Genomic DNA, 72,089 nt, shown 5'->3' with positions numbered 1-72,089 from the left:
TGGCCCAGGGCCCGATCCTGGAGTCCCGGGATCGAGTCCCGCATCGGGTTCCTGGCATGGAGCCTGCTTCTGCCTCTGCCTGTGCCTCTGCCTCTCTCTCTCTCTCTCTCTCATTGTGTGTGTGTGTGTCTATCACGAATAAATAAATAAATCTTAAACAACAACAACAACAACAACAACAACAAAACAAGAGGGCAGCCCGGGTGGCTCAGTGGTTTAGCGCTGCCTTCAGCCCAGGGTGTGATCCTGGGGACCCAGGATCAAGTCCCACATTCGCTCCCAATATGGAGCCTGCTTCTCTCTCTGCCTGTGTCTCTGCCTCTCTCTCTCTCTCTCTCTCTCTGTGTGTGTCTCACATGAATGAATAAATAAAATCTTAAAAAAAAACAAGATGCTAAAATACAGAGAAAACAATCATATAGTTAGCTATGAAGATAAAAATATAATTTATTATGACTAAATAATAAATGTTAACCTAACAGATGGAAATTTTAACTATAGACCAGCTTTATTTCAAAATACTTTATTTCTGTTTCTCCTTCTATATCCTAAATAGTGTCATTTATATGAGTAGGACCATTTTTTTATGTCAGAGAGCTGAAGTGTTGATTGCCTACCTTGTTAGAAGACGTAGCAACTACAGAAATGTAAAGAACATGACAGCTCCACTCTTAAAATATACTTTAGAATAAGAGTATCACAAAGGAATTAAAAGTGAGAATTTCTTCTAACAAGCCAGCTAGGGATTCTCTTCAGAGGAAAACTTTTTTTGTTGTACATTCTTGCCACCCTGACTCCAACTGACTTCTTGCTCTCCAGTTTTCTAGTGGGATTGTCTCTTGAACCTAATAGGCCAACAAGTTACCTTCAGTTTTTCATGGAAATCTACATCTTGTCTGGCTGAAGTTTGATTATTCTTTCTAAGTTAAAATATCTTAATGTAACTGTGTCTTTTTATTTGAAATGTTACTATTTACTCAAATAATGAACACTACAACTTTCAAATGTTGAACTCTAAAAAATATATTAAAGACAAACAAATTATTTTTGTTATAAACATTAAAAAATTAATCCAATGCTTATTTGGATTTAGATGGTATTAGATAATTAGTTATTTCCAAAAGTTACCTATTTATCTTTAAAAAATGCATTCTTACCTGTTCTTAGCATTATTTTTAGCTACCCATGCCCTTTTCTCTTACAGGAGTGGTTTTAATTTTTTTAGAGGGTTAGATTGGAAATACAGTAAGAAATATATACCCTCTACCTAAAAATATATGCAGGAAATTCTGCTCACAACTCTGAGCATTCATGGGCCCTTGGAAGTCCATTTCTATAATCCCAAAGGAATCCAAGGAATGATTTAAAAATTTCAACAAAAATGAATGGTCTTGTTCTCAGTTTTGCAACTAAGTATTGACTGGCTTAACGTCCTATATATATTTTTTAACCATTCTATTAATTTTCTATTTTCTTTCCTTGGAGTTCTTCCTGTTGGTCATTTTAACGTCGATCTTTAGAGTAGCCAATGCTGAATATGCTCCTATAGGATTAGAGAGTACAGTAATAGGATGATTAGATTTGATTAGAAAATGACTGTGGGATTTTTATCAACAGTGAAGAAATTAAAGTAAGTGGACTCACAAGTGAATTGAGCATGATGACACTTCAGTGTAGATAATGATCTAATGCTGGTCTGTTTGATGAGTACCATTGAAAATGAGATGTTATATTTTGCTGGTAAACTTCTCTGCAAAGAAAAAATGTGCTAAATGCTTCAGTTCAGAGTGATCTATTTAAATGAAGTTTCATTTAATTGGTTTTAATTTACAGCCTGTAAGCCTTAAATTGTTTCATTTAAAGTATACTTCAAGCTCTCTACTATATTTACTGTTGAATCTAGTATGTATGATAGAATACCTTGGGTACAATCTCCACAAGCATTTGAGCCATAACCATGGTGTAAAATGTTTAATTGGTTTATTTTACTAGGTTAAAGAAAAAAAAGAAACAAAAGCAGTTTATTTTGCTGCAGTGTATGTTTCTGTAATATGAATCAGTTAATACATAATTGGCAAATATATATGTCAATAGAATGTGGAAATCAATTAGTTTATATAGTTTTCCTCCATATAAACCCTCCATCAGGGTTTGACTGCCAAGTAAAAGCAGCTGAATCCCAAGTTCACACTAACAGCTGAATGCAGTAAACTATGAAGGAAAGCGGTCCTGTACACATGCCCATTCACTCCTTTTACTCCTAGCTCAATTTGGCCACATGCTGTCTTGAAAATGCTTACTTATCAGTTCTTCCTAATCTTTGTGCATTTGTCCCTATTTTCAAAATTTAACCTTTCCTTTCACTTTTTCTATCATTCTTTTTTAACTAAATATTTTCTTGTGAAGTTCTAGATATATTGCAATGTATATTTTTAACTTGTATTTTTAATTGCTAAATTTTCATTAGGTTTGTAAATGTTTTTGTGGTGTTCTGGTTGTGAAGTTTCATGGGTTTTACCTTTTTCCCCCCAATATGATTTTTCTTTTCCTAAACACTTTCAGTTATTTTTTAATTGAGTCGGCTTTATTTTTTATTTTTGATAGAGAAAGATGGTAGGGGTGCAGAGGGAGAGGGAGAGAGAGAATCTTAAGCAGGCTTCATGATCTGCTTGGAGCCTGACATGGGGCTTGATCTTACTACCCTGAGAGCAGGACCTGAGTCAAAATCAAGAGTTGATGCTTAACTGACTGAGCCACCCTGGCATCCTAAGTGGGCTTTGCTTCTTTAAAGCAGTTTTAATATTACAGAAAAATCTATCAGAAAGTACAGAAAGGTCCCATATACCTCCTCTCCACTTGCCCCACAGTTTTATCTATTTACATATTGTCCCACAGTTACATCTATCTACAATATTGCATTAGTGTGGTGCATTTGTTACAACTGGTAAACCAATACTGATACATTATTATTAACAAAGTCCATAGTTTACCTTAGAGTCCATCTTTGTATTGTTCAATTCTGTGGGTTTTGACAAATGCTTAATGTCATCCATCTGCCATTATAGTATTATAACAGAAGAGTGTTACTTCCCTAAATATCTTCTCTAAATATCTGTCCCCCAGCTCATTTTCACTTACCTGCATCATGAACCTCTGGAAACCATTGATCTTTTTACTTTTTCTATAGTCTTATCTTTTCCAGAATTATATGTATGGAGTCATACAGACTCTGTTATTTTTTCAGACTAGCTTTTTTCACTTAGCAATATGCATTTAAGGTTCCTCTTTGACTTTTCATGGCTAGATGCTCATTTCTTTTTATTGCTTAGCAACATTTCACTAGATGGATATACCACAGTTTAGTCATTCAATTACTAAAGGGCATTTTGGTTGCTTCCAATATTTGAAAATTATGAATAAACATGCTGTAATCATTCATGTACAGGTTTTTGTGTGAACATAAATTTTCAACTCATTTTGGTAAATACCTAAGAGTGAGATTGCTGGGTTGAATGGTAAGACTATGTTTAGCTTTGTAAGAAACTGCTATATTACCCTTTAAAGTGACTGTACCATTTTGCATTCCCACCAGCAATGAATGAGAGCTCCTGTTGCTTCACATTTTTCTTTTTTTTTTTTAAATTTTTTTTAAATTTTTTTTTGTTTATTTATGATAGTCACAGAGAGACAGAGAGAGAGAGGCAGAGACATAGGCAGAGGGAGAAGCAGGCTCCATGCACCGGGAGCCTGATGTGGGATTCGATCCCGGGTCTCCAGGATCGCGCCCTGGGCCAAAGGCAGGCGCCAAACCGCTGCGCCACCCAGGGATCCCGGCTTCACATTTTTCATCAGCATTTGGTACTGTCAATGTTTTGGATTTTGGCAATTTTAGTGGCTATGTTATGGTATCTCATTGTTTTAATTTTCAATTCTCTAATGATACGAGATATGAAACAATTGCTTGTTTTTCATCTTTATATCTTCTTTGGTGAGATGTCTGTTCAGATCTTTTTTCACTTTTTTTAAAAAAAAGATTTTATTTATTTATTGATGAGAGACACAGAGAGAGAGAGGTAGAGACATAGGCAGAGGGAGAAGCAGGCTCCATGTAGGGAGCCCGACATGGGACTCGATTCCGGGACTCCAGGATCAGGCCCTGGGCCAAAGGCGGTGCTAAACCACTGATCCACCAGGGCTGCCCTTTTTCAACTTTTTAATTGGGTTATTGGCTTTCTTATCATTGAGTTTTGCAGTCCTTTATGAGATACATGTTTTGCAAAGATTTCTTCCTAGTCTGTCTTTTCAGTTTTTGAAGTGGCGAGTTATTTCTAGGGGATAATTTTGTAAAACAAGAGTTGTTTTCCCCTCAGAAATGTGTGCATTGTTAAAGAAGAAATACTTGCATACTTGATATCAGATTTCTAAAATGAAGCTAGCCAAATAAAACTCACACTTCTCATATTCTAAGCAAAACTGAACTGAATGAGTGTTTAGTAAGATATAAATTCATTTTAGGCAATTATCGAAGATAATTAGAAAGGCTTACATATGGGCCTTATCTTTCAATATTACCTAAAAGTCAGTAAAAAAAGTTGAAGTTAGTGACTAGTGCATAAAAGAATACCTGCAAGTATGAAAATTTTAAGGAGAATGTATAAACCTAATATTTTGAGGACTGATTAATTTTAGTAATTTTTTACATAATCTCTTTCTATATATAGTAGCTCTTATTTGACTGTTCTTAGATGATGCTCAAAGCAATAAATAGTTGGGAAGAATAAGGTCTGATTTTTCAGAAATATTTTTGACACTAGTTTCCAGAAATATTAGGAGTCTAGATGCAGAAATCTAGGTTGAAGTAAATGGACACTTATGTAAACCTACATTTCCTCAATGACTTTGGGGCTATCAAACAATGACCTTGACATTACTACCACGCAGTTTCCCTAATAATCTGATGGATAGCTCAAGGCACTTACAACTGGGATTTGTTGATGAAATCAAAAGAGTAACATCATGATAAATATTTCTACATATTCAATCTTACTTAGAGGCACAGACATTTCTAAATTTAACAGATACAATGAATGAATCGATGAATGAATTGATGAAAAAATGGACATAATAATTCTGTTGTGTTTTGGGGTACCTCAGAATGTATGCCAAATGGCTTAGACATTGTGCCAAATATTGCCTATTGATACCCAGCACCATCCTCATCGTTCTATGTTCTCCCTGTATGAGATATTTCTCAGATTCTGTGGTCAGTAGTATTCCAACCTAAATTCTACCAAGGAGAGGCACTGGTGTAAAATTTAAGAGGAGGAAAAGAAAAAGAAATCACTAATCTCAGCAGCAGTAACCTTATAGTTATCAACAAGTGGCAGATGAGGTGTAATACCAGCAGTTTTGGGATGTCAGGAAGCTCTGAGACTTCCCTTGCTGCCACAGGGACAAAGATCATTGGAGAGATACTCCATGATTCCTGCTCTTCCTAATTTTTCAAACCCTAGCAATAGCTCCTAGACCTTGGTTTCCCCATCCCTAGTTATTGTGTAAACCTCTACATCTCTGTGCATTAAATCCTACATGAAATACCAACTGTGTTTGGCTGGATTTTGGCTAACGTTTTTAGCATGTTTAGTTTGTGAATGGAAATGTAATGACATGAAACCACTTCAGCTTACCATTCTGTAATACATTATGAAAAAATGTACCACATTTGTATACTACTGAAAAACCACTATTTCCAATGAATTAGGCTCATAAACAGCCATCAGGAATGGTGTGTCCCTTGTTAAAAGGGGTTGCAAAACAATAGGATTTTTGAATTCTGTTCAGTTTCATGAAACTGAGATAATAGAAATCCAATGGCAATGCCTAAGGCAAAGGGAATTCTTTTTCTCCCCAAATAAGAAGTTTGGATGTAGGCAGCCTGAGAGTTTTACCATGGCTCTGTAAGGTCATAAGTGTTTCAGTCCCCTATTTTTCTGATCTATCATCCTTAGCTGTGGCTTTTGTCCTCATTCCTATTCTCTCATGGTTTCCAAAGGGAAGCTGGGCACATTGCTACTCTAAACAAAAGTGTGGTTCTGTCAGTAAGGTAAAAAGGGAGAATGAATACCAGATAGGAAATTTGTAGTGTTCTAAACCATAAAGCAAAGGAGCAAACAAAAAAACAATGTAAATGATGTCTTCAGAAAAAAAAAATTTTGAAAGTAGTGTTGTGTGACCATAGTGTAGAAGGAACTATTGAAGCAACTCCATCATTTCAATAAAAATACTATTCATCAGGATTAAGTTCAGCTGTATATGAGAAAGACTCCAGATGGTAGCAATTTAATTAGGATAGAAATTTATTTCCTCCTCTTGAAAACAGTTTTGGGTAGGAATGTGAGGGTTGTTAGTGTCGCTATCTAAAGATGGGCTGATTAATCTATTAGTCTATTTTCCTGTTCCATCATCCTCAGCACTTAGTTTCCAATCACAAGGTCACTTCATGGTCAAACATGGTTTCTATTGCTACAGACATCATTCCTTCATTTCAAGCCAGCCAGCAGCAGAAGGCAACGACAAAAGAGCTATTCTTCCAGTTAAGTCAGTTCTTTCTAAGGCCTATTTGGTCCTCACAACATTTTTGCTTAGATTTTACTGGCCATAAATAGTCACTTCGCCATGCAGAGTTGCCAGTGAGGCTAGGGAATAGGGGCTTTTATCAATTTTCATAGTCACCTTAAATAAATTTCTATTATCAAACAAGGAGATGAATATGGATTATGTTAGTTGTTCTATCACCACCATTTTAGGATTACCTTCAAATGTGCAGGATGGCATGTAGATTGAATCTTATTATTCATCACTGTAAGAAATCTATTTTCCCTTCCAAATGCTGTAATTGAAAATTGAGAATAATCGTTCTAAAAAAGGCAATTATTTAAATGAAAAACAATATTTGTTAAAATCATTTTCATTAGTACTCTTTAGATTTGGACTAAACCTAGAATAATTAAAAATGTTATCATATAGTACCCACTGCTTTGGACAGAGGAAGCCCAGTTCATGGGATTATTAAAAAGGAGGGAGCAACTATGCCTATACGGAAGGAAGGAGGTAAATTGGCTCTTCTGATCCACTTTTTAATGGAGTTACTGGAATGAGATTGAAGAAAAGGCAGGATGATTTAGGAAATTAGTAAGTAGACAAAAATTGAGACAAGTAAATGTCTAGGAGTTATAGGAGCCTTTAGTCTTCAAAGAAAAAAGTGTCCAAATATTGCTTACAAAAATCAAAATTAAATCTGTTATTGGGTGATAATCCTGGCATTGTAAAGTTGAAAAATGAAACAGTTATCTAAGGAATTCAAGCAAAACCCTTGGTATTATCTGAGTTATTTGAATAATAGAGGGGAAAGTGGGATTTCTGCCTGGATTATTTAGATAATTGCCTTAATTCTAAGATTCATTTAGTTCATAGGGACCTTTCCTTAGGATATATTTTTAGAATGCTAAATGGGAAAATTAGACTCCTAAATTAAGCAAAACAATAGAACGAGGGAGGGCAGGAGGAGAGAGAGAAAAACAATGAAAGAGAGAGAGAGAAAAGAAATAGTAAGTAGTTCATTATCAGAATAAATCCAAACTTTTCTCCCCCATACTTTTTCTAAAGATAATAACTGACATTCACATTTCATCATAGAATGAACTTCCATGATGAAAAAAGGAACTATATATGGATCTCAGATATAACCCATAGCATTTTTTAAAGTTTAAATCCTTTTTGGGTTTCAATTCTTTAAAGTGTGGAAACTTAACAGCTCCAAATTCATCCATTTAATTTTATAAAGCCAAGTAAATTGACTTAAAAATCATACTATACTTTCTGCTGACTTCATATTGTTGGTATTTGCCTCCAATTCTTTTTTTTTTTTTTAATGTTTATGTATTTTTATTCATGACAGACACAGAAAGAGAGGCAGAGACACAGGCAGAGGGAGAAGCAGGCTCCATGCAGGGAGCCCAACATGGGACTTGATCCGGAGTCTCCAGGATCAGGCCCCGGGCTGAAGGCAGCGCCAAACCACTGGGCCACGGGGGCTGCCCTTTGCCTCCAATTCTTAAAAACAAATTAAAAGGGGATGTCTGAGTGGCTCAGCGGGGGCGCCTATCTTTGGCTCAGGTCTAGATCCCGGGATTCTTGCAAGGAACCTGCTTCTCCCTCTGCCTATGTCTCTGCCTCTCTCTCTGTGTCTCTCATGAATAAGTAAACAAAATCTTTAAAAGAAAAATAAAAGGGTGATCATATCTGAGTTGCCACTTCATTCTCTTCTTTGGTAACAGAACCGTGGGCAGTGAGGCCAACTGAGAAATTCTTTGCCCACCTTCCCTAAAGGTGAATGCATCATATTACTAAGTTTTGACTGATGAGCTGGAGTGTTGTTTGAGACTTCGGGATAGGATCCCTCTTTTCTGGACTGCTTCTGGCCTCCAGTGAAGACAAGATGCCTAGATCTCCAGTAGCCATCTTGGGCCAGAGGGCAATCCTAAGAATGGAAGTCACATGCAAAGATTGTGAAAGATTTAGAAGGAACCCGAGCCCATGATGACCATACCTGCTCTGCAATGCCTACTTTCGCACCACTTTTAAGAAAGTAGTAACTTCTATTTTGTTTAAGACTATTATTTCTAGTCTCTGTTACTAGCATAACATGTATTACTAAATAATACATATTAAAGTGTTGATTGAAAATATTTTGGAATTTTAGGGTTAAATTTCCAGATATGTGTAATGGCCTCTTTCAATCGACCCTCCCAACCCCGTTTTCACACACACACACACACACACACTCCAATTCATAAGAAAGAAAATTAAGTGGTTATGAGAAGTTGTACCAGTTATACATTTTGTGCAATTGCAAATAATAACATTTGCAGTGGAAATTGTAAGAGGATAAAAACTAAAGTATCACTCAAGAATTTTTCAGTATGTGTACATAGACTTAAAAAAAAGCAGAGGAAGGAAGGAAGGAAAAAGAACACTACAGAAATAGAATGTAGCAATAGGTTTATTTTATTTTATTTTATTTTATTTTATTTTATTTTATTTTATTTTATTTTATTATTTCAGGCGGGGAAGAGAGAGCACAGAGAGTGAGAAGGAGAACCACACACCCCGCTGAGCAGAGAGCCTGACAGAGAACTCAATCCCAGGACTCTGGGATCATGACCTGAGCCCAGTGAGCCACCCAGGTGCCCCTGTATCAATAGAATGTTAACATTTTTTAATTTTTTGCAGATTTAACTAAAGTAAGTATAATATTGATAATAAGAGAGGAAGGAAACATCTATAGAGCAGTCTGATGGAATAGTATTTATCATTTTCTCTTTAGAGGCTGTCCCAATTTTCCCCATCTTTTTTTTTTTTTTTTTAAAGAGTTTATTTATTTACTCATGAGAGACACAGAGAGAGCCAGAGGCAGAGACACAGGCAGAGGGAGAAGCAGGCTCCATGCAGGGAGCTTGACGTGGGACCCGATCCCGGGTCCCCAGAATCACGCCCCAGGCTGAAGGCAGGCACTAAACCGCTGAGCCACCCAGGGATCCCCAATTCTCCCCATCTTTTAAAGATCTAGCTCTTCTATGAAATGTTCATCAATCCCTCTGCAGGAATTACCTCTGCCTGTTGTTGCATTTATTAGAACTAGGACTAAGTAAGATACAGTGAGAGAAGTATTTGTCTTAGGCACAGCATTTTAAGGGAGAGGCAAAAAACTCAGCAATCAAGAAAAATATTTTAATGGAATATTTTAATTAGCACACCACAGTAAGCAGGTCAGTCTCTTGTTTTCATAAATAAATTTTTTTTTGTAAATAAGTTTTTAATTATGCTTCACACTTATCTCTATTATAGCACTCAAATAGTGCTTTTTATAAATTTTCTCTCCCAACAGTGCCATACTCATTTTTCATATTTCTCATGTGCCTACTACTCTCTTTTAAGCATAAAGTCTCTGAAAAATATTAAATTCGATTTATTGAAAGAGTTTGCAAGAATATACTGTATTAGGGACAGCACGATTATGTTTTCATCATTAAATTCAACTATAGCAAAAGAATAATAGAGGGTAATGAATGTTTTGAAAGTACTTATAATTCAGTTCTATGGGAAAATGACCTGACTTCTCTTTGACTAAACCCTGCTCAGCCTTGAGAGGGAATTGTAATTCTACTTTATATTCATATAGCACTTTGCCCTACATAAGGTGCTTTCTTTTAATTCTCACCTTAATCCCGTAAAGTAGGTATTATCACTGTTATTTATTACAGAAAGATTGAGAAGTGACTTGCCCAAGGAGTTACAGGCAGAAAGTGGCAGAGCTGGGATTGTAACCCAGGTTTTCTGTATCAAAATCCAATGCCTTATTCCAAATGCTAAGTCTTGGAATTGACCAAGTAGTTCATGCAGCAACTACAACAGCATATATGTGTTTATGAAATAATGTCCGTAGCACCCAAGACAGCAGTATTTTACCCAGTGTGCTCCTCATGACTAAAACTGTTCTGATTTTTATGTTTGCATGTTTGATGAAGTAGCTCAACTTTTCTGATATTGGATCAGGTGTTCTAAGATCTTTTTTTAGTCGACGGCATAAATCTACATAATTTAAATGTCAAAGAACAGGGGGAAATGAGGAAATTGTATATTACTTGAATATTAGTCTTTCCTTCCTTCCTTCCTTCCTTCCTTCCTTCCTTCCTTCCTTCCTTCCTTCCTCCCTCCCTCCCTCCCTCCCTCCCTTCCTTCCTTCCTTCCTTCTTTCCACAGAGAGAGAGGCAGAGACATAGGCAGAGGGAGAAATAGGCTCCCCGTAGGGAGCCAGATGTGGGGCTCCATCCCAGGACGCCAGCATCATGACCTGAGCCAAAGGCAGATGCTCACCCACTGAGCCACCCAGGTGTCCCTGAATGTTAGCTTCAAACTACCACTTGACTACTAATGTGTGTGTGATACTCTGCAAAGCACCTAAACCATACAGGTTTGCTTCTTTACCAGAAGAAACATTTGAGAAGGTCTTTAAACTTCTCAGCTGACAAAGGCTATTTAAATGTGAAATATTATCAGTCTTCAGGAGTTAGTAGTTGATTATGTTTAACGGGTTACTTTTTCATATTTGGGAAAATCTATGAGTATATCTTAAAACTCCATATGGTAATTAAATGTTTGAAAGCCCATAACTGCTTCGAATGTAATTTTCATCAACATAAAAATAACACAACTCCAAGCCAAAATGTCCATTATCAGCTAGTCTAGCAGAAGATTTCTTATTAAAATTATAGATTCTCCTCATTGGTTGCTGCCCAGAGAATTCGAAAACTTCCAGCCTTCTTTTTGGAAGCTGATGGCTGAGTTCTAAAGCGTCTGTCTTAAGAACAACCAGAATGCAAAGAAATTCAAAGCTGTTCATTTTGGTGAATTGCAACCTGTCGTCAATGACTGTATATTGGATGTCCACAGAGTGCCTAGGCATTGAAGTAGCAAGTGATTTATTTGCATTATTCAAAGGATTTCTAAGGGGGGGGGGAGGGGTGTGTGTCTGAAGATTTGCAGAGGTCTTTAAAGATGCAAAGTGGTATGTGCATTTGCAGAGGTCTTTAAAGATGCAAAGTGGTATGTGCTTCTTTAAACTGCTCCGTCCCAGGAATGGATCGAATAGTGTGGGTTTCGGAGCTCAAGGGATTTCTAGCCCTGGGGCCGACTTCTGTACGCGGAGACCCCAGTGGGCGTCCAGCGGCGGGCGGGCTGGTGGGCAGAGCTGGGCCCCATCGGGGGCTTCCGGGCACGTCAGGCCGCCCCCGGGCTCGCGCAGGGCGGGCTGCAGCCCCGACGTCCCCGGCCCGCCGCCCCCCCCCCCGCCCCCTCCCCTCCCCCTCCACGCCCACCCCCCGCGCCCGGCTCACACCCTCGCCTAGTCTCCCGGCTCCGGCCGGTTCTCGCGAGATCCGGGCCGCTGAGCGCTCGGGGCCTTTTCAAATCGGGATCCGTTACCGCTTTCCCGGCCGCCGCCATTGCAGCGCTCGGAGCCCCTCCGCGCAGGCGGCCGAGGCGGAGGCGGGGGCGGAGGCGGAGGCAGCGACGGCGGGATGGCGGACGCCGACAAGCCCGAGGTGCTCGGGGCCGCCGGCGACGACAGCCCGCATCAGCAGCCCGCGGAGCAGCCGGGCGAGCCGCGGCGAGACCCGCACCCGCACCCGCACCCGCCGGAGCCGGAGAAGCAGCCTCCGCAGCACGGCGGCAGCGGCAGCAGCAGCTCCAATGGCGTTAAAATGTACTGTCTTTTCCTCCGGGCACCGGGGCGAGGTGGGGGGGCGGGGAGTCGGCCTGGGACGGGGGGCGGGGCGGGGCGGGGCGGGGGGTCAGGGCCGGCCTGGGGCCTGGTCGCCGCGGGCGTGGGCGTGGGCGCGGGCGTGGGCGGCGGGCGGCGGGCGCGCAGGTGCGAGTCGGGCCTCCCCCTCCCGCCGCGCGCGGGGCGCCGCGTCCTTCCCGGGGGAGAGCCTTGGAGCCGGGCTCCGCGGCCGCCGCCGTCCGCGGGAAGATGGTCCCCCTTTTAAAGCCCAGCCCCGTAGCTGGTGTTCATCGCTAGGGAGTAACTAGGGATGACATCATCGGGCATTTCCTCCCAACCACGGGGAACGCGTTTCAAAGGAACGGCTCCCCCTCCCCCTCCCCCTCCCCCTCCCCCCGCCCCCCATCTCCCGGCCTCATCCCGAGCTTCGTGAGTTCGGTGTTTGCTGCTGCTGCTGCTGTTTCCAAAGTATATGATCTCATTTTCCGAACGGATTATGTATGCCAAGGGGGGAGTTTAATAATGCGCGGTTAGCCTGAATCCATTGTGTCATTCTTGCATTGGTTAAGAGGTGATTCCGAAAGGAAAATGTGCGTTGGTGCCTTGACCCCCACCGCTCCCGCCCCCGCAGGTGTGTGTAAGTCAGCTATACAGGTCATCATTATTTTTTTTAAAGAACTCGTTGTGTGATGGTTTTGTTCTTGATTTTGGTAAAATGGTAAACTTAAGATTTTTTTTGTTGTTGTTGTTTAAAAATCGAAGAAAGCCCGCTGCTTTTAAGATTGCCCCTGTCACCAATGCTTATAAAGGATTTGGTTGCGTCGAATCCATAATTTCTAGTTTATAAGAAAACACGCTCCCCCATTGTTCTTGTCGTACAGGTGCTGTGAATCAGGCATTCTTTTGCAGGTGCCCAGCTCTTTAAACTTGGAAAGTCTGTTACTACTTTAGCCAAAAAAAAAAAAAACAAAAAACAAAAACAAAAAAAACCAACAACAACAAAAAAAACATCCTTTTCCTTCTCTTCAGTTGTGCCTCAGAGAGCGGTGAACATACACGGTCACCCTAAAATAGGAAAGAAAAGTGTTTTTTTTTTTGTGTGTGTGTGTGTGTGTGTAAAATGTTTGAAGCAGGAGGGTAAGACCTGAACTAGTTGGTGTAGGGGTTGAGGGCAGATGAGGTAGCTCTCGCAGCTCACTTTGAACCCTCTTGTTTTCAGTTGGGTTTGAATAGGATAGATTGCATCTTCCAGGCAGAATAGAGGTGCAGGTAGAAGAGATTCGACCTCCGTGGGATTTGTTCCTAGGTGCAAAGTGGTGCACCTCAGGAACTGAGCAGCTGGAAAGCGAGCACTTTGTACCATGCCTGCCAAAATGTGGGCTCTCTGGGATTCGGCATCATAAATTTGAATAGAAAGCATTGGAATGATAAAATACGTGCTTTTTGTTTACATCAGACATGGACTTGCCACCCTATTCTCCCGAACAAGAAGTACAGCCTTGAATTACAGAGAGAAGCCCTACTATACTTGGGTGTGATTACTATAATAGTGTCAGTACAGATAAAGCTGGCATCTAAACCTCCCAGATCTGAAAGTCTCTAATCCCTTTGAAAGTCTCATTGTGGTTTAGCTGGACAGGAGAGGAGAGATTTTTTTCCTACGATTCTTTCCTACGAAAAGAATCTCTCACTTCTAATTGAAGAAGGGGGGTGGGGGGGAATATAAAGTGAAGTTAAGAAATGTTACTAGTAAGTACAAATGAAGATGCTTTTCATGTTACTTATAATTCATCTCTCACTCTTTTTTCCCAAAAGTTGAGTAAAGATGCAAATTTATTCCCAAGGGTTTCTTGTACTGTCAGTTCCATGAGAACCATATAGTGGTCCAGCATGGGTCGCTCATGCTGAATCACTGGGGACATTTACCTGCATCAACCTAACAACCTTTATTTGACCCTATGAACCAACTGGAGTAGTTAACAATCCAACACATAACTTTTGATTTGATTACCTTACATTTTTAAGGATAAGAATTCACAGTATGTGAATGTAAAATATGTATTGCTTAACATTGAGCAGGGTGCCACCTACCAAGATTAAAATGACTTTTCTGAGGTTAATCCATAGTCATTGAGGATGGAGACCACTATGTCTTATTCATCTTTGTATCCCCAAGGCCTTATACTTAAAAAGGTCCAGTAAATTTATGTAAGAAGTGCAGACGTGAACTTCTATCATCATGACACACACAGAGGATTTCGTGGGCATGTTCACATCTTTTGAGAAGTTAAAGATGTCTTCCTAGGTTTAGTCTTTTTGTTTATGCCAAAGTGGTATGCCAGTTCTCCTTAAGTGAAAGAGGGGGAAAAATAGCAGTATTGTTACAACTCTTCATTATTTCTGTGTAATTAAGTAACACTGTATTTGAAGATTGAGAGTTACATTAGGGTATAAAATATTGCGTAAGATCCTAAGCATTTAGCGTGAAGCAAAGTGAGGTGGAGTAATATTTTTTATATTAGGAATAAAGAATGGAACTGCGCATAATTTTAGATCTTATACTAAAGCACTCTTTTAAAATCGTATTAGGGACCCCTGGGTGGCGCAGCGGTTTGGCGCCTGCCTTTGGCCCAGGGCGAGATCTTGGAGACCCAGGATCGAATCCCACGTCGGGCTCCCGGTGCATGGAGCCTGCTTCTCCCTCTGCCTGTGTCTCTGCCTCTCTCTGACTATCATAAATAAATTAAAAAAAAAAAAAACAAAAAACTGTGTTTCATTATTTGGTGTTGAATATTGACTTTTCAGAAATTTATTATTTGGGTAGGCATAATTCCATCCTAAGAGTAGATAACATTTTTGTGACTTAAAATAGTCACAGTCTTTATTTCAAGGGCATTAGGGAGGAGGGTTTGTTTGAATGAATGGTTCGGGCATTATTACAAGGAATTCTGGATATAGTGCCAATATTTAATACTATGTAGCATCATTTCTCTAAGTTTTCGCATGTACCTGAATTATTCCATAGTGTATTTATGATGTAAAAAGAGTTTAGGAATTGAATAATTAAAGCTTATTTTCTTAATAATCAGATCATAATATCTCTAGCCACTAAACTGATCTACTTTCCATAGATAATTTATGCATTCTAGATGAACAGTGTAGCAGTTATCTTTATTTAATATGTCGCTAATTGGGGAAAACTTGAAGAAATTGCTCTCTGGCCATCATTGAAATAAATATTTTAGAGAGGGTATCCTACCCTATATAATATCATTGCTTTCTAATGGAATTATCAGATTGTTGTAAGCAAACAAACATTCATATAAGAATAGAAGAACATAGTATTTCAGAAATTTGCACAGTTTTCATAATTGGTTTCAACCAGGAAGAAAATAGGGAAGAGAAGACATATTGAGCTAGAGACTATATAGATGTCTATTTACCTGAACAGAGACTTAGTGATTTTAAAAACATTAATTCTGTCTACTATGTAAATGAGTTCCTTGGGGGACGAAAAAGAAGAGTTCTTGTATCTACTTAAAAACCAGAGAAAAGGCCTTTGTACCTTTTGGCTGCTTCCTTCCATTTTCAGAAGTAGCACACTGTTCAGACAGGTAGGTACTTGCTGGAGTTGGACAGTTGTGAAGACCACTTCTAGATTTTGCCATTTCTGATGAGGGAAGTTGTTTGACAGTGAAGGTGCACCTGTCAAGGTCTGAAAAGGTGGCAAAGGAAATTTGACCCTAATGTCTCTTCCTTGATTTTAGCAGTTTTTCTGGCAGACAGCAACACCATCTGTGCCCTGATGAGAATGGGTTCTTAATTGACTGTTCATTCAGTCAAAAATTTGTATTTATTGAGTGACATGTGCAGTCACAGTGCTAGATGCTACTCATACCAATGCAGATAGTTTTTGTTCTTACAGAGTTTTATGTAGTATATTTACGGCTGTGTTGTTATCTGCTCAGAAAAGTAGTGCCTAGGAAGTTCAGTGTATCCTGGAACAGATGACCACAATAAAAAGTGTGTGTGGACCCCTACAGTGTATAGATTCCCACAATTGCTTGGCCTAGAAGATAATTTTTTTTATTTATTTTATTTTTTAAATTTATTTATTCAGAGAGAGAGAGAGACTGAGAGGCAGAGACACAGGCAGAGGGAGAAGCGGGCTCCATGCAGGGAGCCCGACGCGGGACTCGATCCTGGGTCTCCAGGATCAGACCCCAGGCTGCAGGCCGCGCTAAACTGCTGCGCCACCGGGGGTGCCCTAGAAGATAAATTAGAGCCTGGATTGTGAAGCTTGTTTCTTTGTTGGCATAATCTAGGAAGCTTTAAGAGATTTGGAATTCTGAATGTCATTCCCAGAGATTTTTATTAATACATGTTTGTGGAAAATTATATTATTTATTTTTTATATTTTTAGAGATGAGGAGAGAGAGCAGGGGCTGAGGAGTCATGGAGGTACAGAGGAAGAGGGAGAGAATTCTAAGCAGGCTCCATGCCCAGTGTGGAGCCGGACCCTGGGCTTTGAGATCATGACCTGAGCTGAAATTGAATGGGATGCTTAACAGGCTGAGCCACCCGGGCATTCCATGGAATTTAAATTGAAGTTTTAATTAAATAGTTTTAGATTCACTAGAATAATTAATAATTTAAAGGAAGCCTATTGTTATTCTGTTAAAAAAAAGATTCCTTTTGAAAAGTAAATTGCATTTTAAAAATCTATATCCAGATTTTTATCTATAGGATTTACTTTAAGTGTATACTTACACATGGTTGGTGGGTAACGTCATATAGTTATATTGTGATTGCAGTCTTATGATTTAAATAGTTTTCCAGTTAGAGTCTCATTAAAAAGTAGATTTATAAAATTCTGATTTGTGCTGCCTTCAAGTACTACTACCCATCTCCTCTCCATACTACCTTCTATGTAATAACTTCCAGTAAAAATTATATGATTCTGTGAAGTACCCTATCCCAGTTTATAGATTAATATACAGAAAATATTGAGTATGAAAATATTAGAATACTTCACAAGTAATTATCGTGATCAAAATTGAGAATAGAAAAAATTTACAAGAGTCATATGGGAGTGTATGCATATATAGACACATCAATATAGCTATGTATTTTAGTTATGTTTTTAAGCAAGGAGGAGAAAAGTTTTGTGAAATTGTTAAGCTTGAGGAGATAAACTTTTTTCAGGGTATCCTTTGCAAAGTAAAGTATAGGGTTCTGATTGAAGTTCAGAAAGTTAATGCTTCCTTTTTTAAAGATTTTATTTATTTATTCATGAGAGACAGAGAGAGAGAGAGAGAGGCAGAGACAAGGCAGAGGGAAAAGCAGGCTCCATGCAGGAACCCTACATGGGACTCAATCCCAGGTCTCCAGGATCAGGCCCTGGGCTGAAGGCAGCGCTAAACCGCTGAGCCACCCGGGCTGCCCGAGTTAATGCTTCTTTAAAGAAGGCAGATATATATACTATAGGAATAAAATCACTCGTTTTCCCCTCTTGTTAGGTTCTTTTAATATTTATTAAATAGTATGATGGGAGAAGCTGGGAGACTGGATGCTGCACCTATTTAATATGGAAAGAGAAGGATTGTTAAATGAGAAGTTTGGTAAGATGCCCAAATCCTTGCTTTGAAATGGCACTGGGTAATTTCAAAGCAAGCAAGCTGACTCTCCAGCAGCTTTGCTAAGGTCTAACTTAACGGAGAGTTTTGTGAAGTGAAGTGATAAGTATAAAATATTTATGTAATGTAGGCTTCTATTATTAGAAACATGACTGAGGTTTTCTTCTTGTTTTGTTTTTAATTCATAGGGAGAATGATGAATCAGTCAAAGAAGATAAATCTGAATTAAAAGAAAAATCTTCAGGAAATAAGAAGGCCAATAGATTTCATCCTTATTCAAAAGACAAAAATTCGGGCACTGGGGAAAAGAAGGGTCCAAATCGAAACAGAGTTTTCATTAGCAACATCCCATATGACATGAAATGGCAAGCCATTAAAGATCTAATGAGAGAAAAAGGTAACCATCCCTGATAAACCCACTGTTGGGTAATCTTCATGTAGAAGGGGGAGGGAACTAAGCAAACGTGGTTTTTATTCCCCTGAGCCACATAGACTCAAAAAATTGATTTTGTTTATTTCTTGACGCTCGAATTAATCTTTTCCTCTTCTTTCACTTGACACAATTTCATTGCAAAGTCATATGGATAAATGAAGTTATTTTTTTTCCCATTTTAGTGGTATAGTGTGAGCCAGCATATGCATGCCACCAAGAACTTTGTTAAAGAGATTGCTTTGTCTAGTTGAAGTTTTTATAGATTTTTAAAGGACTATTGCACTAGTTAAGTAATACATTTAGCGTGTTAAAGTATGAATAATAAGGTCTGATTATTTTTTTCCAAAAGCTGTTTTGTTATTTTCTTGGTGGAGTCTGGAATCTGGCTGTGGAGTTCATTTTGTTTGCATTGTCATGAATGCCATGATGCTGTCTCTGCAGTTCTATATTAAAATTGCGTTACTGCTGTTGCAGTTTTGTTTTTAGAATAACCTGAAAACCTTCATTTTATATACATGGTTGGTTTTGGGGAAAAATAATTTTAATATTTGATCTTGTAAAAGTTAGTTTTGTTATCTCTTGAAAAATTGAGTTTCAACTGTCCTGCAAACTATGTACTTGGCTTTGAGGCTGATCTCTTCTAATAAATAAAAAACAATTTGCATTGGTGTATCTGTTGTAAGGTGACAACTATTTGATTGGTTTTATTTATTGACTTTATTTAGAAAGTGTGTGGCTTGCTGTGAAGCATGACTTGTAAATTTAGTTTACTGATGGCAAACATGATTGAAGACATTCAGGTAGAAAGTCACCTTAAAACAGCTGTTGTGTGTAGGCGACCAAAGTTATTTGAAAAGTGTTAATGTTGATGTTTTTAATATGACAGGCTAAGGGACCATTTGTTATGTATATGTGTATTTGTTCACCAACTATATCATGCTGGCCAAAATATGATCTGTAGCATGAATTAGGTTAATATGGTTGTTAGCTTTTTTTTTTTTAGAGAAAGTGGATGATGTACATTTTAGAAAATTAGTTAAATTTACATAGCCATTGATAGGAGGTATGTTGGTCTGGTTTTGATTGTTGGTGAATAATAGGTGCTTTTCTGTAGAGTTGTGCACAGGTGTGCAGTAAAGCAAGATACTGGTGTTTAAATGTATTGTTTCTTGGTATCTTCCTTTTGTATGTCTTATGTAGTTGGTGAGGTTACATACGTGGAGCTCTTTAAGGATGCGGAAGGAAAATCAAGGGTAAGTGCTGTGGGCAATAATCTGCTTGAGGTTTAAAAGTTCCTCAGCAGTTTACTTTTTTGTATAATATTTGTACCAGTTTTTGGAAACTTAAGTTTCATTTTGCTTTACTTTATTATGCAAGATTTGAGGCTTTACACTAGCAAGTCTGACACTTATCCAAACCAAACTAGCTGCCTGGAAGGGATGGGTTTCATAAAGGGCATTCACTTTTCTAATGCTCTAAGGTAATGCTTCTTCTTAACCAACAGATTTAATATAGGATTTTTTTTTGTTGTGTTTTGATGTCTTCAAGGATATTTTAAAAGTTACTGAATTGATAATATTCCCTAAGAGTTCTATGAGAAGCCCATAGCTTAAAGGTGTTAATTCAGAATGTATGTTTGAAACTTTACATTGAAGAACTTAATTTGGTAGCCTGCAAGACTACATAAGAGGCAGTGCTCTGACCAATTGGTATGAATGACATTGATGATTAAATTGACATGGAAGAAATTGGTTGATAGTAGATTTTGATTTTTAGCAACAAGAAAGCAACATTCTGAAGAATACAGTGGAAAACTTTAAACAGTGTTTAATTATATTGGAAGAACCAGTTGGGTGCATGAGAAAAGCTTTGTCACTACATTCAAATGGCACTTCAAACAGTAATAATGACATGATTATTTTTAAAATGATTCTATAAGTTTGTTTCTTTAGCATAGGTTGTTTTTTTACATATTTAAACTGGATGCTATTAAATTGTGTGCAGCCAGTTTTGTCTAATAGAGAACTGAGTTAAAAAGATTATTTCCTATATTGATTTAATAAAACTGAAAGATATACATTAAAAACAATTTGTGCATCATACATCCTTTGGAAATATTCCTAACGACATGAGAATAGGTGTATTGAAACCTTCAGTTATTTCCTTGAGTTACTTTTGACTGAATTTGTGCGATGATGTTACTTTGTCTTAACTTAAAGAAGAGTCCTCTAAAAGTAAATATTTGCTCCAAGCTTTTTAAATGCTAGATTTTACTCTCTTACATAGATGGATTTAAACATTGACAGGAAATTTGTGGTCACTTGCCTGTTGTGTTCTGGAAGTGTAAAAAGACAAAATGTAATTGTGTTATTGGTTGCTTTTAATGACTTAAATATTAGAATCTGCCATTAACTTCATCTACTGATCTAAAACTTTTTTTCTTTTGCATATATTGACAAATCTACCTGGATATAGGGTTGTGGGTAAGAATTTTTTTTAAAGTATCAAGTCAAATTTAAACTTCTGATTGGGAAAAAGAAAACTTAGTATATAAACATTTCCTATAATTTTTTCCCCATTAAGTGTGGTTGAATTCAAAGATGAAGAATTTGTAAAGAAAGCACTAGAAACTATGAACAAATATGATCTTAGTGGAAGACCCCTGAATATTAAAGAGGTAAGATTTCTTATATTTGGAATAATTTAAACTTTGAATATAAGGGCATGTTTTCTTTGGATTTTCATCTTTGGGGATATATTTCTCTTACTGCAACTTTTTTCTTTTTTTTCTTTCTTTCTTTCTTTCTTTTTTTTTTTTTTTTTTAGCATAGATGCTTACGAAAGCATTATATAATTGATGAAAGTTTTGCTTGTACATGCTTTCCTATTTGCCGTTAAGCAGTTTTCCTATGTATTTGATTTGTCGCAAGTTGTTAGAAGTACAGACACATGATTAAAAAAAAAATTCAGACATTTAATGATGGCAAACCTTAGGTGTGACTTTATTCGGTATAGACATTTTCAGTTTTTAGATTGTGTGGCTTAATTTGATAAATACAATAGATATTCTTGTAGTTTATGATAAAAAGTTGCTTAATCAAATACCTTATGGATTTGAATAAAATTGATAGTCACTTTTAATGAAAATTACTCTGAAACTGTGCCAGATTAAAATTAAAAACAAAACAAAACAACAACTTGTGAATCTATTAGTGAAATTGTAACTGGAACTTGAAAACCCCTAAAGTGGAGATAACTCCCTTTGTATGGAACAATAGCAGTATAAATCTGTTGAAAAAAGAATGGTCAGAAGATAACATGAGCAACTATTTACACTTAAGTGTAATTGACCTTGGTAATGATTAGTTTGAGTAGCAGTCATTTTCATGTCTTCCTTTAGTTTGTATTGGTACTCTTATCTGAATAGTTTAATCACAGACCGGTTATGTATATGTTTTTGCTAAATTCTATATTACGAATAATTGAGAATGTACTTAGGACCCTGAAGAGTCTCTACCAGCAAGCTTGCAAGTCATTGGTAGTAGAGCATTACTGTTGGTCACAGTTTAATTTGGTATAGAAGTGATTTGAATCCCAGCTCTATCAGTTTCTGTGACTAGGCATATTACTTATTCTCTAAACCTCGGTGAGTATAATAGTACTACTGATAGTACTCACCTAATAGGGTTTTTATGAAGATTAAATGAGATAACTTGGCAAAGAATTCAGGCTCTGGTATCAGATAATCTGTGACTTAGGGCAAATTACTTACCTTTACTTACTTAACAAGTTGCCTAACTAATTACTCTCTATTTCTTTGTTTCCTTATCACCAAAATAGGAATAATATTAGAAGCTATCTGATAGTTTTATAAGGACTCAGAGAGTTAATACACGTAAAGTATTTGATAAATGTTAACTACTATGATTGTGATGTTATTATATAAAACATTTAGCACAGTGCTCAAAGTAGTATATAAAACTACATAATAAATATTAGCTGTATTAATAGTTGATTGTTGTTATTCCTGCCCCAGGTGGGAATGTTACTGGTTGTTGGTCTCTTGATCCTGAGTATGAGGTGATAATAGCTTAAAATTAAAGGCCATGCCACCAGGAAATAGAAGTATCCCAAATCTTTTTATTGGAGTAAGCTCCTGAATTCTTCTAATTCTGTTTGAGTCTGGGGGTTTGTTCTTCTTTTCTTTTTTTCTTTTTTTTTCCCTTTCTTTTCCTTTCCTTTCCTTCTGTTCCCTTCCCCCTTCCCTCTTCTCCCTTCCCCCTTCTCCCTTCCCTTCTTAAATATTTTGACTGGGAAGTGGAGAATTACAGAAAGTTTAGACTGTTGTCGTCTGTGCCAGCCATTTATGTGGTAGTTTTTATGCTACAAGCTGAGCCCATGTTATTTGTGTTATTTTAAGTTTTAGCACATCGTATATCCTCAGTAATATTTCAGAGACCCTAGTATAGAGTTATGTGATCCAAAATGATGTAGGTTACTTCCCATTTTAAGCTTTTTTAAGAGAGAAGTAACCGAATTTGGACTAAATGGAGAGGTACTCTTTATTCAGTTAACTTTTTTGGATTAATATCATAAAAGTTCCTGTCCTAGGAATATCTAATTTACAAATGGGTGGCTGAGCTCGGGTAAAACTACCAGTGAGAAAATACTAAGGAAAAATGTATTTCCAATATGCCTTACCAGATATTAGAATTGCATTTTTTCATTATCTGAAATGGAGGTTAGTAGCAGTTACAAGCTTATAGCAGGTAGTGACTACAAGGCTGTCATCTAAGGGGAAAAGAGGAATAAAAACCATGTTATGTTATGGTAATTTGCTTTATATAAATTGTATTTTATATATGTTTTATATGTATATGTATGTATATATTTTTGTGTGCACACATTTATATACATGTCAAATATAAAAAGACAAATCAAAACCTAGCAATATGCTTTATTGTTACGATATTAAGGACAAGCAACTTATCTTAATAGTTTATGATACATCTCTCCTACCCATCTTCCCCTCCCCATAGGTAACAACCACAATCCTAAAATTTGCATTTGTACAAGTTTTTGAAACTTTAGTTAGACCCAAAGTATTATTTATTAACTTAAAATTTTTATAGCATTTTTCAAAACATTTATTTCTTTACGTCTGTATTTATTTTTATTTCTTCATGGTGAAGACATACTTTGAAGCTGGTGTACCTTTATTCTTGCATTTACTTTTTCACCTTCTGTTTTCCCAGCCTTCCCAGAGAATTTCTGAAGGTCATCCAACTTTCTTTTTATTAGTATTCCCAGACTGAGACTAGTGGAGTTGAATTGATGGTTGTTAACGTTTGTCATTATCATTTAGTATTGCAGATGATAGTCTTATTAATGTTTATGTGTTTTTTTGTTTGTTTTTTGCATTCCACCTAGTGAGATGAGTTGAGTGACAGGGGATGAGCTTAAACTCGCTTTTTTAGTTTTGTTTAAAGGTAAAATATTTCTCTTAGTTAATGAACTTTTTAAAAAGCCGTGTTTAGTATCATTTTTCCTTTTGACACTTAGCCTTTCTTTATCACCCCCCAGCCCCCTTCATCTCAGGTCATAATCCATTGTCAGATCATAATCATTGTTGAGGAAGGAAAAAGGTTGGAAAATGGATAATATTTTGTTCAGGAATGAAGCTTAGACGTTATAATAGTTTCCCTTTACCCCAGTATTTCTGGGTTTTATAACAGTCTGTTCCACTGTTAAAAAGCTTTGACTTAATCCGGTTTGGCATTGCCTTGGGCATCCAGTGGTGAGAATTCACCATTACTGGCATTTTGGAAAGAAAACAGTCAACAGTAAGTATTTTGTTCCTCTTTGAGTTATGTATATTTATGTGTATGTGTCATATATTTGAACACTAGTATGAGGGCAAAATTAAACTAATTTCAAGTTCTTAAGTGACTTTAGTGATTGGAAAGAGGTATTTAATTGACATCCCTGGAGACTGAAATCTTTTGTCTGTCCACAGGTTTTTATGGGACTGAATTCTCTGGATAAGAAAAAAAGCTCACTCTTCAAGAGGGTCAATAATTTGAGCCAGTTGGGATAGCTACTGTAGAATTTGAAGTTGTTATTTTAATGATACAGATTTACTGATGTATCTAGTGGTATTTAACATTCAATGTGTGTTATAGGATCCTGATGGAGAAAATGCTCGTAGGGCATTGCAACGAACAGGAGGATCATTTCCAGGAGGACATGTACCCGATATGGGATCGGGGTTGATGAATTTACCACCTTCCATTCTCAATAATCCAAACATTCCTCCTGAGGTTATCAGTAATTTGCAGGCTGGTAGACTTGGTTCCACAATTTTTGTTGCTAATGTAAGTTTAAGCTTTAGTCTAAAATTTTGTCATTCAGATATTTAGTTCTAATCATGAGATTATTAAATTAGATGAATGGTTTGTATGTAGGTTTATAGAACATTTTGCTTATTTTTGACTGAAGTAAACGAAACGGTAATTACTGTAAACTTGAATCCAATTTAAGTCTCTTTCTCTCTCTCTCTCTCTCTCTGTGTGTGTGTGTGTGTGTGTATATATATATATATATATAAGGTTAGGGTGTAAATATGTAAATATGAGTAGGATTCTTTAGAAGAGAACTGTGGAATTTATAAATACCTAAGCAGTTCTTGAAAATGTTTACTTGCATTATATGTGATTTTTGTTCATATTGGGAAATGGATTTCTTTCTTTAGCTTTGTTATTTGATATTTGTGAATGTGCGCATTGTAGTTGGTCTGTCGTTTGTTCTAAGCTTTTGAAAGTGGTATCAATAATACTTTCCAAAATCTGAATTTTTTCTCAGTAAAAATAGATGTGCAAGTTTCAAATGTATAAAACAGGATTGGGCAGTTGAGAGACTATTTTGGGAAAAAAATTAAAGATAAGGAACAATGTGGATGTAGCTTAATTGATTTTTAAACAACTTAAGATGTTTTTATTTGAATATTATCGATGTACTAACAAGAAGTATAGTTCTTCATAGTTTTGAGAGTTCAGAAAAGATTTGTTTGTATTATAAATGGGGAGAAGGGTTTATTAGGTATGTAACTTTATATAATTTTATGTTAAGCTTGACTTCAAAGTTGGTTGGAAGAAGCTAAAGGAGGTGTTCAGCATAGCTGGAACTGTAAAGCGGGCAGATATTAAAGAAGACAAAGATGGCAAGAGCAGAGGAATGGGCACAGTCACTTTTGAACAAGCAATTGAAGCAGTTCAAGCAATTTGTATCCTGATTTACACTTTAGCCTTATTTAATAAGGTTGAAGAAGCTTGATACCATTTTGTGGGGTCATGAAATTTAAGGTTGCCTGGCTTAGAAATGTATATTAGACTTTAGTCTCCAGCACATAAAACCTTTACTATGTCCAAGTACTAAAGTCACTCTTAAAACTTGAATTAGCTATTTTGTATAAGCCTGGTATGAACTTTTTTCTACTTTCTCTTCCTACCCCAACTAATCGTATGTATATCTGCTTGTTGACAGTTAATGTAATCCATAGTACATTAATGCATACATTGCTTGAAATGAAGCCTTGTTAATTTTCTTTTATCAGTGGCTAAAATAAAAGGTTGAATTTTACTTATAAAACTGTAAAGCAAAGATTTCAAGATTTTTTTTTTAATATTTTTATTTATTTATGATAGTCACACAAAGAGGGGGGGGAGCAGAGACATAGGCAGAGGGAGAAGCAGGCTCCATGCACCGGGAGCCTGACGTGGGATTCGATCCCAGGTCTCCAGGATCGTGCCCTGGGCTAAAGGCAGGCGCTAAACCGCTGCGCCACCCAGGGATCCCATCAAGATTTTTCTCTGAACATTTGGAAGAGACTAATACAAATAAATACAATAGCAAAGATTTTGATTAAAATTTTAGAGGTAGTCTGACTCTAAGATTATTAAAAATGTCTGTTCAAGTATAATTTTATAGTCTTAATAGACTTTCCTTGACTGAACCAACAGCTATGTTCAATGGGCAGTTTTTGTTTGATAGACCTATGCATGTGAAAATGGTGAGTTTCTATATATCACTTCGACCCTCCAATCTCTTCAACTTCATTTATCGCTCTCCTCTGCATTACAGATCCTTTTAGTTCTGTATTAACCGTATAATAAACTTTTTTTGCAATTAGGATGACAAGTCTGTCCCTCATGAAGACTACCGTTCACATGATAGTAAAACACCACAGCTACCACGTAAGTAAAAGTTATTATTAGAAACAGTGCACACCATTTCTTTTCTATTTTATTATATGCTAAGCAAAACTCCATTTTTGTGCCTGTATCACAAATTTCTGACAGTTCAGGGTTAGTTTGGAGTTAATGAGGTAGATTGTCATGATTGATGAGGAAGACTGAGAAGATATTTTTCTTTTGGTGGTTTTTATGGATTATAACAGCAAGACATACTAAAAAAAAATTGGTAAGTCCATATACATGAAGGGAATAAGGAGTCCTTTTAATTTTGCCACAAGTAACCTCCATTATAACATTTTTGTGTATTTTTTATCGCTTTCCTTATATCTGTGTGTTTAACATTAATAAGCAGTATCCCATATTGAAATTCCAAGTGTTTTTATTGGGTGTATAATAGTCTGTTGTTTAGGTGCTCCAGAATTATTTCACTGTTAATGTTAGGTATATTTTTTAACTTTTTTTCTTTAATTATCAATAGTGATTCATATCTTTGTATACAGATATTTGGTATGATTTTGGTTATTTCCTTCAAGTTGATATACAGGTTCTCAGGCATGCTTATTGATCAGTATTATCTAATTGTTTTCTAAATGATTAAAGAACAGTACCTAACAATTTTGTCTCAATGCTCCATCTGCAAAATGAGGATGAAAATAGCACCTGTATCATGGAGTTGGCATGAGTGTTGCATGAGTTAATACATATAAAGCACTTAGAACAGTTCTGATATAATATATAAACACTTGAAAATACTAGTTCTTGTTCATACCATTTTATTGTACTGTCTCTGGTTTTTATTAAAAAAATTATTTTAAAATATTTTAAATATAGACAAATAAAATTACTCCTGTAGCTATTACAGGCCATAATTGTTTTAGATGAGTTTTCTTTAAAATAAAATTTTACAGATAAAGTTGAGACTCCCCCTCTCTCCTGACTACCAAATACCATACCAAAAGGAAGCAACCTATGAATATAGTGTTTATCATTTAGGTTTTAGTGATTTGGCTACGCATTGATACATCCATAAACACTATATGAAATTGTTTTGTTGGATATAAAATTTGGGGTGAGTGACATCATATTGTATATATTATTCTACAATTTGTGTTTTTGGTTTAATATTTTCAAGTCTGCGACCATACCACCCTGAACGCGCCCGATCTCGTCTAATATTTTCAAGATGCATTTACATTTATGTATTTTTTAGGTTATTCTGTATATTCTGTTTTTTAGGTTATTCTGTTTTCTTGGGGAGTTGGGAAGTACTTATTCTTTTTTTGTTAGAATAATCTCTTCTCTCAGTGTTCAACAAAAATTACTTAGAATGCTGTCTGGCCTTTTTGTATAATTTAGGGGAAGATTTGAACTAATGATTGTATTTCCTATTGCCTCTTGAGTCAATTTTGGTAATTGCAGTTTTTCTAAGATTTTTACCATTTTTGTTCATTTTCAGGTTTATTGGCATTAAATAGTCTCTTAAATTTCTACTACATCTTTGGTTTTTCCCTCTGATAAATTCAAAAAGTTTACAATTTCTCTTTGGTCTGGTCGGTTTTGCTTAGATTTTTCAGTTTTATTAGTGCTTTCAAACAAATAAATTTAATTTTTGTATCTTAATTTCTGCTCTTTGCTTTAGTACTTTCTTCTGTTTCTTTCGGTTTAGTCTCTTGTTTTGTCCAAATTCCTTAAGTTGAATGTTTACTTGACTAATTTTGCAGCCTCTCTTCTTTAGTAAAAGTAGATATAACTATTAAATTTAGCTGTTGTGCACAGGTTTTGCTATGGAGTATTTTTATTGTGATTTATTTTTTGTTAAGTTACTATTATGATTTCTTCTTAAGCTATGCATTTTTGAGTTTCTAAATGTATAGAGCTTTTTCTTACTAATTTTTTAATTTAACAGTGTAGCCAGAGGAGATATGATTGTGATTCTTGGAATTAATTTGAACTTTGCATTGTGGCCTAATATATGGTGCTGTTTAATATATATTCCAGGTGTGCTTGGTGAGTGCAGTGTTCTACATCTGTCCATTAAATCAAGTTTGTTAATCATTTATAATTTTTCATATCTCTACTAATAATCATGTCTGCTGTGCTGTCAGTAAGTGAGAGATGTACATGGTATAATTTCCCACTAGAATGTTGGATTTGTCTTATTTTTTGTTTTTACTTTAAATATTTTGAAACTAACTTAGGTACATCCAAGTTTATTTTTATTTTTTTTTTATTTTTTTTTTTTTTTAAATTTTTATTTATTTATGATAGTCACACACACAGAGGGAGAGAGAGAGGCAGAGACATAGGCAGAGGGAGAAGCAGGCTCCATGTACCGGGAGCCCGACATGGGATTCGATCCCAGGTCTCCAGGATCGCGCCCTGGGCCAAAGGCAGGCGCTAAACCTCTGCGCCACCCAGGGATCCCTACATCCAAGTTTAAAACTGATATATTTTCCTAATGAATCAAAATTTTATCATTATAATTTTATCTTTATTAACTAGGTCTTTTGTCTATTATTAATATAGATAGAACAGCTTTGTTTTGTTTATTCACGTTTATTGGTTTATTTAGATTAATTCCATTTTCTTATTTTGTGTTCTGTTTTTCTGCTTCTTACAAATATTTTTCTCCTATCTTGCTTTCTCATTTAGTGGTTATCCTGTATTTTTAGTATAGCTATATATCTGAAGTTAATGTAATTATTCTTTTATTCAATAACAGAGTGACCTTTGAATGTTTTAGTTCTGATCACTTTCCTACTGAATTATATGCTGTTATTGTTCATTGTCTTAGTTTTGTATTGCTTTCTTTTTTTTTTTTTTTGTATTGCTTTCTTTTCAGTCCCACAAAGTAAGCATTACCACTTTTAAAAAAATCTTACCTTTCTTTGCTTTCACAGACTTTGGCACTAGTGTTCCCCTCCCCTCCCCCGCCGAAGGTTATATTTTAAAAGCTCTTTCAATGAGGATCTGTTGTTGGTAAATTGTCTCAACTTTGGATAGTCTATGTCTTCAAAGATAATTTTACTGGTTTGTAGTTTAAGATAATTATTTTGTATCAACACTTTGAAAATATTCCAGTCTTCTGGCTTCCATTTGTTGCTTTATTAAGTCACTATCAGTTGAAATGTCCTTTCTTTATAGATAGTCTTTATTCTTCTTATGGTTGATTTTTTAAGACATTTATCTTTGGTATGCAGTTTTCTACAGTGTGGGTATGAATTTTTATTGGGCTTTCACGATATTGGAATGCAGGTTTTTTTTTTTAAGTAAATTCTGGAAAATTCTCAGCTTATGTGTCTTTGCAAATTGCCCTTTTTCTCTTTATAGGGCAGTCTTTTCCTTCCTCAATCAAATTTACCTTATCACTTAAGATGTCATCTTTCAAGATCCTATCTGGCTTTCTGCAGGGGCTTCTGGTTTACTTTTTGACTATTAAGTACACTTCTATTTATTTAGATTAAAAAATATCCTCTGTTATATTCAGACTTCTATATCTGTTTTTTGATATTTATGTTTTTTATATATTCTTCTCTATTGACAAATAGTATGAATTCATAGATTTTGACGGAATCCGTTTGTTGTCTAGTTAATCCTTAATGTCCTTAATTTTCCCTTCTTCTCTTCTCTTGCTCATATTATTGTAACTTGTCAAGTGGGGGCTTTCTCATTTCCTATGCTGCTGATTCTCTTACTTTTGGTAAAAGCATGATTTCCCAGATTTGGGAAGATTTTTGTTTTTTTGTTTTTTTTTTTTTGGTCCCAGAGACATGAGATTGGCCTAGTTTCAAGGAGTCCTAGTTCCTTTTAGTGAAGAATGATATAAGAGATGAAAATATGAGTTTTAGGTGTAGACCTAGGCATTGCTGATGGTCAAATATGCATTTTCAGTTAGACCAATTTTAGGAACTGAGCAAAAAAAAGGATATTTCTTTTACCAGATCACAATCTTCCCAATTTAACGCAATGTGCTTCCGTACTTTATCTTTTAAAATATATATATGGTTTTCTCAGCCCCTGTCACCCAATTGCTACATTGACTAGCAAGAACTTTAAAGCCAGACTCAGATTTAGTAGAATAAAATAATTTCCATTCAAATGTCAAGTCTTTAAGGTCATCAGATTAACTTCTTAAAGTCTATTTTCAACAAATTTAATTAGTTTATTTTAAGAGAGGTAGTAAAAGGAATACTGGATTTAGAGATAGAAAACTTAAATTCTAGTCCTAGCTTAATCACATAGCTAAGTGGTGTCATACAAGTAAGTGACTTAAGGTCTCAGAGATTTCCTCCTGTATGGAAAAGAGATGTAAAAATACTTTAAGATGCCATATAAAATGTAAGTAAATATCTCATGGACAAAACCAGGTAATGTAATATTTGTTTTATCCAATATTATGTTTTCATTGTTGTTGATCTTTTAGTTTGATTTAAAGTATCTTAAAAGTAATTCTTCTACTTTAAGTGGTTCTACAAATTTGAGCAGGGTTCTCATTTTCAGATATGTATACCATTTATAAGGTATATAATATTATTTAAAATCCTGTTGGTATTTTTTTGGTCCTTCTCAATATGCCTTGAAACTAGGATATAAGTAAGATAAGCCTGCTTCATTAATAAATGGTATTATAGTGAGGCTTCAGTGTGCTGTGTTTTGATGAAAGCAAGAGCCAGGACTCTTATTTGCAAATTTGCATAATTTTGGAAATAATCCTACAGGCATCTAGCTTTACAAAATTTATTTTGCCAGTTAGTTAATTATATATGGGTTAGTAATAGTCTTACTTATGTTTTAGGTGGTCTTGGAGGCATTGGAATGGGACTTGGTCCAGGTGGACAGCCCATTAGTGCCAGCCAGTTGAACATAGGTGGTGTTATGGGAAATTTAGGTCCAAGTGGTGAGTATTCTCACTTATTTCTTTTTTAGTGGTACATTTGCCAGATGACAACGCTTACATTTACTAGTTTGTAATAATATTCAAAAGACTATTTTACAGTTAAGCATTTTGGATGTCATTCAATCTGAATAAAGAATGAAACCTTGAGAGCAGAGAACATGAAAGAGGGTGAGCAAAGGTCAGGCAGGTTCCTCTGAGGCCAGTTGTATTGTAGCTAGCTTTTTAGCACTTGGGATTTTAAAGTGTCTTTAAGGCAGAGGGAGAATGTTTAAACATAGTGTCTTGTGTGTCATGGATATACGGTATTTGTGGAATGACTGGAATGCTACCCTGTCAGAAGCAGGTTAAATTTTTATATGTAGATGGGAAAGTAGCTTTTCAAAGAGCTGTTTGTCTCTTTACTTGGACTAATATACAGTTTATCTTTGAAGATCAGTTTTTAAACATTGTGGTTTCAGAACCCTTTTACTCTCTTAAAATTTGTTGAGGATCCCAAAGTGCTTTTGTTTATGTGGTTATGTTTGTCAGTATTTGCCGTATTAGAAATTAAACCCTAGAAATTTAAAAATACTTGCATATTTATTTAAGATAACAATAATAATATCATGTTAATATAAATACAATTTTTAAGAAAATGAGTTGTATTTTATAATACAAAGAAATTAGTGAAAAGAGTGGCATTGTTTTTACCTTTTTGTACATCTCTTTAATGTTTGGTTTAATGTAAGACAGCCAGACTGTTATATCTGTTTCTGCATTTAGCTTGTTACAATATTGTACATCATGTAGTTCCTGGAAAATCATACCTTATATTCATGACAAAATGAAAGTAAAACAGTCAAATAATATCTTAATGTTACGTGATGAATGAAATAGTTTTGACTTATTGGACCCCAGACCCTACTTAGAGAGCTGCATCTTAATTGATGGACTAATCAATGCTATCAGATTCCTGTTTTTGCTGAGATGCTATAGCTAAACTTTTAAATTATAAGGATAGTTTAGGTGATCATTTTGACCCAAACAGAAACTTTGTCCCTTACTCTTAAGCCCTCCGACCTCCTAAACACATGCTATTTTTATTTTTAGTTTTTACTACCCCTTTAGCTGGCATGTAAGGAGTCCTTTCTGATTTGATCTCTAAATCTGCTGTGGTGATATTTGTGTGTATGTGTGTTAAAAAAAAGTGAACAATGACCTAGTATTAAATATTCTGTACTTGAATGTGAGTGTGACCAGTGAATTTTGTTTTCTCATTCAATAAATATTCATATAGGCCTTTATGAAGACTAATGATTAAATAGCTGATGTGGCATAGCACTTTAAAGCATGCCACCTGTCCCCATCCCCCACTGCTTCTCTAGCATTCCATCATGACTAGACCAGTGGTACCTTTTGCTGTATTGCGTTATGTCATTCTTTAGTCATAAAAATAAGATTGACTGAACGTACATACTGTGTATTTTATTTGAGGTATGGGAATGGATGGTCCAGGTTTTGGAGGAATGAATAGAATTGGAGGAGGTATGTATAAGCGTTTGTTTTTTTATGTACCCATCACCATTTTTAGTAAATTAGAAGCTGTGTTGAGAAATCCAAGGAAAAAAGTCATGGTTTATTGTTGGCACACATCTAAAGACCACTGGCAGGTACTGAGCCTGGTACATACTTAGGGGATATGGAAATTGATGTGTTGAGAAGCCCCTGGACAAAGTAGGGTGGATGAAGAGCTTACTGGTGAGACTTAATCTTTACCAAATGTAGCTTTCAACTGTATAACTGACAGGTAAATCTCAAAATTAATCTTTATTCCATAGGAATTGGGTTTGGTGGTCTGGAAGCAATGAATAGCATGGGAGGATTTGGAGGAGTTGGCCGAATGGGAGGTAGGTGAATGTAGGAATGTGTACTGTAGATGTCTTTAAAGGGCATATGGGCATAGGGAATAGGGACAGGAATGATGGGACTGGGGATAGTATATGCCGAATGAGGTAAGTTGGTGAATCACAGACTTTTGTTTTTGTGACTTTTGCTGTCTCTTCAGTTTAGTTTCAAAATATTCCTAAGTGGAATACCATGTAACTGATGTACTTGAAAAAGAGTTAATTTGTTGCATAATCTTTTCAGAGCTGTACCGTGGTGCGATGACTAGTAGCATGGAGAGAGATTTTGGACGTGGTGATATTGGAATAAATCGAGGCTTTGGAGATTCCTTTGGTAGACTTGGTAGGGCTGGCTGCATATTTTTCCTTTTCTTTCTGCAGGTCATATTTTTCAAAGTCTGTTTCCTTTTTTTGTGAACAATTGGAAATTTATAATGTTTCACATAATTTATAACTTGATGAAAAAACACTTTAGGAATTTTAATGTACTCTCTTTTTCCAGTATATTATGTATTTGACTCCTATTTCTAGACGACTTATATTTTTTGGTTACTGTACATCTGAGAGCATAGTACCGTGGAATTTTAAAATATGATTATTCAAATTAATTAGTATATTATCTTTCCATCCTTGTTTAGGCAGTGCAATGATTGCAGGAAGAATAGGAGCTTCTAACATGGGTCCAGTAGGATCTGGAATAAGTAGGTTTAAATTTTACTAGAATTTATTCAGTAATATTTGAGTGCTTGCAAAAGACTTTGCAAGAGTAGTTATTGTAGTATAGTAATACTTTGTTTTTATGTGTTAATGTCTTGTCATAATTTAGAGAAATTTTGATAGTTGTTGAGCTTTTCTGTTTGATCACTGTTTGAAATTTCTAAACCAACTTGGAATTTTACTTCTTTGACATTTATAAACTAACGCCAGAGTATGTGTTAACTGTCAGGTAATCCAAGAAGCTCCATTCCAACTAAGGAATCTGGGGATTTCTCTGATCATGTCAGGAGCAACTTTTGCTTTAGCACCAACTTTGTTTCCTTGCCTGTTGTCTACAATTGCTGTTGGTGACTAGCTTATTTCATCTGTAAACCACTTGTGTCTTTTGGTAGATGAACGTGAATCACCCCAGTTATAACCACCTGTAGAGAGCTCCTGAGGTTGAGGGCTGAGGTTGAAAGAGATGCTTCTTTCTTTTTCTCTTAAGAACCTTTCCTGTGACAGAATCAAGAGTAGTTGCAACATTGGGGAATGCCCATTTCTTCCATGTGTTTCTGCTACCACATTTGAGGCCTTATATTAATTCTTAAAGACATGGCTCAGTTTTTGATCTCTGTTGCTTATTAAGCCATGTGTCTTTGAGCTCTCCATACTCTACTGACTTCCTTTAATTGAAATCTCGCAAATAGGAAATAGAACCTACTTGGACTTTTCTAAAATCCTGTCAGCTAAAGATATTTACTTGCATTGTACCTTGCTTCTCATTCCCTTTCATCATTTTCTCAGCCGTGAGGTAATTTTCCCATTAATCTTAACTTCCCTACTTTCTCTTTTCACCTCAGGGTTTATACTTCTGTTTCCCTAACTTTATATTTGTTGTTCATAGAAAGTCGATTTAAAGGTGATGTTAATTTTTATAATTTCTGTGTGTGGGGATATTAGTACAAGAAAAAAGGATAAGTTTTGAGAATGAATAGGATTGGAATTAATTAAAGGGGACTTAGTGCATAAGAATGAATTGGGTATGAGCTGTGAATTAAATTTCAAGCTCTGGCCAAAGGGGTGTGATTCCATTTTTTTGCTATCTCCTTAAGTTCTATATAATATTGAGATTAAAAGTTAGGTTTTTCTGTGGTCATTGAGAAGCTAAATTACATGTGAAATGGAAGATACTGAGGTAAAAAGAATATTATGTAAGAGAGTATGATGAGACTAACAGTTAATGTGTTGGAGTTATAATAATTTGAATTCACTTCATATATCTTTGTTCTAGCATTTATTAAACCTGGTTTTATTAGATAAAAATGATAGAAACTAGTGTAACATTAATGGATCAAATAATTGGTAGGGAATTTATATCCTATGTATTTTATGATCAGAATTTAATTTATAGAAGTATATATGATGTATTCATGTAGTGGCTAGAATGAACAGATTTGGTTAGTGATTAACAGTCAACTAAATGTATATCAAATTCTGCTTCTTGGAAGATAGTTCTATTGTGTATATGAAAATAATTTTATGTTTATTATCTACTTATAGAAATGAATTAATTTTTCTCTTCTTTCTCAAAAATGATTCCTCCTCCTCCTCCTCTTCTTTCTCCTTATTCTTCTGTTTTTTTTTTTTTTTTTAAAAAACACCCAAATTCCCAAATCCTCCCCTTCCCTTCCTGAACTCTAGGTGGTGGCATGGGTGGCATGAACAGTGTGACTGGAGGAATGGGGATGGGACTGGACCGGATGAGCTCCAGCTTTGATAGAATGGGACCAGGTATAGGAGCTATACTGGAAAGGAGCATCGATATGGAGCGAGGATTCCTATCTGGTCCAATGGGAAGCGGAATAAGAGACAGAATAGGCTCCAAAGGCAACCAGATATTTGTCAGAAATGTAAGCAACTAAATGTAAAGGATGCTTAAAATTATTTTTTTCTTTGTATATCTGTTACTAATACATTTTTTCATTCTAGCTGCCTTTTGACTTGACTTGGCAGAAACTAAAAGAGAAATTCAGTCAGTGTGGTAAGTATGCTAATGACTGCAGACATGTTAATATTGATTATGGAGGAAAAATTGATTTTAGACTTTTTAAACACTGTTTAAAAACAGACCTTACCTGTCCAGATGTTTTTTCCTGGATAGTATGACAGGTCTAATTCCACTTCAAATCAATTATTCTGCTAACCTCTGACATTAGTGCAAATTTACTACTAAATAACAAGATTCAGAATAGAGCCTGCCTGCCATTGTCTTCTGTGGATAAAGAAAACGCTTGTTTTATTACCTTATTTTTAAAAGTTAATATATCATCATTGCTTGTATTTAAAAATATTTTTTTTTCTGTGGGAAATAATAATGAAGGGTATATTTATTTCCTTGTTTGTAATGTAGTGCAGTGCATTGTCAACATGATCCCAAAATGCTGGCCTCCAAATGATGTGGAGTTAATAGATGAGACCCATTCTGCACACTTTGTTGCCTATACGACACAGGAAACTTAGCTGATAGCATAGAGTCCACTGGCTGGAATTCCTTAGACAGGTACATTCTGGTGGCCCTTCTAGCCCTTTTATAAACTATTCTTGGCTGTGGTGATACTGTCTGTACAACCTTACTGTGTTCATTAGGCCTGTAGAAGATTAGGTGGTTTTATTACTTTGAAAGAGGCCCTTTTTCTTAATGATGAGAGAATTAGTGTGATCAAAGTGATCATGTAGCTGTCATCTGCTGTGTTCTCAGAGTACTTTATACCCAACTTTGTGGTAATAATCTGCTCACATGTTTTCTTCCCTGCTAGATGGAGGCTCTTAATGCAAGAACTGTCATCTTTTTATTCTAACATTTTTCATTGCCTTGGTACATATAGTAAGACTTTATTAGATGTTTAGAGTGAGTTAAGCATTCTGAGTAGATCTTCATTCGTTTATTCAGTTATTTATTGAATAAATCTACAAATTTTTTGTGAGTCTGTCTAGGATGTTCCTTTGACTCCTTTTGTTGATAGTCTTTTTTTTTTTTTGTATTTCATTTGCATTTTATTTAAAGAAGAGAAACAACATTTTTTTATTTTTTTATTGTAAAAAAGTTGTTGAAAATGGGTTAACTGTTAAATAGGTACCACTAAGAGAAAGCAGGATTGTAACATTGTTTTGCAGTGTTGGTAAAATTTGTATGAGTAGGAATATCAGAATTGGTAAGCACATCTGGCTACGAATCACATAGACTGGAGAGGAATGAACATATTAGGGCCTTAGTAAAATAGGTCAAATGAGGAGCAGTGGCAGCAGGTATAGATGATCTCTGTTATAGTTTCAGTAAAAAAAAAAAATCTCCAAATGAAATATGTGAGATTATTTTGATCAGTAGAACTGAGACAAATAAAATGGGGAAACAATGACACTAATGAAAATGTGACCAATATTGAGTTGACTTTATCATTTGTAGGCATATCTCTTTTTTGAGGTCAGACATGAACAAGGCTTGCAGCAAACTTCAAGTCTTTTGGTGGGCTTATTAGTGGAGTGGCATTGTTTTGATAGAAGGACATGAGAAATTCAAAAACATTTTCTGAAAGAAAAAAGATAGTATCCAAATACACATTTAAAAAATGTGTACAGCGTTTTAGCTGATAAAATGGTTATTATTCTTTGTTATTTTAGCGTTCTTCCTATGTCCTTTATTTGATCAGTCAATAGTATGAGAGTAATGATTTTTGTTTTTCTTCTCAATTCTGTTGTAAAAGCTTCTGACTTTTAGGTTTATATTAAAGTAATACCATATTTAAATAATTCCCTACAATCTTCCTGTTTTTAACCTTGCTACAATGATTGGAAGGAAAATAAGTTACGGTAACATAGAATTAAGTGTCTAGCTATTGACATCTATGGAAATTATCTGGCTTGTATGAACTAAATGATCCTTCTTTCTGCCACATCTCTTTATTTTTAAATCTTAGAAAGTTTATTCTTTGTTAGTATGTGAAGCTGCTGCAAGTCAGTAATGACCTCTTTCGCAGTAAAAGGCAGGTTTTTGATGATTTTTTTTTTCCCCCCCTTGAGCCCAAAGTGAGTAAGTATATACTTTAGTTGCTGCTTGGTAAGAGTCTAGTGGTACTCCAGACTTCTTCCCTGGACAATATCTGCCTATAAATGGCCGATTAACAACCCCCTGGTTGTTAAGTATCTATATAGATCTTCCTCGACTTAGGATGGCGTTACACTTAACCTACTGAGCATCATAACCTCACCTAGCCCACCCTAAGAATGCTCAGAATACTTAACATTAGCCTACAATTGGGCGAAATCCTCTAACACAAAGCTTATTTTATAATAAGGTGTTGAATATCCCACGTAATTGATTAAATATCGAAAGTGAGACATTGAATGGTTGTGTGGGTACAGAATGGTTATAAGGACGTGGATTGTTTATCCTTGTGATTGCCTGGCTTACTGGGAGTTGCTGTTCAGTGCCTTCTGCCCAGTATCAGGAATATCATACCAGACACATATCACTAGCTTGGGAAAAGATCAGAATTCAAAGTACAGTTTCTACTGTGTATTGCTTTTGTACCAGCAATGTCAAAAAATTATAAGTCAAACCATCATAAGTTGGGACCATCTGCAGTGGTTAACTGCCCTTGAAAGGGCAAATACTGAAGCTAAAAAAATGTATTTTAGGTTATACTACATTCAGTACATTTCCTCAGCCCTAGGGGAAAATGTGTTCAAATATCCCCAAATGTATAACAAGATAAGAAATAAGTGACTGTGGTAAACATAGATCTCTTTTTATCCTACCCTATGTAATTCATCAGTGACATGCATTTTTAAGAAATCTAAGTATAAATAAGTATACTTATGGGTATAAGTATAACTGACCGATTCAGAGTCAGACCCCACATTAGTTTAAGTTGTGCTAATGGGGTCAAATAGACATAGTCTTTCAAACTTGCTCCCATATTTACTGTCCACTTTAACTGTATTCTGACCTTCCGGTTCAGTGTGATGCAGGACCATAACATATTAGAACCACAGTGTAAAAAAAGGCTTATTTAATTATTCCTCCTATAAACTATGGAAACAAATACAACTTTGTTTCACATATTTCTGTTACGGAGTTTTCTAGACCAGTGTACTTGAACCAGATAGAAAGTAGAGACTTATAGTAGATTTTATTTACCAAAGCACATGGTGCTTTAAGCATAACTAGTGGACTTTTTTTTTTTTTTTAAGATTTTATTTATTTATTCATGAGAGACACATAGAAGCAGAGACATAGGCAGAGGGACAAGCAGGCTCCTTGCGGGGAGCCCAGCGTGGCACTCCATCCCAGGATCCCAGGATCATGACCTGAGCCAAAGGCAGATGCTCAACCATTGAGCCACCCAGGTGCTCCATGACTGGTGGACTTTAACTATGGAATAATTTAATAGTAAAGATAATGCAGTAACAGTAAAAATAATATACAAAGAGTATTCATTGATAGAATTACTTTTTTTTTTGTTGGTAAAGAAACACTAAAGCATTGTTTTTTTGTCCTTTATATCATAATTATGGCTACTTGTAGAATATCTGATTTTGCTTTTATTTCTTGTGGTTATGTTACAACTTCATTTGGTAGTACATTTTACTGAACTATTTATTTATCTGTGCTTTAATTTGGCGTATTTTTAGATGTGCTTTTATATCAGCATTTCCCAAAACATATCACAGGATGTTAATAGGCTGGATTAAATAAAGTGAAAAGTTTTCTTTTGGCAGGATAGGTTATTTGTATAAAAAGTACGGCAGTGTTAACTATAACAGCAAGATGCTTGATTATTCTGTGGTACTGATTTCTCATTGCATACTATTTTGTCCTGTACTGCTGTTAAAATAGCAGTTCTGTTTTTGTTTTTGTTGGAATCATACAAGATTGGTAGATATTTAAGTCACTCAAGAAAGTCCTCAAGAGCATGTGAAAATAGCCAGAGGTCTGATTTTAATTGTTTGAAACTACATTTTTTTCTCCTGAATTATTTATCTTTAGAAAAGCAAATTATCTCAATTAGTGTTTTTATGGTATTAAGAAGAAACTTAGAAAACCTGTAGCTCTTGCTGGTTCTGTTCTGCCAAGTAGGGGTTTTTGGACAGTCTAACCATGAAACATGGATATCTATAGACCACTTTCAATAGCCTTAGTGTCCAAACTGTAAGCATGTTGAAGCATCTTGGTCAAGAGACCTCGTCAGATTGAAAAGCCATGAGATCATTATGAGTTCATGAATTTGAAGGTCTGGATGTTGGTTTCTAAACTGAGAGAGACAATTTAAGAGAAAAAAAAAGAGGCTTGTCTTGAAAGATTGAGATAGATTTTGCATGAGATAATTACATATTTTCCTTTGAAGTTTTGAAGATTTCTTGCTTGAGTGAACCTTACTATTATTGCTAATAAACCGATGATGGGATGCTTATGTTAAGTAAAGCCCTAAGTTTTTATAAAAGGTAAAAGTAAAAGTAGAATAAGGAAGAAACTGTAATCTTAAAAGCCCTTGAAAATTTTCCACAGTATCCTTCGGAATCATTGTGCAGTGCTGCCATTTATGAAGGTATGCGTCTTTAATTAAACTTGTTTTTTTCAGGTCCCAGCATTCAAGATATTAGGACTCTGGAAATTGCTCTGTGTCTGTCTTTATAGCTTGCTTTTTAAAGTTTCATTTTACGTTGTTTATTAGAAAATGCGAAAGTTTCATTTTATGTTGTTCATTAGAAAATGTGATTTCTGTGTTTTTTGTTTTGTTTTAACCAATTGTAGGTTATATATTTGAATCTACTTTAATCATGATAATAAAATTTTTTTTCTGGGAACTAGTCTGTTTTATGACTTTTAGAAACAGTTAAAGGCTGCCTGGGTATAAAATCATGGGTTTGGCTCACTATGATATTTATTAACTTAGACCATGTAATTGTATTGAGTGGGTAAGTAGTTGACTACCAGTTGGTTTAAAAAAATGCAGTAATGGTAGGATGCGAAATGGATGAAAAGACAAAAATAGAAGAGTAGTCCCAAGTTGTAAATAAGAAAGCATTCAGTTCAAGACTTAAACAGAAAACAAATTTTTCTACTTATGCATTGAGATTAGAACTGATCCTATCACCTGGAAAAGAGATTATGGGATTTTTTTATAAACTCTTTGCTTTTATTGTCCCCCCCTTCTTTTTTAGTCCCTTTATAGAACTAAGTGTGCTTGCCTTTTAAATTTGTTGCCAGACTAAAATTAGCCCAGAGTGGTTTGGCAACTATATAATATTCAAGGGAAAGGAAATATTATGGTAGGTAGGCACACAACTCACCTAAATCTGTATGGATCTGGTGAGAATACATCCCAGTTTGCCTGGGGATAGTTTCCCTTCGCAGCTGTTATTTATGTATAATTACTAATAACTTTCCATTTAACTCTCTACAGTTTCTAGTTTGGATGGTGGGTTTTTATGGACGTTTTATAACTTGATAAGTGGTAACTAATTTACTCAAAAACTAGTCTCTAGAGTCAGCAATGATATTAACTGTATATGGAATAATTGTCTGATTTTCTTCTTCCTCCTTGAAGCTTCTCTGAGGTTCTTTCATCTGAGTGTTCTTATCACTGTTTTTACTTTTATTGTTTTAAATCTATGATATCTCTTCCATGCCAATTTCCATAACCCATTTGGCGCTACTCTTACACTGGAGTTCAAATTGTGATATTGAATAAATAAATGAGTTTGGCACTGATAAGCAGAGTTAGTGGGACCCTTTGTTGCCTGGTAAAAATTAAAATTCTGAGCAGTTGGTACTATTTGCAGTGATGAAGGAATGAAAAGGGGGATAAAAGGGAAAGGAGAGATTAGGGGGATTGGGCAAAAAGCGACAATTTTTTCTAAAACTAATTTTGTTTAAATTTGTAAGTTTGTTATTGGGCACATTGACTTGGTGGCATTTTGTGCTAGTTTGCCTTACTGCTATAAAATTTACTTCAGAAACTAAAAAACTTTTTAAAGACTTTATTCATTTGAGAGAGAATACTTACAAGCTGAGGGAAGGGCAGAGGGAGTGGGGAGAAGCAGACTCCCAGAAGGGAGCCTGAGTGGGGCTCAGTCCCAGGACTCCTGAGGGAGCATGACCTGAGCCAAAGGCAGACGCTTAACTGACTAAGCCACCCAAACATCCCTGGAAACTAAGAATTAAATATAAGAAATAAATTTTTAAATTTTCTATTTTAATAAAATAGTAAATCCTCAGCAAGTTATTTTGATTCCTATTTTGCATATTTTAACATGTTTATATTAGTGTCTATGAATTGCATTATAGTCAGAATATAATGATGAGAATAATGTTTATATGATGTATTATTTTTAAATCATTAATGTTTTTAGTTATTTACCATTTCATTGGCTATAAGGAATTTCAGACCTGTGAAGTGAAATGAAACTGACTAGTAATTCTATAATTTTTCTTTTACAGGTCATGTAATGTTTGCAGAAATAAAAATGGAGAATGGAAAGTCAAAAGGTTGTGGAACGGTCAGATTTGACTCCCCAGAATCAGCTGAAAAAGCCTGCAGAATAATGAATGGCATAAAAATCAGTGGCAGAGAAATTGACGTTCGCCTGGATCGTAATGCATAATTTCAAACCACGGAACATTCTTACATCTGTTTTGCTGAATCTCCTAGTAAAAAGTCATTTTTTTAGTAATACTGTATGCTTACAAAAGCTGTAAAAATGAACTTTTAAATCTCCCACCAGCTTTTAACAGTATAGTGTGAAATATACTGTGATTTTTGTTAATCTCAAGTTTGGGTTTTTAAAGACAGCAAGTCGGTCATTCAGTTCAAATGAATGGTTATACTGTTTTTAATGAAATAAGCCATTTTTCTTCTTGTTACTTTACTACATAGTGGGATTTGTTTGTTCAAGTTTCCTCAGCTTTTATCAACTTATTGTAAGGTAAAACATAGGTGATTTTTTCAAAACTTCCGTTTTATATATGTAATTGTTCTTGAAAAGAAAGGGCTCAGGCAAATTAGGATGTGATTTGGGTTGGTTTTAAATTACTTTTCTTTGGCGATAAAGAATTACTGTAAGTAAGTTTTAGATTCGAAAGTTCAGGATCTTTTTTATTTGACTTAAATGAAGAAGTGGAGTTTTCCTTCTCTTCCCTCTCCCATCATTCACATTTTCCACATAACACTATTAATATTACCCTCCACAGCCTCTTATTTTATTATTTCCAAGGACTCCAAGTTCATATAGAACTGATAATGTGGCAATCCCCAGGTATAATAACAGACAGACTACTCCTAACTTTCTATCTAATTTCCAGCCATTGAAGTGAACTGCTGAAAAAAGAAAAATAATTGATATGTTGAGAGAGATGGTTATGTAAGTTAGTCCTCTGCTGTTCACTTCTACAGGAGCTGATGCATTTATAAATGCAGTTTTAATAAACCATGGAACACCTAGGCACAGCATATCAAACACGTTGGATCCCACGATGTTAGACATAGCCATATCTCCTTTGCCTGCAGAAAAAACATGTTGTTAAAATGTGCACACCAATACTGTATTTTGTTAATAAGCTTCATAAAAAAACACTGGAAAATTTTTTTGTTTGTTGGTTTTGGAAAATTGTTATATTAGAACAAAAGTCTTACTGAATTTGTATTTTTTAATTTGGGGGGTTAGTATTTAAAGTCTTAACATTTATTTAATAATAATTATCTTTATTTATTAAACCATTTTTTAATAAGGTCTATAGATTACTTGTTGCTTTTCATTCTAATTTAATATGGTTAATTATGATTTAATGCACATTTCAGATAAATATTATTTGGGGGATTAGATTTAGTGAAATTACTCTGATATTAAATAGTAAATCCTTCCTTTTGAGTCACTCTTTTTTTTTTTTTCTTAAAAGTATGTTAACTGAGGAAATAAATATCTTTAAAGGTACCTTTGCTCAGTGTATTTCAGAATAGCCAGTCTTGAAGAATGGGCATTGCAGCTTGAGGGGCCTAGTTCTTACCTTTTCTTGCAACCAGCACACTTGTAATTGTGTCTGGCAGGCTTGTTCCTGCTGCTAATAAAGTAAGGCCCATTACTGTATCTGGAATTTCTAAAGTTTCCCCTGTAATAAACAGAGATACTACAAGTTGCAGATCTTATTTCAGATATTTCCTTTCTCAACAAAAAGAAAACAGGCACATTTAGATTTCACAACTAATATGTACTTAGACTTTACCTAGCAAAATATTTGAATAAGATTGGTAAATTGAAAAACCCAGGTAGCATTAATTTTTAATGACCGCTAAAGATATTTAATAGAATTCTACTAAGGAGTAATTCTTCTACCCCGGTATGCTTACAGAAGGTTTGGATGTTCACTGTTATCAAGGCTGTTGCTTAATATATGCTAATAAGATCGGTCCTTTTCAAACTCTTAATGTGATCAGGATTAAGTAAATTGTTTTTAGCTATTTTTAACCTGTAAATGTTAAGATGGTACATGTTTTTTAAGTCCTACTTTGATGATCCTACCTTAAAAAAGGAAAACAAAAATAGGGTTCTACTTGAGTCTTCCTAACATTATGGTCCCAATTTATTAATTCTGTTAAATTTGGTATCAAGTTCAACATTTGACAGAAATGTGTTCATTCTGGGACATAATCAGGGAAGTTAAAAGTACATGTAACTACTGTTTTAATGTTGCGATTGAAAACTACTTTAGAATCTTTTTTAAGTAGCTGTTTATTGCATGCTTTATATATTGATATTGGAATTGTAATAATGGTTGTTAATTTTTGTTACCCGTTTGCCAGAGTTCATATGTACATAAGTAACACTAGTATTTATCATCTTAGGGGCTGTTCTATAATATTGCTTGATTTTGCTCTTTAACTGATTTCCTATTGTCAAATATCTGGCTGAGAAAATTTGGAGAGATTTAATATGCAAGCTAATTGGACTCTTTCATCTTTCTCATTAAAAATAAGAAATACTCTGATATTTTGCTAGCATGCTATTCTAAGTCATATATTAACTTGGGAAAAGTCAGAGATCTGCAGGCTTTTTTTTGTAAAGGGCCATGTAGTACTTACTTTAGGCTATGCAGGCTATATGGTTTCTGTTGCAGATATTCACCTCTGCCACTGTAGTGTGAAAGCATCCATAGATAATGTATAAATGAATTAAATGAATGGGTTTGATTATGTTCAGTAAAACTTCACTAGCAAAAACAGGAGACTTGGTTGTTTGGGTACACAGGCGATAGTTGGGTCACCTCTGATATGTCCAAGTTAACCTTTTTGGGAGAAGTTTTAATTTTTTTTCCCCTATGTTTATATTCAGTTTTTTCCTTGGAATTCTGTGGGACTAGAGCTGATTATGGCCAAGCAGTAAGATTTAATTTTTAATCATGAAGATAGTAGAACCTAAATTTAAATTTTATTTTATGCCCTTTTCACCCATTTCATAGTTTGTTTATATGTCCTTATTAAAAAGCAAAATGAAATGCAATCCAGTTAAACAGTGAGCTCACATTGTTATCTCAAAATGCTGGCTCCTTGCTATATGTTTCATTATGGAATGGAATTCAGTATAAAGAGTATATTGTGAACCTCATACAGTGTGATTTAATTATTAGTGTAATAGGGAGATATCCTGTGTATTTAATTTCATTTATAAGAAGATCCGTGGCCTTTAACTCTGGCCTATACAATACTGAGAATATAGTTGATATGTAATATGCAACTTAAAAACCCTGAATTGATCTTGTTGGTATATTAATATTTTATCTTTTTATATCTTTAGTCTTTGCTGAAATAGAAATTTCCTCTGTAACTAGATTACTTTTAGTGAATATATGCAGTTTCTTCTTCTATAAAACTGATTATTTTCTTTATAAATTGTGATCTTGTACTAAAGATACATACCAGTTATTGTGACCATCCAAACCAAGATATATGTAAATGCAGATATCCACAGTGCTGACATGAAAAAGGTTATCATAAAATAATTTTTCCAAAATTTTCTTCTACAATCTGGTGTGGTTAGGAAAAGTAAGGTAATAATAGGAAGGGATAGTACCCAAAAAATTCTTTTTAAGTCTGCTTCAGGCATGTTGAAAACACTTGGTGGATCTGTTGAGGAAAAAAATAAATGATTCTGAGTTTTCTCAAATGGCCAATTAAGTTGGAAATGTCCATTTAGAAAGCTATATTGAAATAAATTAGCTGTATCAGTTTTTAAGAGGCTATTTAAAACATTTGAATACCTCATTACTGATATTGCTGGCAAAAAGAAACTAATTGAGACTTTAGGGCAGACAGTATAAAATGTTATACTCAGCATTTCTTGTTTTGGGGCCTTAAATCCATGAAAATCTTGGGTCATCCACTAAATATATTGGACGTAATGTTTATGAAGTACTGGTTGGACTTTCTTTTGGTTTTCTACAGTGTGGATGGTAATTTTTAGTAACTTTTTTTGCTTTATGGTATTAACCTGACTTCTACCTATTATAACTATTATACTTGTCTTTCTTCCTCAGTATTGATGTTTCTAGCCTGCCCTATGTATAAGATAATGCATACATACTTAGGACATATAAAATAATTATGGCATAATCTTTTTCTTAAGTTGAATATTCCATTCTAATTTTCATTGTAAGTGAATTTTGGAGGCTTGCTTCATATTTCTCTCTTAACATTAGTTTACTAAATTTGGAACTCACTACAGTTCTTATGAAGAACCTTTAAGAAAATAGCAACTAGCATGAAACCTACAATATAACTTCTAAAACTTTGAGTATGTTCCTTATTCAGTACGTTTTATTAAGTTAGTGGAAGACAATAATACATTCGATAAAAATAAGCATTCACTTTAAAATCATTTAAAATTTGCATGGCATTTACAAAATAATGTACCCATATATTGGATCAAATTATATTACAACTAATACTAGTAAAATAACTCATAAAAAAATTTGCCAAGCCTCAGCCAATGGGCCACCAAGTAAATTTTAGATATAATCTCAGTGTAATGAAAAAATTTAGAATGGTCCTTTTGAATTTCTTGTTATAAAATTCAACTTAGCAATATGTACCACTTGAAAGGCTAAAAAGTATAATTTTTGTAAGAAGGGAAGAAGTTTTGTTTTAATTTTTTTAGGTGGTAAATTAGAATAACTTCCCTTCCTAATGTACTTAGGTAAATTTAGAATCTGTTTCATACAACCACTTTGTAAGAAGCTAACCTATAAATTTCTATTTCTGGCCATAGATGAATTTGACTTCTACTAGATATCTAAATGTTTTGCTACTGCTTCAAATGACATACTTAAAACTCAAATGTTTCTTTTTTCCCATACCATCCCTTTTTCTTAAATTCCGAGTTTTTGTAAGTGATGTTCCCATTTTCTCAATCAATCATAAAGCCTCAGAATTTTCTCTTTTCCCTTTCCTGACCTTTTCTGGTCCTTCTATTGCCTCGTCTTGGTTGATACTTCCTTTGCATTGTCTTTTTTATTCCTACTTTCCTTTATCTAGGCGTCTACCAAACACATCAGCTATTTTAGTAGCCTCTTACAGACTTCCATTTCTTTTATCCTCTAATTCTCCTGCTTCATAAGCCTGCAAAGACTTGTGTACTAGCATTTAAGACTCTTCTGTCCTATTCTTTCCTATCTACCTTTTCCCTGCTTCCTTATTGTGTACATTCTGTGCTCCAGGTATGCTAGTACATGAATAGGCCTTTTGCTCATATATTAATTCCTTGGCATTAATTTACAGAACATACTTTACCCTTCTACCCCTTCTACATGATTGTTTACATAATAAACTTCGTAGCTGTTACTTATTGGTCATAAATCAAGTCATCAGCTAAAATCTGATCTATTCTACAAGGCTCAGTTTAAATGTTCCCTTTTCTGTGATAATCATGCCTGTGTAGCCATCAGATTTTATACAATCTGTCCCATTTAGGAGCTACAGTTACACTTTTCTCTTTACTTAAACCTTCATATGTTAGCTATTTTCTTTTTTCTGTACAGCATTGGAAGTTTCTTAAGGATAGGACCACCTCTTCTTCACTTCTGAATCTCCACGGTATGTTTTACATAATAAGCGTGTGTAGTAATTGCTGAATTGAAATGAGATTCTTAAGTTTTTCTAGTGAATAGACTTACTAGTGGGCATGATGGGCTTATTACCTTCAGAAACCTGACTTAGATCATGTAAACTTAAAGGAAGCTGAGAGTAGCCAGACTCTTCATAAAATATCCCACTGTCAGTTCTTGATTGCCGACGGATGAATGGCTCACCCTCATCTTCCCATCCCATCAGTGGCTGTTGTTCACTTCTCTCCTCCATAGCTTCAGCAAGACAGGTGCAGCAAGGACTGAATTTCTTTATAATATATTGGTTAATTTTAATGTCAAAACACAGCACCAAAACATATAATCCATATATCAAAAGCAGTAAAGTTCCTTCATACCTATAAATTAGAAAACTTTGTTTTAAAATTAAAAACAAAAGTTTTTTTTTTTTTTAAAGAATTAATAGCTTTTGAGCAGTACCTGCTTAATAATTTTCTGGCATAGCAATAGAACAAGCAAAGAATATTTCTAGATATATTTTGGTTTTCTAAGATTTGTCCAAACTTGGCTACAGCATTATTAGAAATTTATTGATGAAGGCTTGACAATCCTTTCTATATTTCAACTAAAACCAAGAATTATAAACTCATCTTTATTTAGAGATTCTTTCAATGATAGGCATAAAAAATGCTTTGAAAATAATAATTGTGGATTTTCAGAATAAAAGTTAATGAATAATGATGGGCTTTCTTCATCTCAGTTCATTGGCAGCAAACATCCCCCAAAATGTATAGTGATTATAAAAGAATGTTAGTTCATTTCAGCTGTGTCTATTCAAATCTGGTATAAGAATTTTATGTAAAATATTCAGAATATATGAGGCTTTGGGACTTCTCGATTTACTGAGTTTTTTTTTTTTTTAATTTTGACATAACTGAATTTGGCTTATATTTATACAAGGAAACGAGGATAGTCTTTAAAATAAAATTGTACCTTAGGCACAGAACTGTTGCCCTGTACCCTGGTTTCCTAAAGAGTTAAGATTAGCTAATACCATTACATTTGAACCTGTCATTTACCTTTTATTTTATAACCAGTGAATTTCTGCTACAGCTGAAAGCACAGAGTTCTTGATTTCCCTAATGGAGGGAGTATAAGCTTGGATACTCTCATAGTCATTGTCTCTATAGAGACAACTGCTGAGTCTCAGAAGGATCCTTGCTATATCCATTGGTCTTTCTTCAGAAGACAGACCAGATTTTAGGATGATTCATTTAGAAATTGTTCTCCCTGCTAGATTTTAAGTTTCTAGTCAGCAGGTATTATGCAGGGTTGCTAAGTTGTAGTTCTCCAGAAGGGTGCCATTTACATTGTTTTCTATTTTTCTGGTATCCTCTGGCATTGTGCAGTGCACAGCCTCTGTGGCTGTGCATTGTACATTTTTCTCCCTCTTTTATGATTCCTAGCATAGTGTTTTAACGCCTAGTAGATACCTGGTTCTTACTAGTTGAAGAAGTTACTAGCTACCCACTGAGTCAATCTCTGTTTCAGTTTCTTGAAACGGCAAGATACTGGGAGGTTACAAAGAAAGCAAACAGTTGTTAATACCTAAATATTGTTAATTCTCAGAGGAAGAAGGCTGTACTTCCTCTTGTTAAATGAACACTAGAAAGTTGGAAGAATCTAGATTTTAAAATTTACTTCCTCCCTAATTTCTCTCCAATCCTGTGACCATGAGCACTTCTAACAAAGGCAAAGTAAACAACCCAATAGATGAAAGACCCAACTGATGGGGCTTGAGTGGACAAAGGGAAGACTTTCTGAACAGGCAGTGGGGTGAAGGAAGATTGGTAATATCCAGTGATTAGTGAGACAAGGAAACTGACATGACTAAAGAAATTTCAAAGAAGGGAAAAACCCAACTGGCAACTGTGATGAGGAAGTTAGCTCAGAGGCATATGAAAAAATGTTCTAGAAGTGGCAGGTAATTGAGAAGTGACTGAAATAACATTTCTGAAGAACATTGCTAAACCATTGGAATCTCATAAAATCCTCTCTGTAATTGTGTTTTACATAAGAGTAACGGTTATTTCAAGCTTACCAGTAAACTTGGTTGTCGAATATTATGCCAAGAACTGCAGCTACACTAATTGCATATGCTGCACAGTCTCTGAATAGGGGCCAACATGATAGCGTTGAGACCTGTAAAATGACAATTTACTGTTTCCATTACACTGTAACTTTGAGTACATGCTTAGCATAATACTGGAATTGTATGTAGTTAAATATTGTTATCTTTTGCATTTTGCTTAGAGAAAAAGGAATTTTAAGAAAAATTGTGTTTCAAAACCTACTCTGGTTTTCATAAATTTGACCAAGAGCTATTTGTGGGTTAACTTTAAATGGAATACATGTTTTTCTACTGATTAATAAATTTGATTGAACACATTACTAGTGCCTTGTTTGTTCTAGACTATAAACAATTTATAGTTTGTCAAGACAATAAATACGTTGAAGTTTTCTTACATACCACATTAGATAACAAGCCACAAGCTGCACAGATGCCAAAGAGGTTATACATTGCAGATCCAAGGATGGTACTAATGCCGATATCTCCCTTTGTGATAAATACACCTATGAGCGAGTTAATTGCCAGGTTAGTGTTACTAGACTTGAAGAAGAGAAAATCACATTGAGTAAGCAGAAAATATAAGAAGCAATATTTACCCAGGAAAGCAGTAACTAACTCAGGAGCTGAACTACCGGCTGCCATAAAAGTTGCACCTGCAACATCCTGAGACAATCCAAGGGCTGAAGACAAATAAAATTATGTTAAAGTGGCAAATGAAAGGGTATGTCCCTATACCTAAATATTCAAATCTATGGCTTCACAGAAAAGCACTCACAGTGACAAACTGGAAAAATAAGACATGCAGTTAAAAAATTAGAGGAATCCAGTGCCTTGCTTTCTCAATGAATTCATTACTTCTATGGAAAGGGAGAGAGGCCAGGGACTATTGGAGCTATGCTCTGACTTGGTATTTATTGTAAATGCCAAGTTACGAGATTTTGTGGCACCCAGAAAAGATTCCTAGCTGCACGGCTTGTAGGTGTATAGCGACAGCATGACTGCTTTAAAATGACACTGTCAACAGTGCTCCAATAAGATTTGGGAAAATAAAGTGTTTCAGGAGTCATAATCCAGTTTGAAAGAGGAGGAAAAAGTGAACATTGGTAGTTCTTAAAATGTGTAAGCAAACCTGAATTAAAGGAGATTATTCACAAATTGGCAATTCCAACCTTGTCAACATAAATGAGAGGAAATTAGTTAACCAGAAACCAAATAAGATTTACTATTGTATAATTAGAATCTATTGATTTAAAACATACAGCCATTAAGACTTTGCTCTAGAGTAGGAAATACAAGAAAATACTACCATTCAAATAGTTGGTGTATATCCCCCAGACTTACAAGCATGCAAATCCATTATCTTCAGTGATTGCTGGGGTGAGAGTCTTAATATTTCTGGCTTTTTTTCAGTTTTAGAGCTAAGGGATCTAGTATGGGAAGGAAAAGAGAGAGCTGTGCTGAAAAACTACCTTGTTTTGGGGAGGCTGAGACAAGGTCGCATTGGAAATCCCCAACCAGGCTTTACTGGTAGACTAAAAAGTAGGCTATAGAAGTAGCAGGCTTTTTTATTGGTGGTGTGACAGATTGTATTTTACAAAAATGGCTACAATATTTGCATCCATGTGATTTTCGAGAACTTTTCCATTCCTTGCCCTTTCCACCTCCACCCTCCACCCAAAAGTAGAGTTTATGTCTCCCGTGACTGACTTGATTAACAGAATATGGCAGAGCCATGACATTTCTGAGGCTGGGATATAAAAGGTGACAAAACTTCCTTACCGTTCTCTCTCCGGGGACCTTTGCTTTAGAGCCCTAAGCCACCACATAAAGACACCGACTACCATTGAAGTGTACTGGAGATGCCTCGTGAAAAGCCCATACAGAAAGAGATGCCTGAGGCACCTCTACTATTTCAGCCCCCAAATTTTGAATCTCCCTGCCCCAGGCACCAGACATGTGAAAGGGGGAGAGATTTCAGATAACTCCAGTCTTCTACACTGCATGAGAGACCTCGAGCTAGAACTACCAACTGAGCCCAGTAAATCCTCAAAGCTGTGAGAGGTAATGTGACTGTTGTTTTAAGCCACTAATTTGGAGGTGATTGGTTAAGTAGTCATTGGGAACTGGAACATCTGGCTATCGTTCACTTATTTGTTACACTTTGTGAGTACTATGCCAGATGCTTTTTTTAAGTGCTAGGAATATGGCAGAAAAAACAGCCAAATGTTTCTGTTCTTGTGGAACTTTAATTCTAGTGAAAAGAAACCGATAAGCAAAATTTGTTATGTTAGATCTTCGATATTACTATTGGGATTGTTTGTTGTCACCGTGAACCACACTCATACAAGACGATGAACTTGGTTGATAAATACTGTGTGTGTTCTGACTGCTTCACCAACTGACTGTTCTGCTGTCTCTTCCTCTCTTCAGGCCTCCCTACTCCCTGAAACACAACAATACTGAAACCAGGAGAGTGAATAGCCCTACTATGGGCTCTAAATGTTCAAGGGAAAGAAGGAAGAGTTACAGATCTCTCACTTTAAATCAAAAGCTAGAAATGATAAAAGCTTAGTGAGGAAGGCACGTTGAAAGCAGAGATGCTCCAAAAGGTAACAACTCTTCTGTCAGATAGCTAGCCAAGTTGTTAATGCAAAGGAGAAGTTCTGGAAGGAAATTACTAGTGCTTCTCCAGTGAACACACAGAAGGTAAGAAAGTGAAAACAGGCTTATTGCTGATAGGAAATTTTAGTGGTCTGGATAGAAGATCAAACCAGATACAATATACTCTTAAGCTAAGGCCGAATCCAGCAAAACCCTAATTCCCTTTAATTCTGTGAAGGCTGAGAGAGGTGAGGAAGATGCAGAACAAAATTTTGAGGCCACTAGAGGTGGTTCATGTGATTTAAGGAAAGAGGCCATCTCCATGACATAAAACTGCAAGGTGAAGCAGCAAGGCTTGATGTAGAAGGTACAGCATGTGATCCAGAAGATCTAGCTAATAAGATCACTAATGAAGGTGGCTACACTAAACAACAGATTTTCAATGAAGACAGTGTTCTATTGGAAGAAGATGCTCTCTAAGACTTCCGTAACTAGAGAGGAGAAGTCAAAGCCTGGCTTCAAGGCTGCAAAGACAAGTTGACTCTTGTTAGGAGCTCATGCAGCTGGTGACTTTAAGTTGAATCCAGTGCTCATTGACCATTCTGAAAATCCTGGAGCCCTTAAGAATGATGCTAAATCTACTCTGCCTGGGCTTTATCAGTGGAACAACAAAGCCTAGATGAGAGCACATTTATTTACAACATTGTCTACTGAATATTTTAAGCCCACTGTTAAGACCTGCTGCTCAGGGACACCCGGGTGGCTCAGCGGTTGGGCGCCTGCCTTCAGCTGGGGTTGTGATCCCGGGATCAGGGATCAAGTTCCACATCGGGCTCCTTGCGAGGAGCAGCCTTCTCCCTCTGCCTATGTCTCTGCCTCTCCCTCTTAGTCTGTGTCTCTCATGAATAAATAAAATCTTTTTTTTTAAAAAGACCTGCTGCTCAGAAAAAAAGATTCCTTTCAAAATATGACTGCTCATTGACAATGCACCTGGTCACCCAAAGGTTCTGATGGAGATGTATGAGATGAGTGTTGTTTTCATGCTAACACAGCATCCATTCTGCAGCCCATGGGTTAAGAAGTAATTTCAACTTTTAGGTCTTATTATTTATAAGAAGCATATTTTGTAAGACTATAGCTGCCATAGATAATGATTACTCTGATGGATCCCAGCAAAGTTTATTGAAAACCTTCTGGAAAGAACTCACTATACTAGATCCCATTAAAAGCATTCATGATTCATGGGAAGAGATCAAAATACCAACAGAACAGGAGTTTGGAAGAAGTTAATTACAACGTTCATGGATAACTGAGGGAGGGGTTTAAGATTTCAGTGGAGGAAGTACCTGCAGAATTGGTAGGAATAGCAAGAGACCTAGAATAAGAAGTAGAGCCTCATGATGTGACTGAATGCTGCGATCTCACCATAAAACTACAATGGATGAGGAGTTGCTTCTTATGGCTGAGCAAAGTGGTTTCTTGAGATGGAATCCTCTCCTGGTGAAAATGCTGGGAAGACTGTTGAAATGACAACAGAGGATTGAAAATATTGCATAAACTCAGTTGATAAAGCAGCAGCAGGGTTTGAGAGGATGGGCTCCAATTTTTAAAGAAATTCTAGTGTGGGTAAATTGCTATCAAACAGCATTGCACGCTACAGAGAAATTAGTCATGAAAGGAAGAGTCCATCAGTGTGGCAAAGGTCATTGTCTTATTTTAAGAAATTGCCACTGCTACCCCAGCAAACACCATCCAAGGTCAGCAGCCATCAACACTGAGGCAGGCCCCTCTACCAGCACTGACGTCTCAGATAATAGTATTTTTTTAGCAAAGTATTTTAAAATAAAGGTATGAACATCTTTTTTAGTCATAATGCTATTGCACACAATATAAACATAACTTTTTAACGCACTGGGCCACCAAAACATTCATCTCACTTTATTTGTGGTATTTGTGCTCTGTTGTGGTGGTCTGGAACCAAACTGGCAATACCTGAGGTGTTCCTGAACCTGAGGTAATAGTGCTCTAGGCAGGAGTGAGTGCAAAGATTCCACGGTGGTGGCCAGCCTGGGTGGTCAAGAAACAGAAAAAGACTGGCGTGTCTGGAATAAAAAGTGTGAAGGGATGGCAGTAGGTGATAAGGTAAAAGGTAGTAAGTGGCCAGATCATGTAAGACTTGTAAATCCTAGCAAGGATTTTGGCCTTTATCTTGAAAGATATGGGAAGTGCTTGGAAAGTCATCCACACACTGCCTGTCAATGATCCCAGCCCCAGTTATCTTTTTTGTCTTGGGGTTGTTTGGCCTCAGAGTCCCAACTAGCTGGAGGTTGAGCTCTTTTGCCACCTTTTAGGCCTCTGTTGTGAAAAGTTCTGTTAGGATAGTTGAATGATTCCTCACTATTTTGCCTTTGGTCATGTTGCTTGATGAACGTGTTGCAGTAATGAATGAAGGTAGAGAGGTCCTGTTTTGTGGAACATATTTCATAACATTTCTTTTGCTGGTTAGAATCTGTCTTCTGGGCAGCCCGGGTGGCTCAGCGGTTGAGCATCTGCCTTTGGCTCAGGGTGTGACCCTGGAGACCCGGGATTGAGTCCCATGTCAGGCTCCCTGCATGGAGCCTGCTTCTCCCTCTGCCTGTGTCTCTATCTCTCTCTCTGCCTCTCATGAATAAACAAATAAAATCTTTAAAAAAAAAAAAAAAAGAATCTGTCTTCTGTCCATCCATTCATCCATCCATCCATCCATCCCTGTGATGTGTAGTAGGACAAATTGGCCATAAAATTTAAAATATAGTATGATAAAGCATATTGCTCTGTAATTAACTGTTTTCATTTTAGGAATGAAATAAATGATATCTTACTATCATGGTATACAATTCACTTTCATATTCATAATTTAAAAATCTCAATTATCCTCAGATATGAGTGGTGGTATTTCCATTTTACCTATGAAGACATAGGTCCGGGAAGTTAAGTAACTCAGTTACACGGATAGTAAAGATCTTCGATGTGAGGAGTTAAGGCATAAACCCTGAGTCTGTTGTTTCTAAATCCAATGCTATTTCTGTTTCACCACAGAAACACAACATAAAAATGGCACTCAGGCAAGCCAATTATATCATGATGGGTGACTGAGTTATTTTCTTCCCTGATTCTTGGCATGGGCATATAACTACCTCCATTCTGGTCATTCCTAGGGGAAATAATAGTTACCAGGAGTCAGGGATACTTTGGAAGTTTTCCAGCGTATTCCAGAGGATGTATCAATTTAGTGACATTGGATATTATCATGAATTCTTTAATCAGATCAGAACTGATCATTCATGTGGATGAAGTTGAAAAAACAAAATGCTTTATTTTGAACTAAATGTTCAAACTTGGTGCAGCTGAAGAGTGTATGACCAATCTTTGCTTAATGTTAGCTGAAGAACGCTTCATTAGAAAACTTCAATCTCAGGAGGGAAAAGGTGATCTATTGAGCTGTTTGTTGCAAGGTGGGAAAATAAGTGGCCCTTCTGAACACTTTCACTATCAAAAGGCAGTAACGATAAAGCTTATTGCTATTCACTGGGCTCTAATTGAGTTATGAAAGGAAAGATTCTGTAAAGATGGATGTATAAAATTTCAAAGATATTTTAACAAGTTATATCTTAAGGTTCTAAGCATATTTTGTAAAATGGTTTATACCTTTGAACTTTAGAATAGAGTGACTTTGTCTTCACTGACCTTTGGGTAGCATTTCTCTCTGCTATAGTTTATTATTAAAGATAAATTTTTCTGGTTTTATTCCCCCCAGAGCTATTACTTTTTTCCTCTTTATTACTCTAAAGGAATAATCACATTTCCTTCAGGATATAGGAGAACCGTTCAAGGTGAGTTTTCTTTATAGGTTTAGATGTCATTATATTGTTTATATAAAGTGCAACTTCATGATAATGAGCTGTGGTCCATGGGGACCACGACTTGGACCAAAATTCATCAGGCTTTTTCTTAAGCATGTTCTCTTTTCTGATGTCATGTTGAAAAGCTTATAACAGTTTTTGAAAACTCTCTTTTGGAAATATAATACAGTAGGAAGAGTTTAAAATGGAGACCCGTATTCTGGCCCTGCCTTAGTATGTGACTTCAGACAAGTCATTCAGACAAGACTTGTGTTTTGCCATCTGTAAATGGAGTATTGGATGACATGATCTTTGAGGTATCTTCTAATTTTATCAATTTTTATCAAAATACAGAACCTAGATTCTGTGCTTTCAGACTCTATACTCTTATTGTTAAAATAAGTTTCTTTTAATTAAAAAACCCCTACATTATTGAAAATTTAGGAGATAGAGTGGAAATATGGAAGGGGATTACCATTGTGTTTTAACCACTGCTATCATTTTAATGTATTTCCAGTCATTTTCCTGATGTATATTTTAACAGACTTACAAGCATAAGCTATATATATGTGATTTGGCATCCTCTGGCACAATTTTAGAAAGTCTCCAGTGATAGCAAATTTTCATGCTCTGTGAATGGATTTGGATTTAAGTTTTGGAACTGATCAAAGGTCATTCAGACCCAACTCTAGTGACTTGGATGGTAGTCATTCTGTGTAGTTTTATTTTGGATCCAAAATGAAGTGTGACAGCAAACTGGCTTTTTTTTTTTTATGATTTGCAAAACTGGTTCTGACATTAATTTTAAATATATTTTTAGAATTTTTTTGAGTAAAGCTTTAGCATCATTAGACTAAATGCCTAGCTTCTCAATGCACTGTGTGTGTGTATATGTGTATATATATATATATATATATATATATATATATATATATATATATTCCGTGATGTTTTTTAAACAATAAATACAAACATCTTGAGTTTTTTATAGTTACCCACTTCACATTTTTTCTGAGCTCTGATGGAATAAATGCTGAAACCCTACATAATGCTTTTAAAAGGCTTAATTCCACTTAGGACACCCACCAACCCCCAGCCTATAGTATTATAGTGAATTTCCACCTGCTCTAAGCCTATGAATAACATATGCACAAGACATTTTATCTCCAGACCTTACAGTTATCTCAGTGTTAACTCCATAACTTGCCCAAGGTCACATAGGTAGTAATTGCAGAGATGGGATGGGCACCTAGCTCTTTTTTACTCTAGAAAGCTCCTCTTTCAGTTATCCATATAGGTAAAGTGAAGAGATTAATGCATGGCTTTATTATTATTACTACTATTATTATTATTATTATTATTATTATTATTATTATTACTATTGCCTGTTTCTGCAGTAGCATCTTGGTAATACACCCAGAAAACTTGGCATTTATTTAGATCCAGACACCTGAGGTAGATTTAGGTGCAATCCAAAGAAGCCACAACTTAGAAAAGAAAAACACGATGAGGAGAGCCCGGGTGGCTCAGCGGTTTAGTGCCGCCTTCAGCCTAGGGTATGATCCAGAGACCCGGGATCGAGTCCCATGTCAGGCTCCCTGCACGGAGCCTTTCTCCCTTTGCCTATGTCTCTGCCTCTCTCTCTCTGTCTCTCATGAATAAATAAAATCTTAAAAAAAAAAAAAAAACAAAGAAAAACAGGATGAAAATGCTCATGAGAGGAGGATGAGTGTCTTTGTGGCAGGGAGGAAGCACTATTCTTAGATTCTTTGTTCTTTGGGAAGGCTTTGCCTCTGTAAATTTCATGAGGATTAAGAATCAAACAATCCCCTGAAACTGTAGGCTATCCAAATGCCACACTCACGGAATTATTCAGCTCTCTTTCAATTTTATCAATTTAGAACCAATTCTACGTGGAATTAAAACTTGCATTTCTTTCTTATTGTCTATTTCTGAAACATAACATTGAAATGAACATGGGCAAACATTAGTTCAAAGCAGAATGAATACAAATAAATTTTTAATAAAAAATTAAATGTTTTATTTAAGTATGTTTCCCCAATACCTTATTAAGATAATTTCCACTTAAGACATGTTATACCTCAAAGGATTGGCATGATGGAGGGATTCGCATTTCTGAGTAGTATGTTAGTGTAACTTTAAAAAGAAAAGTGTCTTAGCCAGATTATGGTGGACTTTGGGCTGTATCAAGTGACCAGTCCCAAAGGGTCCTCAGTTTTCTATGTAGTTACCTTGGAAAAAGGTAAAGGAAGCTGCTCTAAACAGTGGTTAGATATCTCTAAGAGAGCCCCATTACCTACCAAAAGGATACATAAAAAGGATTTATTTTGGCTTTATACTGAAATTTTATTGTTTCTAAAACTGAACTGCTTGTAGAGATGAGAGACCATCTATTTGGGCTATAAGCTAATATGGTTTATATTATATTTTAATTTATAATATATGAAATATTATATTTAAATGAAAAATAAAGATATCACTTTTTAAACAAGGGAAGATTGCCAAAGGTAGAATAAAATAGTACGGATTTTAATGTAAGAGAAATAAAAGGAACTCTAAACAGAATATTCCAAAGATATTTGAGGTATCATTTAAAGTTGCCACAAGGATTGTTAGGTCAGATAAAAGAGTGGGTTTCATAAACTTACTTCCTACCTTGTGAAGGTAGTACTTCCTTTATTTGCCTTAAACTTAGTTTTCAGGCTCTAGAAGATGCGCCCTAGATTTGGCATTTTCCCCCAAACATACTCATACTGACTTTGATCACTCACCTTCTGTGCTTCCATCTTTGCTGAGTAAAGGATTATAGTCTGTGTTCTTATGTAATAATGAATATTTAGTGAATGTTTACTGTATATGCTAGGTTGTTGTATAAGCATTTTACTTATATTTCCTCCTGTTTCAGCACACAGTTCTATGAACTGTCTCCTTCCCTGGGTCTCTGTCACACACACACACCTCAGCATATACACCAAGTATGAGTCTAGAGGAACACAGCTGGTGGGGATGAGGGAGCTCCCTTAAGTTTATTCTTTACCATTGAGCTCAAATAACATTCTACCTCTGATGACACTTTTTAACCCCTTCCCCTGAATCCTCATCCTATTTCCCAATTCAGAAACTAGGTCTTCTCACCAAAGGTAAAATGCTCTGGACAACTAGAGGGTGATTTTTATTCCCTCTATGATGTGGAATTAATTTCACATCATTCCTCTATGTTCAGAGAATCATCATTAACCTCTTTTCCTATAGTACCTAAATGGATGTGAAAGAAGATGGGATTAGAGGAAGAGAGTATAGCAACAGCCTTTTCTTGTATGGGTGCTACAAAGTTAAGATGACAGCAAAATATCTCAGATTGTCTAACAGAGGTATGTGGGATGGATAGGAGAGCCCATGTGACTTCTGTGATATCATGAGTAGGGCAAGGAGAAAGCAAAGATCCTTGCTGGAAGAAGCCGCAGGTGGTGGTGGCTCTAGAAGAAATTGCCAGATCAATATAGATAACTACAGGCAGAGAAAGGCCCAGCAAGGGTATCAGTGAGAGGCTCTGCCATCCATGACCTCCTGCTCGTCCTCTCCACAGAAACTCCCGTCCTGAGCCCCTCTAGTCTTCATCTTGCTGAAGACCTTTCTGCTGACCAAACAAACCATTGCTGGTGAGTTAAAGAGGGGGTGATGGGGTGATAGGGTTGGGGTGGGCCTGGATCCTGCCAATTCTCCCATCATGTTCTAAGTTGGGACTCAGAGTATGCACCCTACAGAAAGTCATTGCATCATACATGATGATTAGGTCCCATGAACTCATAGAAATCCTAGACAAAATGCTTAGGCCTCAGAATCTAATTATTGTACTGTGGGCAAGTGTTTATAACATTAATTTACAACCTCCAACAGGTTGCCTAAAGTCTAAACTGTTTTTTTTTTGTTTTTGTTTTTGTTTTTGTTTTTTAGGAATTCAGCAGATTCTCTTTATTTTGTAGTATACTTCTTCCATAGTAATAAGAGGTATTTGATATATTCTTTTGGTCAAAATTCCAGTGCCCTTGATAGAAAAACACCATTTAAGACTGTTTAAAAGAACAGTTCTTCTAAAACAACCATATTATGACAGCTAACCTCAAATAACGATGTGTAATATTATACAGCAATTGAGAACATTCTTGGAGGTTGGCATTAGAGAGAGCAGGCTCTGCAGTGTTCAGACTGTGTAGTCTTTCTTTTAAAGATTTGGAGAGAGCACAAGGAGGGGTGGGGGCAGGTTGAGGGAGGAAGGCAGAGGGAGAATCTTATAAGCAGACCCCCTGCTGAGCAAGGAGCCTGAGGTGGGGCTCAATCCCACAACCCATGAAATCATGACCTGAGCTGAAACCAAGAGTCTGACACATAACTGACTAAGCCACCACCCAGGCGCACCCAGGCTGTGTAGCAGTTATCTGAGCTTCAGTTTTCTCATCAGTAAAACCAATAATCTATAGTCCTGACTTGGTAGGGTTTTTGTAAAGACTAAATGAAACCATCTCTATTTAATTTAGTACCATGCTTGGTCTTCTATAATTGTTTTATGATAAATAGCTAATAAATAAATATATAAATGAATAATAACACTGCAGCACATTGTGGAATGCTTCAGTAAACTGTTTTCAGGATTATATTAATCCTTATTAGTTGACAAAATGTGTGGAATTATTACAACTCAATGCTCATCAAAGAACTATGGGGAAGTGTAAAAGCATTTGCAGACTTCTCTGATGCCAGTTTCTGTGGCTGTAAACAAATTCCAGGGAAATTGTTTTTTATTGTTGATGTTCTAATTTGGATGAGACCAAGCTAGACATTGAAAGGAGAAATGGCAGAATTAATTTATAGCCATTTAAAAAATGAATTGAGCCAGTACTATTTCTATCTCATTTTGTTACCAGGATTTTCAGTACTCAAGACCAGGGTCAATTCCTAGCGGCTGAAGAAGATTTAGCAGCAACATGAGCATCCATCAATCACCCATGTAATATTGTGATTTATAAGAAATATATATTTGGTCATTCAGTTGACCAAAAATATTATTTCCCATATATATATTCAGCGACAGTTACTGATTCAGGCTCCCTAACCCTTGGAATTTCCTAAGTATTCCCAGTGATGAAGGAATCTATTGCTAACGTTAACAAGATGACTTTTGGGTCCCACTTAAGAACCAGCCTTGTAATTAGAGGGTTACAAATTTCAATCCCACCCCTGGCGTCTAGGAAGGAGAGAGGGACTGGAGGTTGAATCCGTTGCCAATGGTCAATGATTTATTCAGTCGTGCCTATGTAATGAAGTCTCCATAAAATCCAAAAGGACCTTCCTGGAGAGCTCCCATGTTGGTGAATATGTGGAGGTGCAAAGAGGGTAGAAGTTCTGTGCCTTTTCCTGACCTTATGCATCTCTTTCATCTGGCTATTATATAATATTATTATATATATATGTGTGTGTATATATATATATAATATATATAATTATATATATATAATTTCTCATAAACCAGTAATCTAGTAAGTAAAATGTTTCCCTGAGTTCTGTGAGCCACCCTAGCAAATTAATTGAACCCAAGGAGGAGGTTGTGGGAATCTCTGATATACAGCCAGTTGGTCAGAAGTAAGGGTAACAACCTGGGCTTATGACTGGTGTCTGCAACCCAAGGAGGGGGTTGTTGGAATCCCTAATCTATAGCTAATTGTTCAGAAGCACAGGCTTGCAACTGGCATCTGAAATGGGGTGTGGGGAGCACTCTTGTAGGACTGAGCCCTTAATGTGTGGAATCTGATGCCATCTCCAGATAAATACTGTCAGAATTGAACTGGGTTCTTGGACACCCTGCTGTTGTCTGAGCATTGCTTTTGTTGGTGTGGGGACCCCTCCACCCCCACCCTGCCAACCTTCCATTCATATACGTTGGAATTGGGTTCAGAACCTATTGAGTTTGGTATCAGTGAAGTGGGATTTTTCTAGAATGGCCTTGGCTCACAGAGAAGAAGAAGGGTGAAAGGACAGGGGATGAGGAACCTTTGATTTCTTTTTTTCTTTGGGAAGAAAAAGAGTGAAAGGACAGGGGATGAGGAACCTTTGATTTCTGGGTGGCCACTTGGTCACCCATGGTATGGAGCAGAACTGTGCTGTGCTTAGTTACTAAAAGTAAAGGTTACTAATGGTGAAAGTTATCAGGAATTTAAAGATGGATCCAACTCTTGCGGTTGGTTCACTTGATGCATAAGGAAATGCAAAGTCTATGAAAAAGGCAAAATCATCTACCTCTTGGTTATTGTTATCTGTAATGGCTAAACTAAAAGTAAAAGAGACTGTCTGGTCAGACTTGATGCTAGACCAAGCTCAGATTTCTGTGAGTCTGTGTGTAGGCTACTGGCCTCAAGGCCACTCAACAAGGGGGAAATTATGCAGGGGCAGCAAAAAGTACTTCTAAGACTTCTGGTTACCAAGTAGGAGGTCAATAGGGAGCAACAGCAAAACCAAGAAACCATTGAAACCAGAGGGTATAGTATGAAGGAATTGTTTCATTTTGTGGATGAGTATCAGTAACTTCATGAGGAATCTTTACTGAAGGGGATTGTGAGAGTGAGTTGGGGGCTATGTCTGGTTTTGAATGCTGCAGAGCGAAAGAGCATGTTTGGGTTGATATGGGACAAATGTCTCACTATGGAAAAATCACAGATGGCCATACGTGATCCATACATATAGGAGGTTATTCCAGAGGGAGCAGCCAGCCTAGAGGACTGGAGAAAAGCCTTGGAAAGGTCTGGTTACCCTGAGAAGGGAGACTGCCCAATTTTCCCTATAAATGTCAAAGTGGAACATCCCTAATGAAGCCAATGATAATGTTCTGTATGTAAGCCATGTGGGATTGGTTTTATGAAGATTAGGATATTCACCCCCTGAATATGTCCATTACCCACATCATGATAAATGCTGTGATTAAGAGGGTCCTCCCCACATGAGCACCCCATATAACCTTATTGTTGCAAAACAGAAAAACAGGGAATCTTTATCAAATGTGCTAAGCTTCCCCGCCTTGGTCTTACAGATGCTAATAAAAGCATCAGGTTATTTAATAAGAAAATGGGGAAAACCAAGGGGAGAGTTAAGGGACTGTTTGCAAGAAGGTAAAAATTTCTAGAAGGTTATTAAGAAATACATTAACAAAGCAAATATAGAAAGGGACAAAACAAAGGAATCAGAAAGGAGAGTGGTGGGACTTGTCCCAGCAGGGTGGAAATCTTTAGATGGTTACTAGAGAATGGGGTGAATAAAGAACACATTGATGGGGTATAAACAAAAGTTTTCATGCAGCATAACCTAAGGTTTGTGGGCCAGTGGGACCCAGTATTGGTCACCCACCATTAAAGGACCCCAAACAATTCTGCTGTATTTACCTCTGTCTGGGAAATTTTAAAAACTGGAAGGTAGAGATTACTATGAGAAAATGGACCAGCAGTCACCTGGAGCAGTGGTCAGGCAGATGAATCAAAGATTCCCAAAGGAGCCAGGGTCTCTTGGGTTGACCCCTCACTGAGGACCTTTTGTGCAAGAGTGGGTAAAATGGGCAGTGGGTGGAGAAGAGAAGTTTCCGGGACAGTGTCCATTGGCCTGGCTGTATGATCAGATTAGAAAGGCAATAGAAACCTGAGTACTAAAGGTGTGCCCATATAAGACATAACCCTATGGAAATCACTCTGAACATTTGAAAGGTGTATTAGAGAAGAAGCCTATAAGAAGAATGCCCTTCCAAGTTTGGAAGGCGATTGAAATTGATAAGTAGATATCCCTGTATGCTCCCTTGAGATGGCTGACTGGTCCATGAAATGAGTAGACAGGAGGGTCTGCAGTAGTGCAAAGATGGGCTGAAGCCAGACACATTGTTCTTGCACCCTCTGAAGCACAAAATACCAATAAGAGCTGCTCTATCTACCAACAAGAGAGATGGAGACTGTGGATGGCTATGTGGTAGATTCCCTGGGGAGAAGGTCCTGAATGTAGCTGGCAAGTGAGATTGATGCTGGTGGCCTTTGGGGGCTACCAGTGGGTCCTGACAGGAGTATTCGCTGCCTCCAGACTGGGCTTTGCTTCCCTGATATTAGATGCAAATGCTCAAAATACTACAAAAGAACAGGAGCAAAAGATATTACATGGATTTGGATTACTGACCATCACTTCTTCAGACTGAGGAACCCATTTTACAGCCCATAATATCCAACAATGGGCAGAGAGATAAATTTGATAGAGAATTGGAGTGGTTGACATAACCAATGACTGAAACATTGGTTATTGAAAACAGGAAGAAAAAGGCCTGAAGGACTGGCTCACAAGTCTTCACCAGTGTGTGCTCACCCTCAATATGAGGAGTCCTGAAGGTGTGGCCCCACGAGGTAGCTGCTTTTTTTCTGGTGGATCTGGGCAAGAGCGGGAAGGGAAGCTGCTATATTCTTTCTTCCTCACATCACCTCAACTTTCGTTTTGTTTGTTTTGCCCTCCTGCTAGATGCACTGGTCCTTGTAGTTACAAGGGCTAGAAGCAGGGAGGATTGCTGAGCCGGAAACTGTAACTATGTTTTTAACCTTTATGTCACAATTCCTGAGAGCCCCATGGGATAGGATGTACCTTCACTCCCTCTGCCAAATTGGGATTAATTCAGCCATATTGCTTGTGATAAAAGTAGCTCACTACTCAGTGCGCCAGAGTGACCTTGCGTTGTGTGATCAGGAATGGACTGAGGGAGAGGGTCTTGCTAGTGACTTTGCTGCCCCTGATCTAGACCGGCATGGTGGACTGGGTAGTTAGTTACTAAGGACTGAATGAGGGTCTAGTAATGTGCCAGCATCTTTTTGTTTTGTTTTGTTTTTTTGTTTTAGATGATTCATTTATTTATTTGAGAGAGAGAGAGAGAGAGAGAGAGAGAGAGAGAGCGCCCGCACACGCACATGTGCATGAGCAGTGGAGAGGGGCACAGGGAGAGGAAGAAGCAGACTCTCCTCCAAGCAGGGACCCCCAATGTGGGGCTTGATCCCAGGACTCTGAGATCATGACCCAAGCCAAAGGCAGATGCTCAACGACTGAAACACCCAGGTGCTCCCCTGTGCCAGTATCTTTTGACTGCTATGATTGTTTTGGCATTAGGGGGATATGTGTGTGAAGACCAGGAGGTGGGCTGTGATATTGTTGATTTATAAAAAAATATATATTTGCTTTTCATCCATAGTTCCTGGTTCACAGCTCCCCAAAGCCCTGGAAATTCCTAAATATGGAGAGTGACAAAGGTGTCTTTTGTTATGTTAATGAAGTATATTTTGGTCACCATCTAAGGATGGCTGCTGGTTGCCAAGGGAACAAACCATGTGATTAGGGGGTGGCAACTTTTAGTCCTACCTCCAAGCCTCCACAGAAAGGAGAAGGGCTGGAGGCTGAACCAATTGCCAGTGGTCAATGATGTAATCAATAATGCTTATGTGATGAAGCCTCCATAAAAAAACCCAAAAAGATGGGGTTTGGAGAGCTGGGAGAGTGACATGCCTGGAGAGGGCATGGAAGCTCTGCTCCCTTTTCTAGTACCTTGCCCAGGCATCTCTCCACCTTTGGCTGTTCCTGAGTTATATTCTTTTATAATAAACTAGTAAGCTAGGTAAGGAGAATATTTCTCTTGCGTTCAGTGAGCCACTCTAGCAAATTACTTGAACCCGAGGAGGGGGTCATGGGAACCTCTGATTTATAGCCAGTTGGTCAGAAGTATAGGTAACAACCCAGACTTATGCCTGGTATTTGAAACCCAAAAAGGGTGTCATTGGAACTCCCAACAGCCAGTCAGTCAGAAGCACAGGTAATAATTTGGGCTTGCAAATGGCATCTGAGTCAGTGAGGACCAAGGGAGGGGACAGTCTGGAATCTGATACTATCCTCTGGGTAAATAGCATCAGAATTGCTTCCTCTTGGGGGGACTACACCCCACCCCGCACCTCCCACACATCAGAATTGTGGGCCATGTTCTGAATTTACACATTCATAATAGCTACTGTATTATATTTCAGAGCAAAGAGCGATTCACTTGTCTGCTGATGATGTTTCAAAATAATTCCACAAGTGGCCTGGTAGAAGTCATTATCATAAATATTCAATGAAGTCACTTAATGAAGATTATTTTGAAGTAGCAATCCAAATTTTAATTTTAATGCAGTTTCTTCTGCAGGGCTAGAAAAGTGCCTTGAATTTAAAATTTCTTAGCTTTTGTTTTGTTTTGTTTTTAAAGATTTATTTGTTTATCTTTGAGAAAGAGAGTGTGTGAGCCTGGGGCAGAAGGTGGGGGGGGGAGGGAGAGGCAGAGAGGGAGGGAGACAGAAATTTAGGAGACTCCATGCTGAGCTCAGAGGCCAACATGGCTCAATCTCACAACCCTGAGACCATTACCAACATTTAATAATATGGGGAAATGTGCAGAAAACATGTACAGAAAAATCCTCAAACTCAAGAGTTGCAAGCTTAACTGACTGAGCCACCCAGGTGCCCCAGCGGCTCAGGTCATAATCTCGGAGTCATGAGATCAAGTCTTGTATCAGGCACTCAGTATGAAGTCTCCTTGGGTTCTCTCTCTCCCTCTCCTTCTGCGCCTCTCCTGTTTGAGCTCTCTTTCTCTAACATAAATAAGTATTTTAAAAAATAAAATAAATACATAAAATATATTGTTAGTATAGTTAACATGACGTATGTAGGTTTTCTAATTAAAGGTGCAGTCCTGGCACAAGGGCAAACAAATAGATTATTAGAAGTTTAAGAGTATAGAAGCAGATGTTCTATATATATATATATATATATATATATATATATATATATACACACACACATATACCCACACACACACATATATATTTATTTATGGACATATGTATATATGAATATATATGTGTGTATATATATGAATTTAGTATATGAAAATCGATAACTTTCTGAAAAAATTGCAATGCATCCTATAGTAAAACAAGTTCTCAGTGAAAGAAAGAAATGTCAAAAAATAAAAAAAAAAAAGAAACTACAAGTAAAAGAAAATATGACAATTTTTATGACCTGGGGATAAATGTGTAAGTATAAAACCAAAAGGAGAATCATAAAGGAACATATTTATAAATTTACTTAAAGATCTGTAAACTTCAATGGGATAAACACATAAAATACAAATGCAAACAGCAAACAATGGAAAAGCATAGGATATAACAATTATATTAGAAAAAGGATAATATCCTTATATATATTTTTAAAGATTTTATTTATTTATTCATGAGAGACACAGAGAGAGAGAGAGAGAGAGGCAGAGACACAGGCAGAGGGAGAAGCAGGCTCCATGCAGGAGCCTGACGTGGGACTCGATCCTGGGTCTCCAGGACCACACCCTGGGCTGAAGGCACCGCTAAACTGCTGTGCCACCTGAGCTGCCCCATAATATCTTTATATTAAAAAAAAAAAGTCTTGGGAATCAATAAGAAAAAGACAAATCCCTTCCTATTAGAACATGAATAAAAAAAGCAAAACCACAAATTTCAATAAATATGAAGTTTTCAATCTCACAAATAATAGGATAAATACAAATTTTATAAAGTGAAATTCCATTTTAAAGCAATTAGCAAAGACATTTGAAATGCTATTATTCATGGTTTTCTGGAATGGAAACTATCGCACAATTCTGGAGGTTTAAGTTGGTTCACCTTTTGTGAAGTGTTTTTGGTAAGGTATAAAATAAAGCTTGAAATATGCATAGTTGAGCGTCTTTATCAAAAAATTATCAGAGAAGTTTGCAAAGATTTTATACAAGTATGAGCACAACATTTCTTAGAATAAGAATGAAAAAAAACCCCACAAATGTCTAAAGAGATCAATAATTTTAAAAATCATGATACATTTCTACTGGATACCTACTATGTATAAAACCCAGTGTGAGGTACTTAAGTAATTTACAAAATCATGCTACCATTAAAAATTATGTTTTTGAAGAGTATTTAATAATATGGGGAAATGTGCAGAATAATATGAGGGAAAAGAAAAAAAACTCAAACTCTATCTATAGCAAGATCTAAAAGCCTGAAAGGAAATACACCAGATGGGGACTGTGAGGAATCTGAGTGATGAAAATGTAGGTGATTTTACTTTTTTCTTTCTTTTTTTCTTGCATTTCATCAATCTCAGTAAAAATACTATGTTAAAGTAATTTAATCTGTAGTAAAAAAAAATTAGTGGTGATGTAAAATGGAATGTCAATATAAAAATGGCTGTATTTATACCTACTTATGTTAAATGATAATAACTATAACAAACTTACCCTGACCTGTTTTATGAATTTTTTTCTTTAAACAGATTCATGTTGAGAGCCTGTGTTCTTGCCAGGTCCTGTTTTAGGTCTTAAAGATACTGCAGTGATGTAGTGAACAGGAGAGAAAATCACTAGCAGTTAAGCGGGGGTAGGGGTCTGGGGCCATGGGAAAAGAGAGAGTTAATGTTCTAGCTCTCTCTTTCTGGGAAGAAATGCTAGCAGTGTGTGTGTGTGTGTGTGTGTGTGTGTGTGTGTGTGTGTCTGTTTGGTGGGGGGAGAGGGTACCTTTTCTGTGCACTCCTGTGAGCATGCAGTTCGAAACCTACCCCTTAATTTTGACATTCTCTGAGGTGAGCATGCTCAGCCAACTCCACTCACCAAGCTGGAGACACACTGGAAACTTCTGCTGGCACTTTTGTTGTATATGGCATGAATGAATCAGCATTGATATCCTGACTTTAAGAAGCCAGTATACCAATGAAAGCTCTGTGCTCAGAGTTCTGGGTGATCCACATGGCTGAAGGGATGGAAGAGAGGGGCTTGGCCCAGCAGATCTTACATTCAGAAAACAGTAACTGAACTTAGTTTTAGTAAAACTCAATTTACAATAATCTGATGCCTGAGGTCACTTTGCATAGGATGCAGGATTTATTTGTTTATTGGTTCATAAACATCGGTTAGTTTCCTTACTAGCATAAGGCTGAGAAAGGTAAAGGGGGAGGATAGTCCTTAATGTTGTTTACCATCTACCTTTAAAAAAACTTTCAACAATTTTAGAGTAAAACTGAAAAAAAAAAAGTTTTTTAAAGTATAAAGTGGCAAACATCAGGCATGCTTTGTCTTAGGAGTACACACCAAACACACATATGTGAAAACTCAGAACAGTTTACTAACAAACAGCCAGCCGGGCAGTATAGTAGACAGAGAGTTTCTGGAGATAGTCATTATAATAATACTTGCTGGGTACTCATTTAAATAAGATGCCCTGCTGCACATTAACTACCAAGAAAAGCCACACGCAGGCCAGTTGTTTTAAGGTAGGGCCCCGAAACACAGAAGTCTATGCTCTGCAACCAGTTGAGATGGACTAAATTGTTGCTGAGCTGTTTTTCAAGACAGCCACGTATGTGTGGCACAACTATTTTGGAAGCTTTAGGGGAGATTTCCAGCCACTTACATTCACTGATGATTTCCAGGGAGGGTAGGAAGTACTCGTCACAGACAATAGACAGGGCCACGAACATGTAAAGGATAATTAGGAAGTAGATCACGATGCCTCCATCTGTGCGCTCCTGTTTTGTGAAAAACCCTTCAGGAAATTCCAGTGATGGAGAAATAACACATTGGGTGCTATTTCCTGGTAAGGAAAAGAAGGTGAAAATTTGAAGTATGCTTGTGTCACTTGTTCCAAGGCCATGAAGAGAAATTCCTTAAGAAAACGCTAAGTATGCAGTAACTGGGTGGCATTTTAAGAACCCTGGTGAAAATGTATAAATGATGTAGAGCTTTGCAGAGCTTTTAAAAAAAAATAATCTTTGGAGCCCAAAAAGGAGCTTTAATGAAATAAGCTGATGATAGTAAAAGAATTAGAAAAAAGAAAATCATGAGATCCCTCTTCCTTGTCTGCTTTATTTCAAAAAGGGAATTCTGAATCCCTCCTCCTCCTCAAAGAGAAACTATATCTCTGATGAGAAAGATTCCTACTATCCGTACAATTTCATTTTCCCATTTCAGAGCCCAGGCTGTCCACAGGCCTGTGAAGAATCCTCCACTGTTGCAGAGAGAATTTCTAAGACGAAAGAAGATTCTCTTTCATGATAAAGTCTCCAACAATAAAAAACTGGAGACTTGCCTGCTTCATGATGTCTATGAATGATTTCTGAGCTATCTTTGAGAACTTACTCGAAGGATCAAAAGTCTTTGATATTATTCCAAATGCTTAAAATCAGAGGAGCGAGCATAAGCCAAAGTGAGTCAAGTGAGATCTCCCTCTCTTTGTCCCTTCGTCCCTCCCTCTGTGGCAGCAGCAGCGGGGGCAGCTGACCCCAGTGTCCACCTACCTGTGGCGCTTGGGACACGCTGGAGCAGAGAGGCACCTGGAGGAGGCAAGTGTGCAGTAGCCCAGAGGATGGCGAGGAGCAGAGCTCTTCTTGCCCACCGCTGGCCCCCTTCCGCCTGCATTTCTGCTCTTACTGCAGTGTGCTGCTTTGGGAAGGGGTGAAAGGGAGGAATAAGCTGGATCATGTGAGGAGTCTCCTTCCTGCTCACTGCCCTGCCCAGGACACATCTCAGCAAGGCCTGTGCAGGAGGGAGGGTGAAAGGAGCCAGACAAGCTTCTCTGATTAGGAGCCCCAAGCTCCAGAGAGGCTGGGGTAGCTGGGGAGCAGAGCAGAAGATTCATGTGATACAGCTGTAGTAGTCCCCGAGGGCAGATCCAGGCAGCTTGCTCTTTAAGGCATGGTTTGATTTACTGGTCTTCATAGTAGCTGTGATTTTGACTTTCTCTAGATTTGGACTGACCTCAGTTTGCAACTTCCTCCATTTCGCCCTCTCCAGCCCTCCCTCCCTCCGAGAAGTTGCTGCGGCTGGTGTATGTGAATTCTTTGACTAGATTGGCATGTTTTTATGTTTCTTTTGGGCCTCTCCTCTTCAGTTAGGGCTAGAGGCAAAAAGGTAACTTTGGAGGCTGTTGCAATAATCTAGTGGAGAAATGACGAGGGCTTGAACCAGAGCTGTAGCGGTGGGGCTGGAAAGAAGCAGACAGCCTTAAGAACTGCAGTGGAGACATGGTGGATGCTCTTTGATCATTGGTTAGCTGTACTCTCTGCCAGAGGTTCTGAAATA

General features: G+C 36.6%; 2 protein-coding genes across 3 annotated transcripts; one reads left to right on the top strand and one right to left on the bottom strand.

Annotated features, from left to right (window-relative positions):
* The first annotated feature begins 12,075 nt into the window (after window positions 1-12,075).
* On the top strand, window positions 12,076-50,722 carry MYEF2 (myelin expression factor 2). 2 transcript variants are annotated; one of them, XM_072808307.1, is made up of 17 exons: window positions 12,077-12,322; window positions 18,165-18,373; window positions 19,610-19,662; window positions 20,885-20,892; window positions 20,993-21,086; window positions 24,592-24,783; window positions 25,538-25,691; window positions 26,428-26,477; window positions 26,598-26,661; window positions 31,457-31,558; window positions 33,032-33,082; window positions 33,376-33,444; window positions 33,686-33,784; window positions 34,080-34,142; window positions 35,842-36,050; window positions 36,130-36,181; window positions 42,641-50,722. In XM_072808307.1, exons 1-17 carry the CDS (start codon window positions 12,138-12,140, stop codon window positions 42,802-42,804), a joined length of 1,818 nt encoding a protein of 605 aa, XP_072664408.1. In that variant the 5' UTR covers window positions 12,077-12,137; the 3' UTR covers window positions 42,805-50,722. The 2 variants fall into 2 exon arrangements, with proteins under 2 accessions (XP_072664409.1, XP_072664408.1); XM_072808308.1 differs by lacking the exon at window positions 34,080-34,142 and having other exon boundaries at window positions 12,076-12,322.
* On the bottom strand, window positions 43,157-71,426 carry SLC24A5 (solute carrier family 24 member 5). The gene is made up of 8 exons (XM_072808250.1): window positions 71,306-71,426; window positions 70,423-70,602; window positions 50,802-50,905; window positions 50,373-50,473; window positions 48,386-48,669; window positions 46,110-46,316; window positions 44,204-44,305; window positions 43,157-43,700 (listed from the first exon to the last, which is right to left on the bottom strand). The coding sequence occupies exons 1-8, from the start codon at window positions 71,424-71,426 to the stop codon at window positions 43,378-43,380; spliced, it is 1,422 nt and encodes a 473-aa protein (XP_072664351.1). The 3' UTR covers window positions 43,157-43,377.
* Between the last annotated feature and the right edge of the window lie 663 nt (window positions 71,427-72,089).

Source organism: Canis lupus, chromosome 32 (assembly GCF_048164855.1).
Source record: "Canis lupus baileyi chromosome 32, mCanLup2.hap1, whole genome shotgun sequence".
Taxonomy (NCBI): Eukaryota; Metazoa; Chordata; class Mammalia; order Carnivora; family Canidae; genus Canis; species Canis lupus.
This window is presented reverse-complemented; position numbering and strand designations above follow the sequence as displayed.

Coding starts and splice junctions, on each gene's coding strand:
- MYEF2 (XM_072808307.1), top strand. CDS start 12,138: ATGGCGGACGCCGACAAGCCCGAGGTGCTCGGGGCCGCCGGCGACGAC. Junction 25,692..26,427: donor TGAAGCAGTTCAAGCAATTT/GTATCCTGATTT, acceptor CTGAACCAACAG/CTATGTTCAATGGGCAGTTT. Junction 36,051..36,129: donor ACCAGATATTTGTCAGAAAT/GTAAGCAACTAA, acceptor TTTTCATTCTAG/CTGCCTTTTGACTTGACTTG.
- SLC24A5 (XM_072808250.1), bottom strand. CDS start 71,426: ATGCAGGCGGAAGGGGGCCAGCGGTGGGCAAGAAGAGCTCTGCTCCTC. Junction 70,603..71,305: donor GCGTGTCCCAAGCGCCACAG/GTAGGTGGACAC, acceptor TTTCCTTACCAG/GAAATAGCACCCAATGTGTT. Junction 50,906..70,422: donor CCTGGAAATCATCAGTGAAT/GTAAGTGGCTGG, acceptor ACTCGCTCATAG/GTGTATTTATCACAAAGGGA.